The sequence below is a fragment of the Mirounga angustirostris genome, unplaced genomic scaffold, assembly GCF_029215605.1.
Source record: "Mirounga angustirostris isolate CCGP_5_RB_7025 unplaced genomic scaffold, mMirAng1.0.hap1 SCAF_1, whole genome shotgun sequence".
NCBI classification, from domain to species: domain Eukaryota; kingdom Metazoa; phylum Chordata; class Mammalia; order Carnivora; family Phocidae; genus Mirounga; species Mirounga angustirostris.
In genome coordinates, this window is record NW_026991709.1 from 58,007,825 (window position 1) to 58,075,252 (window position 67,428).

General features: G+C 37.0%; 1 protein-coding gene across 1 annotated transcript; it reads right to left on the reverse strand.

Annotated features, from left to right (window-relative positions):
* Nucleotides 1–24,506: 24,506 nt before the first annotated feature.
* Nucleotides 24,507–55,374, reverse strand: LOC123862834 (cell surface glycoprotein CD200 receptor 1). Its single transcript, XM_064590063.1, is given in 9 exon segments — nt 24,507–25,818; nt 25,821–25,884; nt 26,561–26,606; nt 27,146–27,257; nt 30,654–30,899; nt 31,017–31,334; nt 34,093–34,152; nt 38,451–38,513; nt 55,023–55,374. Coding segments are annotated over 9 exon segments (1,035 nt in total). The 5' UTR covers nt 55,090–55,374; the 3' UTR covers nt 24,507–25,759.
* Nucleotides 55,375–67,428: the final 12,054 nt, after the last annotated feature.

The following is a 67,428-nucleotide window of genomic DNA, read 5'->3' on the forward strand; positions in this document are numbered from 1 at the left end:
CTTCTTCTTTTTTTTCTTAACATATATTGCATTATTTGTTTCAGAGGTACAGATCTGAGATTCAACAGTCTTGCACAATTCACAGCACTTACCAGAGCACATACCCTCCCCAGTGTCTATCACCCAGTCATCCCATCCCTCCCACCCCACCCCCCATTCCAGCAACCCTCAGTTTGTTTCCTGCAATTAAGAATTCCTCATATCAGTGAGATCATATGATACATGTCTTTCTGTTTGACTTATTTCACTCAACATAATACCCTCCAGTTCCATCCACGTCGTTGCAAATGGCAAGATCTCATTCCTTTTGATGGCTGCATAATATTCCATTGTATATATATATACCACATCTTCTTTAGCCATTCATCTGTCGATGGACATCTTGGCTCTTTCCACAGTTTGGCTATTGTGGACATTGCTGCTATAAACATCGGGGTGCACGAACCCCTTCGGATCCCTACTTTTGTATCTTTGGGGTAAATACCCAGTAGTGCAATTGCTGGATCATATGGTAGCTCTATTTTCAACTTTTTGAGGAACCTCCATACAGTTTTCCAGAGTGGCTGCACCAGCTTGCATTCCCACCAACAGTGTAGGAGGGTTCCCCTTTCTCCGCATCCCCGCCAATATCTGTCGTTTCCTGACTTGTTAATTTTAGCCATTCTGACTGGTGTGAGGTGGTATCTCATTGAGGTTTTGATTTGGATTTCCCTGATGCCGAGCGATATTGAGCACTTTTTCATGTGTCTGTTGGCCATTTGGATGTCTTCTTTGGAAAAATGTCTGTTCATGTCTTCTGCCCATTTCTTGATTGGATTCTTTGTTCTTTGGGTGTTGAGTTTGATGAGTTCTTTATAGATTTTGGATACTAGCCCTTTATCTGATATGTCATCTGCAAATATCTTCTCTCATTCTGTCGGTTGTCTTTTGGTTTTGTTGACTACTGTTTCCTTTGCTTTGCAAAAGCTTTTTATCTTGATGAAGTCCCAATAGTTCATTTTTGCCCTTGATTTCCTTGCCTTTGGTGATGTTTCTAGGAAGAAGTTGCTTCGGCTGAGGTCAAAGAGGTTGCTGCCAGTGTTCTCCTTTAGGATTTTGATGGACTCCTGTCTCACATTGAGGTCTTTCAGCCATTTGGAGTCTATTTTTGTGTGTGCTGTAAGGAAATGGTGTAAGGAAATTCTTCTGCATGTGGCTATCCAATTTTCCCAACACCATTTGTTGAAGAGACTGTCTTTGTTCAATTGGACATTCTTTCCTGCTTTGTCAAAGATTAGTTGACCATAGAGTTGAGGGTCCATTTCTGGGCTCTCTATTCTGTTCCTTTGATCTATGTGTCTGTTTTTGTGCCAGTACCATGCCGTCTTGATGATGACAGCTTTGTAATAGAGCTGGAAGTCCGGAATTGTGATGTTGCCAGTTTTGCTTTTCTTTCTCAACATTTCTCTGGCTATGCGGGGTCTTTTCTGGTTCCATACAAATTTTAGGATTATTTGTTCCATTTCTTTGAAAAAAGTGGATGGTATTTTGATAGGGATTGCATTGAATGTGTAGATTGCTCTAGGTAGCATTGACATCTTCACAATATTTGTTCTTCCAATTCATGAGCATGGAATGTTTTTCCATTTCTTTGTGTCTTCCTCAATTTCTTTCATGAGTATTTTGTAGTTTTCTGAGTACAGATTCTTTGCCTCTTTGGTTAGATTTATTCTTAGGTATCGTATGGTTTGGGGTGCAATTGTAAATGGGATCGACTCCTTAATTTCTCTTTCTTCTGTCTTGTTGTTGGTGTATAGGAATGCCACTGACTTCTGTGCATTGATTTTATATCCTGCCACTTTACTGAATTCCTGTATGAGTTCTAGCAGTTTTGGGGTGGAGTCTTTTGGGTTTTCCACATAAAGTATCATATCATCTGCAAAGAGTGAGAGTTTGACTTCTTCTTTGCCAATTTGGATGCCTTTGGTTTCCTTTTGTTGTCTGATTGCTGTGGCTAGGACTTCCAATACTATGTTGAATAGCAGTGGTGAGAGTGGACATCCCTGCCGCGTTCTTGACCTTAGGGGGAAAGCTCTCAGTTTTTCCCCATTGAGAATGATATTCGCTGTAGGCTTTTCATAGATGGCTTTTATGATATTGAGGTATGTACCCTCTATGCCTATACTCTGAAGAGTTTTGATCAAGAAAGGATGCTGTACTTTGTCAAATGCTTTTTCTGCATCTATTGAGAGGATCATATTGTTCTTGTTCTTTCTTTTATTAATGTATTGTATCACATTGATTGATTTGCGGATGTTGAACCAACCTTGCAGCCCAGGGATAAATCCCATTTGGTCGTGGTGAATAATCCTTTTAATGTACTGTTGGATCCTATTGGCTAGTATTTTGGTGAGAATTTTTGCATCCATGTTCATCAGGGATATTGGTCTGTAATTCTCCTTTTTGATGGGGTCTTTGTCTGGTTTTGGGATCAAGGTAATGCTAGCCTCATAAAATGAGTTTGGAAGTTTTCCTTCCATTTCTATTTTTTGGAACAGTTTTAGAAGAACAGGTATTAATTCTTCTTGAAATGTTTGGTAGAATTCCCCTGGGAAGCCATCTGGCCCTGGGCTTTTGTTTTTTGGGAGATTTTTGATGACTGCTTCAATTTCCTTAGTGGTTATAGGTCTGTTCAGGTTTTCTATTTCATCCTGGTTCAGTTTTGGTAGTTGATACATCTCTAGGAATGCATGCATTTCTTCCAGGTTATCTAATTTGCTGGCATAGAGTTGCTCATAATATGTTCTTATAATTGTTTGTATTTCTTTGGTGTTGGTTGTGATCTCCTCTTTCATTCATGATTTTGTTGATTTGGGTCATTTCTCTTCTCTTTTTGATAAGTCTGGCCAGGGGCTTATCAATCTTGTTAATTCTTTCAAAGAACCAGCTCCTAGTTTCGTTGATCTGTTCTACTGTTCTTTTAGTTTCTATTTCACTGATTTCTGCTCTGATCTTTATTATTTCTCTTCTCCTGCTGGGTTTAGGCTTTATTTGCTGTTCTTTCTCCAGCTCCTTTAGGTGTAGGGTTAGGTTGTGTACTTGAGACCTTTCTTGTTTCTTGAGAAAGGCTTGTATTGCTATATACTTTCCTCTTAGGACTGCCTTTGCTGCATCCCAAAGATTTTGAATAGTTGTGTTTTCATTTTCATTGGTTTCCATGTATTTTTTTAATTCTTCTTTAATTTCCTCGTTGACCCATTCATTCTTCAGTAGGATGCTCTTTAGCCTCCATGTATTTGAGTTCTTTCCGACTTTCCTCTTGTGATTGAGTTCTAGTTTCAAAGCATTGTGGTCTGAAAATAGGCAGGGAATGATCCCAATCTTTTGGTACCAGTTGAGACCTGATTTATGACCTAGGATGTGATCTATTCTGGAGAATGTTCCATGGGCACTAGAGAAGAATGTGTATTCCATTGCTTTGGGGTGGAATGTTCTGAATATGTCTGTGAAGTCCATTTGGTCCAGTGTGTCATTTAAAGTCTTTATTTCCTTGTTGATCTTTTGCTTAGACGATCTGTCCATTTCAGTGAGGGGGGTGTTAAAGTCTCCCACTATTATTGTATTGTTGTCGATGTGTTTCTTTGCTTTTGTTATTAATTGCCTTATATAATTGGCTGCTCCCATGTTAGGGGCATAGATAGTTACAATTGTTAGATCTTCTTGTTGGGTAGATCCTTTAAGTAGGATATAATGTCCTTCCTCATCTCTTATTACAGTCTTTGGTTTAAAATCTAATTTGTCTGATATAAGGATTGCCACCCCAGCTTTTTTTTTTTTTTAAAGATTTATTTATTTGAGAGAGCGAGAATGAGAGAGAGAGAGAGAGTACATGACAGGGGGAGGGTTAGAGGGAGAAGCAGGCTCCTTGCTGAGCAGGGAGCCCAATGCAGGACTCGATCCAGGGACTCCAGGATCATGACCTGAGCCGAAGGCAGTTGCTTAACCAACTGAGCCACCCAGGCGCCCCATCCCAGCTTTCTTTTGGTATCCATTAGCATGGTAAATGGTTTTCCACCCCCTCACTTTCAATCTGGGGGTGTCGTTGGCTCTAAAATGAGTCTCTTGCAGACAGCATATCGATGGGTCTTGTTTTTTAATCCAATCTGATAGCCTGTGTCTTTTGATTGGGGCATTTAGCCCATTTACATTCAGGGTAACTATTGAAAGATAGGAATTTAGTGCCATTGTATTGCCTGTAAGGTGACTGTTACCATATATTGTCTGTGTTCCTTTCTGGTCTATGTTGCTTTTAGGCTCTCTCTTTGCTTAGAGGACCCCTTTCAAGATTTCCTGTAGAGCTGGTTTTGTGTTTGCAAATTCCTTTAGTTTTTGTTTGTCTTGGAAGCTTTTTATCTCTCCTTCAATTTTCAATGACAGCCTAGCTGGATATAGTATTCTTGGCTGCATATTTTTCTCATTTAGTGCTCTGAATATATCCTGCCTGTCCTTTCTGGCCTGCCAGGTCTCTGTGGATAGGTCTGTTGCCAATCTAATGTTTCTACCCTTGTAGGTTACATATCTCTTCTCCCGGGCTGCTTTCAGGATTTTCTCTTTGTCTATGAGACTCATAAGTTTTACCATTAGATGTCGGGGTGTTGACCTATTTTTATTGATTTTGAGAGGGGTTCTCTGTGCTTCCTGGATTTTCATGCCTGTTTCCTTCCCCAAATTAGGGAAGTTCTCTGCTATAATTTGCTCCAATATACCTTCTGCCCCTCTCTCTCTTTTTTCTTCTTCTAGGATCCCAATTATTCTAATGTTGTTTCGTCTTATGGCATCGCTTATCTCTCGAATTCTCCCCTCGTGATCCAGTAGTTGTTTATCTCTCTTTTTCTCAGCTTCTTTATTTTCCATCATTTCATCTTCTATATTAGTGATTCTCTCTTCTGCCTCATTTATTCTAGTAGTTAGCACCCCCATTTTTGATTGCACCTCATTAATAGTCGTTTTGATTTCTACTTGGTTGGATTTTAGTTCTTTTACTTCTCCAGAAAGGGTTTCTCTAATAACTTCCATATTTTTTTCAAGCCCAGCTAGTATCTTTAAAGTGATGATTCTGAACTCTAGATCTGACATCGTACTAATGTCCGTATTGAGTAGGTCCCTGGAAGTCGGTACTACCTCTTGTTCTTTTTATTGAGGTGATTTTTTCCGTCTTGTCATTTTGTGCAGAGGAGAATAGATTAATGAGAGAACAAAATGCTAGCAGAGTAACAACGTCCCCAGAAAATATACTCTAAACAAATCAGAAAAGACCTGAAGCAGGGGGGAAAGAAACGGAAAGAGAGAAAAAAGAAAAAGAAAAAAAAGAAAAAGAAAAAGATAAAGATAAAAATAAAAACAAACAAAACAAAACAACAACAACAACAAAAAAAACAGAATGTGATCAAATATGATCAGGCTGGTATATAGATCGGTGCCACACACTAGATTTGGGGTGTATTTTGGTCTTTTAGAAGAAAGTGCCTCCCAAAATTTTAAAGAAAGAAAAACTTATATATGTACAAAAATAAGGGTTGATATGATGAAGGGATAGAATATGACTGTAAAGACGGAAATTATAAAAAATTTTATAAAATGAATTGATAAGAAGTTGTTTGAAAAAAGAAAGAAGAGGATTTAAAAAAAGAAAAAAAAAGGGAGAGAATGTGATCAGGCAGGGGAATAGAAAACACCATATACTAGAGATTTAGGGTATATTTTAATCTGTTAGAAGAAACTATTTCAAAATTTTAAAGAGAGAACAACTTATATATATAAGCCAAAAATATGGGTAACTACTATGAAGGGATAGAATATGACTCTAAAAATGAAAAATAAAAATTTTTTTTTTTTAAAAAAAAGGGATTGATAAGATGTTGGTTGAAAAAGGGAAAAAGAAAAATTCAAAAAAAAAAGTTAAAAAAATTAACTTTGAAAGACTAAAGAATCATGGTAAAAAAGCCACGGATTCTATGTGCATTATTCCCCTAGCGCTGGAGCTCTGCCGTTCTCATTGATCGGTAAACTTGGTCTTGGCTGGCTGTTCTTGCTGATCTTCTGGGGAGGGGCCTGTTGCCGTGGTTTCCAAATGTCTCTGCCGGAGGCGGAATTGCCCCGCCCTTGCCCCCTCCCGGCTAAGTAATCTGCTCGGGTTTGCTCTCCGGAGCTTTTGTTCCCTGCAAGCTTTCCGTACAGCTTTGGACGCGGAGAGTGAAAATGGCGGCCTCCCAATCTGCGCTCCGGAGGAGCCGAAAACTTGGGCCCCGCTCCTCAGTGAGCCCCCAGAGAAAAGCCGTCAGTCACTCCTGTCTCCCCGGTCTCCGGCCGCACTCCGTGCTCACCCGGCCTGTGACCGCGTGTTTCTATCTCTGGCACCCGACCCCGTGTGGAGTCTCCAAACCCAGCAGATCCCTGCGGTGCACTCCCGCGCGGCTCCTCCCGGGAGAGGAAGGTGAGTCTCCCTGGATCTGCCGCTTGTTGGGTCCCTGCTGGAGGAGCAGGGACCCGACTGTGCCGTGGATCACGGTTTATGGCCACCCCGAGCTGAGAGCCCGCGCCTGGGCTCCGCCTCTGCAGCCGGCTTCCCTGCTCCATTACCTGGGAGCTCTGCCACACTCAGGCACGCCCCGTCTTTCTGTGACCCCGAGGGTCCTGAGACCACACTGTCCCGGAGGGTTCCACCCCCCGCTTAGACACCAGAGTGACGTCCCTCAGCGGAGCAGACTTTTAAAAGTTCCTATTTTGTGCTCCGCGGCTCTATCACTTGCCAGAAGCAGCCAACGGAGGCCCCTCCCCCGCCGTCTATCCTCCCGAATATCGCCTGGGATTCACTTCTCCGCACGTCCTACCTTCCAGAAAGTGGTCACTTTTCTGTTCAGAGAGTTGTTGCTATTCCTTTCTTCGATCTCCTGTTGAGTTTGTAGGTGTTCAGAATGGTTTGATCCCTATCCAGCTGAATTCCTGAGAGGAGACGAAATCCAGGTCTCCTACTCCTCCGCCATCTTGCCGATAAGTTCTTTATAGACCTTGGATACTAGCCCTTTATCTCATAAGACATTTGCAAATATCTTCTCCCATTCTGTAGGTTGTCTTTTGGCTTTGTTGACTGTTTCCTTTAGTGTGCAAAAGATTTTTATCTTGACGAACTGGCTAATTTGAATAATTTCACGGGCTCCAGGACACAAGGGCTGTCCCTAGTTATCTGGTGTTGGTCCTTTGGCAATTAGGGCAGGTGCATGGTGGCCCAAAGTGGGAATCCTAACAAGGAAGTGGTTGAGAGATAGACTTAATCAAGTGCTTAAGAGGGGGAACTAACTGGCTTCTAGCCAGGGACTTAAAACTAAATAAAAACAGCATTTAAAAAAAAAAAAACTGTCAAATAGATCTCAGAAAGAACCAACCCTGCTGATGCCATGATCTTAGACTTCTAGCCTTCAGAACTGTGACAGTAATTTCTGTTGATTCAGCTACTTAGTTGTGGTACTTTGTTAAGGGAGCCTTAGAAAACTAATATGCTTCCAAGCTAATAGTGCTATTTTTCATTCCTACCATTGCAGAGAGCCAGTTACACACATCCTCACCATATCTGCCAAGACAATTTGCCACATCTTACATCTCAACTGAGATTAGCCACAATTCAAGTGGTCAACAGCCCTTGTGTCTGCCAACTAACACATTGTACACCATAATTCTAGAGTATTATTTGTTGTTATGGTCATTAGGATGCTCTAAATTTTTTTGACAAAGGAACAAATATACTTAATCCTTTCTCAGAACTTGAGAATATTGCAAAAAAACTTATTCTGAATTATTCTTCAACATACACTTTTAAGTGGTAGAGATGCAGTTTATAATACAGCCATCAAAATATACATAAATTTTGAATTCTTCTGGAATTATTTACTCAAAATCTGCAGTAGAACTTAAATGAGTTTATGCATGACTTTGATAACAACAGAGCATAGAAGAAGAAGGAGGAGGAGGAGGAGAGAGAAAGAAAATTCCATTCTCTTTAAGTTTCCTTAAAGTTTCTCTTTTTAATTTTTTCTCTTCCAGCTACGGGTAACTAAAGTGCATCTATCAATCACTTTTACAATCAATTGTCTTAGTCCACCAGGGCTACTATAGGAAAATATCACAAACTTAGTACCAGCAGTGTTCTGGTGAGGCTTTTCTTTCTGGCTAAAAGACAGCTGCTTTCTTTTCATGTTTTCAGATGGCTTTCTTCTGTGTATGTGCTTGAGTGAGATATGCTTCTGTCTCTTCCTCCTTTAAGAATAATAGTTAAATTAGATTAAGACCTCATCCTTATGACCACATTAAAGACCTACTTCTTAACACATTGGGGATAGAGCTTCAACATATCTATTGCCATAACACAAACTTGTGATAAAAACTCTCAGAAAAAATAGCAGTAAAGGAAACTTCCCCATTTTGATAAAAGGCATCTATAAAAACTTACAGCTCACCTTATAATTAAATGTGGAAGAATGAATGTTTTCCATCTTAAGTAGTGAACAAGGTAAGGATGCCTATTCTCAAAACTTTTATTCACATAGTGTTGAAAGTTCTAGCCAGTGCAATAAGGCAAGAAAACTAAATGAAGAGCATACAGATGAGAAAGAAAAGGAATCTGTTCCTATTTGAAGATAACATGAGAGAACTGCTTTATATCTTGATCAATGTCAATATAATAGTTGTTATTATAGTACAGTTTTACAAAATGTTACTATTGGAGAAAACAGGGTTAAGTCACATAGATTCTCTAGATTATTTCTTCTTTTTTTAAGTAGGCTCCATGTCCAGGATGGAGACCAAGGAAGGGCTTGAACTCACAACACTGAGATCAACACCTGAGCTGAGATCAAGAGTCAGACCACTAACCAACTGAGCCACCTAAGCACCCTATCTCTAGCTTATTTTTTACAACTGCTTGTGAATCTGCAATCATCTCAAAATAAAAAAATAAAATTTAATTTAAAGTGAAAATATTTAAAAAATTCCTTTCTCTTATTTGTAAGATTGCCTAAAATATTTCTCCTGAAGTGTTATAAGTAACTAAAGTGTACCTTTTTTTTTTTATTGTGGCAAATACACATAACTTAAATTTTACCAGTTTATCCTATTTAAAGTATACAATTCAGTAGCATTTGGTACATTCACAATGTAAAGAAACCATCACCACTACCAAGTTCCAGGGGATTTTCAGCGTCCTAAAAGGAAACTCCGTACTCATAAGTACTCAGCCCACAGCCACTGGCAATCACTAATCTGCTTTCTGTCTCTATGTATATGCCTATTCTAGATATTTCAGATAAAAGGAATCATACAATATGTGGCATTTTGTGTCTGGATTTGTTCATGTCCCATAGTGGTTTAAAGGTTTATCCATGTTGTGGCATCTATCAGTACTTCTTTTCTTTTCATGGCTCAATAATATTCCATTGTATAGATCTACCACTTTTGTTTATACATCCAACAACTGATGAGCTTTTGCATTGTTTCCTATTTTGGTTATTGTGAATAGTTCTGCTATGAACATTAGTATACAAGTTTTTGTTTGAACACCTGTTTTCAATTCTCTTGGCTATGTACCTATAAGTGAAATTGCTGACCAATGTGTAATTCTATATTTAACTTACTATGCACTTGCCAAATTGTTGTTCATCATGACTACACCATTGTGCATTTCTACTAACAATACATGAGAGGTCCAATTCCTCCACATCCTTACCCACACTTGTTATTTTCATTATTATTTGCCTCCCTAGTTGATGTGAAGTGGTATCTCATTGTAGTTTTGATTTGCATTTTCCTAATAACAAATAACATTGACCATCTCATCATGTGTTTATTGGGTATTTGTAAATCTTCCTTGCAAAAATGCCTATTCAAGTCTTTCATCCATTTTTTAAATTGGGTTGTTGAATTTTGAGTAGTAAATTTTTTTTTTATATATTTCAATACTTGAATCTTACCAGATATATCATTTGCAATTACTTTTTTCACATTCTATGGGTTGTTTTCCACTCTTGATAGTGTACTCTGATACACAAAATTTTGTACACAAAATTTGTTAATTTTGATGAACTCTAATTTCTCTGGGTTTTCTTTGGAGCTTGTGTTCTTGATGCCATATCTAAAAATCATTGCCAAATCTAAAGGTAGTGGAAACATTTCTAAGAGTTTAAACATTTTACCAATCATACTTAGGACTTTGATCTATTTGGGGTTAGTTTTTTAATATGGTGTCAGATAGGGCGCCTGGGTGGCTCAGTTGTTAAGCATCTGCCTTCGGCTCAGGTCATGATCCTGGGGTCCTGGGATCGAGTCCCACATCGGGCTCCCTGCTCGGCAGGAAGCCTGCCTCTCTCTCCCACTCCCCCTGCTTGTGTTCCTGCTCTAGCTATCTCTCTCTCTGTCAAATAAATAAATAAAATCTTTAAAAAAAAATATGGTGTCAGATAAAGACCCACCTTCATTCTTTTGCAGGTGATGATCCAATTTGTTCACTTGTTGGAGAGACTATTCTTACCCCCCAGTGAATGGTCTTGACACTTTTGTTGAAAATTAATGAGCCATAAAAGTGTGGTTTTATTTGTGGACTCTAAATTCTTTTCCATTAGTCTGCATACCTATGCTTTGGCCAGTATCAATATGTTTGGTTGTTATAGCTTTGTAAGAAGTTTTAAAATTGGGAATGTTAGTTCTCCAACTTTATACTTATTTTTCAATATTGTTTTGATTATTTGGAGTTCTTAAAATTCCACATGAATTTGAGTATTTTCCATTTCAACCCCCCCAAAAAACTATGGGATTTTGATAGGGATTGCATTGAATACATAGATCTCTTTGAGTAATATTGCCATTTTATCAATACTCTCTTTAATCCAAGAATATAGGACATCTTTCCATTTATTTATATATTTTTATATTCTTTTAGCAATGTTTTACAATTTTCAGTGCATGGTTTTCAACTCTTTGGTTAAATTTATTCCTCAGTATCTTATTACTTTTGTTGCTATTATAAATGGAATAGTTTTCTTAATTTCCTTTTCAGGTTGTTCATTGCTAATTTCTGCATGTTGGTTTTGATTTTGAATCCTGGAACTTTGTTGAATTTGTTTATTAACCCTAATTGTATTGGGGATGGGGATTGGTAAAATGCTTAGGATTTTCTATATATAAGATCATGTCATATGTGAAGAGATAGTACTAGGTCTTCCTTGGCAATTTGGATACCTTTCATTTCTTTTCCTTGTGTAATTGCTCTGGCTAGAACTTCTGGTATGAGGTTGAACAGAAGTAGCAAAAGTGGACATTCTTGTCTTGTTCATGATCTTAGGGGGGAAGCTTGCAGATTTGCACCAGTGAATACAATGGTTATTGATTTTTTTTTTCTCCTCTCTTGGAACTTATTTTGCTGCACCTTGTGAGTTTTGGTATATTGTATTTCCATTTTCACTTGCTTCCAGATATTTTTTTATTTCCCTTTTGATTTCTTCTTTTACCCATTAGTGGTTTTGGAGTGTGCTGTTTAATTTCCAGATATTTGTGAGTTTTCCAGTTTTCCTCTTGTTATCAATTTCTAGTTTCATATCACTGTGTTTGGAAAAGATAGTTGGTATAAACCAAACTCTTAAATTTGATAAGACTTGTTTTTAACTTGTGATCTATCCTGGATAATACTCTGTGTACAATTGAAAAAAATGTGTATTCTGCTGTTGCTAAATGAAGTGTTCTGTATATTCTGTAAGGTCCATTCAGTCTAAAGTACAATTCAGTTTCAGTGTTTCCTTTTAATATCTGAGGTGGGGTTTAAAGTCCCTTACAATGATTGTATTGCTGTATTTCAGATCTGTTACTATTGGCTTAATATATTTAGATATTCCAATACTGGGGGCATATATTTTTACAAATGTTATATCCTCTTGAGGAACTGACCCCTTTATCATGATATAATGACCATCTTCGCCTCTTGTCAAGGATTGACTTAAAATCTATTTTGTATGATATAAGCATAGTTACCCCTATCCTCCTTTGGTTTCCATTTGCGTAGAATATCTTTTCCCATCTCATCACATCTGTGTATCCTGAAAATTGAAGTGAGTCTCATAGTCAGGATAGAGTTGGATTTTTTTTTTTAATCCATTCAACCACTCTCTGTCTTTAGTTTGGAGAACTTGACCCATTTATATTTAAAGTAATTATTGAAAAGTTAGGACTTAATACTGTACTTTTATTGTTTTCTAGCTGTTTTGTAGCTCCTTCATACCTTTCTTCTTCTCTTGCAGTTTTGCTTCCTGATTTGATGACTTTCTATAATGGTATTCTTTGTTAACTTTCTCTTTATATTTCATGTATCTACTAGAGGTTTTTCCTTTGTGGTTACCATTAGGTTTGTATAACACATAGTTATAGCAGTCTCCTTTTTTTAGATTTTTTATTTAAATTCAATTTAGTTAACACATAGTGCATTATTAGTTTCAGGGGTAGAATTTAATGATTCATCAGTTGCATGTAACTCCCAGTGCTCATTACATCAAGTGTCCTCCTTAATACCCATCACCCAATTATCCCCTCCCCTCCACATCACTCCCCTCCAGCAACCCTGTTTGTTTCCCATAGTTAAGGGTCTCTTATGGTTTGCCTCACTCTCTGTTTTCATCTCATTTAATTTTCCTTCCCACCCCCTATGTTCATCTGTTTTGATTCTTAAATTCCACATATGAGTGAAATCATATGGTATTTGTCTTTGACTGACTTATTTCACTAAGTATAATACCCTCTAGTTCTATCCATGTCATTACAAATGGCACCTCACACCAGTCAGAATGGCTAAAATTAACAAGTTAGGAAGCAACAGAGGGTGAGGATGCAGAGAAAGGGGAACCTTCTTATACTGTTGGTGGGAATGCAAACTGGTGCAGCCACTCTGGAAAACAGTGTGGAGGTTCCTCAAAAAGTTAAAAAATAGAACAACCCAGCAATTGCACTATGAGGTATTTATCCAAAAGAGGCACATGCACTCCAGTGTTTATAGCAACAATGTGCACAATAGCCAATATATGGAAAGAGCCCAGATATCTATTGGCAAATGAATGGATAAAGATGTGGTATATATAGCAATCTATTTTAAGCTGATGACAACTTAACCTCATTTACATAAAAATTCTACACTTTTACTGCTCCCTATTTTATGTTTTTGATGTCACAATTTACATCTTTTTATATTGTGTATCCATTAACATATTGTCAAAGCTATAGTTATTTTTAATGCTTTCTTCTGTTCATCTTTATACTACAATTAAGTGATTTACACACCAGTGTTAGAGTAGTCTGAATTTGACTATATACTTATCATTGCCGATGTGTTTTATACTTTTACATATCTTCATATTACTAATAACTGCTGAAAAATTAGATCTAATATAGAAAATGGATCTAATGTAGGATCTCATCTTACTTCTATTTAGAACTTCTATTTCTGGAAATATTGTTCATTGTGTACTCTGAAAAAAACCATAGTTCAAAACACCATAAATTAGGGCTGAAACATGAATAAATTTTTAATGCTTAACTGAGCTCACAAGAATCAAGGTGAACTGCTGGAATCAAAAGTGAAAGGCTGCAATTATGGAATGGAAAGATTGGGATAACCCAAAAACTATTAGGAATGGTGTTAGGAACCTAGACTCTGAGGTTTTAAGAGCCATTTAGGGAACAAAAGAACATTGAACACTGGCAGAGCAAGAAGAAGAAACTGAGATTCCCCTCCCCTGAATAAAGGCAGGATAAAATTTAAATAAGTTATTATTTGAAAACAAAGAAGAGGAAATTACTTGTCATACCCTTATTTCTTATTTTTATAGGAACAATGGAAAGTTTTCCACCATGAATGTGTTACCACACTGCCCTCACATGGGTCTTGGGGTTGAATTCATATTGCTTGTGTTATCTAAGAAACTCTAATTTCAGAAATTAAAATATAGTGTCCCCATCTTAGTAGCAATCTTAGAAAAAGCAAATCTTCTTTGGAAGAAACCCTTCCCTCAAGAATCCAGATTCCACATGATACCCATAGACACAGATTACTTAAATATGAGTTCACAATACAAAATTACAACAAAAAGAACACCAAGGCAAATATCCACAGTGAGAAATGACATAAAAAAGAAAGTAAAGAGATCTACAAAAAATATGTGTTATAACAATCAAATAAATCTATAGAATATACAGTGACATATTTACAGAATAATTATTTTAAAATATTTATAGAATGATTATTTTTTACATGTTTATAAAAATTCAAATTGATATTCAAACCAAAAAAGTGATTTAGAGGAACTGAATATAACTTACAGAATGAAATTTAATATTGTTAAAAGTTAAAATGCCATGAACAGACCAAACAGATTAGACACAAGTGAGGAAAAATTTGTAGTCTCTAAGTGAAATCTGAAAAAAAAAAAAAAAAAAATCACGGAAAATACCACACAGAGAGACAAAGATATAGAAGCACTGAAAAATATGTTGAGTCATGGAAGATAGAGAAGTCTTTATTATAGTTCCACAAGAAGAGAATAGATAAAATGATGAAAACTACTGTTAAAAGAAATAATAACTAAAAGGTTTCCAGGGTTAAATTAAAAGAGAATCCTCAAATTTGGGACACACAGCAAATCCTAAGCCATGAAATACTACATAAAATGGAATCCATATTTAGATGCACAGTAGTGAAACTAAAAAACACTAATGACAAAGAGATGATCTTAAAAGCAATCAGGAAGAAAAGATAGATTACTTACCAGGGAACAACACTTGAACTGACAGAATTCTTAACAACAATGAACAAGGCCAAAATACATGGAATATCTTCAAAGTGCTGAAGGAAAATAACTGTTTAGATTTACTTATCCAGAAAAAGATATTTTTTACAAATGAGGAGAAAATAAAGACCTCTTCCCTAGACAAACAGGAACTGAGAGCTTATTACCAACAAATACAGACCGTCACTACATAGACTCTGGAAAATACTTTAAATTAAGGAAGGGAAGAAGGAAAGCGATATCAAAAGGAAGGTCTAAATTTTAGGAAGATAGGCTGAACAAACAAAATTGTTAAATAAATGAATAAACTTTTATAAACCATTATAGTAGTATCTAGTTTGGAGAATATTTTTTTAAAAAATGTAAAATTTCAGGGCGCCTGGGTGCCTCAGTTGGTTAAGCAACTGCCTTCAGCTCAGGTCATGATCCTGGAGTTCTGGGATCGAGTCCCACATCAGGCTCCCTGCTCAGCGAGAAGCCTGCTTCTCCCTCTGACCCTCCCCCCTCTCATGTACTCTCTCTCATTCTCTCTCTCTCAAATAAATAAATAAATCTTTAAAAAAAAATGTAAAATTTCAAAATTAGATAATTTAACTCCTAGATGGAAGATTAAGTAATTGGAGTAAAAATGTCCTAAGGTATTTTAATTCTTTAGGTAAGATAATATTGATTAACTCTAGATTTTAAGCATATATATTGAAGGGGAATCACAGAAGAATAGAAATGGAGTATGTAATTTCCAGTACAATAAAAATAGAACTTTTAATGCTGTGTAAAGTCTAAAAAGAAGGCGGAAAAAAGGATAAGCACAGAAAAATCAGGAAAAAATAAAATATAATATATTAATATTTAAATATTATATCAAATATATAAACATAACAATAAATATTAAAATTTTCATAAGTTTTGAACCCAGATAATATGTTATATAATAAAAGACCTACCTAAAATACACACAACAGTGAGAATGTACTTAATACCACCAAACTGTAGTTAAAATGGTCATTTTATGTTATGTATATTTACAAAAATTTTTTTAATTACAAGGCACTCAAAGAAACAGGAAAATGCAATCCACAATGAGGAAAAAAAACATTCAATTAAAACCAACTCAAAACTGACACAGATGAAAGTTATAGTGGACAAGGACACTAAAAGTCAGTACAATATTACTGTTGTCCATATGTTCCAAAGGTTAATTCAACATATGGAAGGCATTAACTAAGACACAAATCAGATTTCTAAAGATGAATGCTACAATATGTGAAGTGAAAAATACACTGAATAGAATTACAGCAGATTACTCATTGCAAAAGAAACAAATTATTGACCCTGAAAATAGAAATCATGTTAAAGAGAGACAGAGAAAAAAGAATGGAATATCAGTGAACCATAGGCCAATTTCAAGAGGCCTGATTACATATATAAATTTGGAATCACCAAAGGACAGAAGAGAGAAAAGGGACAGAAAAAAAACTTTTGAGGAAATAATAACAAAACAACTTTTCCTAGTTTGATAACTAGTACAAACCTACAGATCCAGGAAGCTTAAAGAATCCCAGGCACAAAAAATATGAAGAAAACTACACCAAAGCACACAGTACTCAAATTGCTCAAAATCAGTGGTAAAGAAAAAAATCTCAAAAGCAGCCAGAGAAAAAAGACACACAGGAAGAATATTAAGAATGATCATAAATTTTTCACAGGAAGCAATGCAAGTGAGGAGAAAATGGAGCAACATTTTAGAGTATTAAAAGCAAAAATCCTGTCATCTAGAATGCTATATGCAGCAAATATAACTTTTAAAAAAGGAGGCAAAATAGACTTTGGGGAACAGAGAAAAGCTGAAATAATTTATTACCTGATGACCTACACTGCAAGAAATTTTCAAGAGAATCTTTCAGGCAGAAGGAAAATGATACCAGATAGAAATATGGATCTACACAAAGGAATGAAGACATAGGATGTTGTAACTAGATGGCAAATATGTAAGATTTTCTTCAGTATTTAAACATCTTTAAAAGATAACTGACTGATAAAATATTTATATCTTTTCAATATTTAATATTTAAAAATAAAATACAAAATTAAAATAAAGAAATATTCTAAAACTGTTTTAATCACAAAATTAGATTAGTTAAATTCAGTTAGGTATGTTTACTATGTAATAACATTAATACAATAGGTAAAATTATAGCATCACACAATAACACAAATGCTGGGAGGAAGAAATGGAAGTTTACTATTGCAAGACATTTATACTATATGTGAAGCGCCATAATATCACTTGAAGGTAGAATGTAATCAGTTAAAGGCATATGCTATAGCTCCTATAACAACCACAAAAACAACAACAGAAAGAGTTGTAGCTAATAAGGATGTAACATGGTATCATAAAAATTAGTAATTTCTCCAAGTGGTAAAAGGGGAGAAAGGGAAGGAATACAAGAAATAAAATATGAAGAAAAGTAGAAAACAAATAGCAAATTGATAGATTTCAACCTAAGCATGTCAATAATCAAATGTAAATGGTCTCAATCTGACAATTAAAAATAAAGATGGTCAAACTGGAGAAAAAAAGCAACATAAATACATGCTGCCTATAAGAAACATACTTTAAATATAAAGATGAATCATTTAACAGGAACATAATGGGAAAAGATACATGGTACTAATACTAATTGAAAGAAATCTGGAGAGACTGTATGAATAGCCGACATGGTAAATCTGAGAGAAAAATTATTACCAGAAGTAAAGAACTTTATTTCATAATGATAAAGGAGTGAATTCATAAAGAGGATGTAATATTCCTACAGGTTTGTGCCCTTTATACCTGAGCTTCAAAATATGTGAAGCAAAAACTGATAGAACTACAAGGAAAAAGAAACAAATTTACAATCATAGTCAGAGATTTTACTACACCTCGTCAACAGTAGAAGTACACAGACAATCAACAAGTACATAGAAGATCTGAACAACACTATCAACCAACTCAACCTAGTTGACATTTGTTGAACACTCCAAAGAACAGAAGAATACACACTATTTTTAAGTACACATGGAATATTTTCCAAGTTAGTCCTCTATCAGAATAACATATCATGTCTCAATAAATTTGAAAGATCTTAACCCATACAAAATATGTTCTCTGACCACAAAAGAGTGAAATTAAAATTCAATTAAAGAAAGATATCTGGAAAATCCTCAAATATTTGGAAATTGATTAGCACATTTCTAAATAACCCACAGGTCAAGAAGCAATCTAAAAAAATTTATGATGTATTTTGAACTAAATGGAAATTAAAACCTCACAAAAGAAGATAATAAGCACATATGACTCCCATAAGCTAAGCATTTTAAAAGATACTCCCGGTTATACACAAATTCTTCTAAAGTAATTAAAAGGAGGGATTACTTCCTATCTCAGCACAGGCTACTATAACAAAATACCATAGACTGGATGGCTTAAGCAAAAGACATTTATTTCTCACAGTTGGAGAGGCTCAGCAGTCCAAGATCAAGGCCAAATTGGTTCCTGATAAGATCTCCCTTCCTGGCATTCAGAGAGCTATCTTTCCATTGTGTCCTTAGTGGTAGAGAGAGAGCTCTTGTCTCTCACCCTCTTTTAATAAGGACACTAGCCCCATTACGGATCCCTCAAAATCTCATCTAAACTGAATTAACTGCCCAAAACTGTGGCCTCCTGCTGCATCACATTGGGGATTGAATTGAATTTCAAAGGGACACGAACATAGTCCATAACTCTGTGCCAACTCTTTCTATAACAACAGCGATACCCTGATACCAGATAAAACAAGGGAAAATATTACTGGAAAACAACAGGTAAGTGTGACCATAGATGCAAAAATTCAAAGGAAAATTTTAGTAAATGGAATCTATCAATATTTAAATTAAGGATGATACATATGTCCAAGTGGGGTTTAACCCAAGAATGACAGCTGATTTTATATTTCACAAAAATCAATATTACCATATTAAATACTGAAAAAGAAAAAAATTTCATCATCTCAGGCACAAAAAAACCTTTTTGCATCATCAAACATCTGTTCCTGTTTAAATCTCTGAGAAAGGAGGAATAGAAGAAACACTCGTCTATCCAATAAATGTTTGTTTTGTTTGTAGCATCTACAAACAAAACAAGAAAAAACAAACAGAATCCAGCAGCTAACATTGTATTTAATGGTGAAAATCTGCATGCTCTCCTCCAAGACCAGGAATAAGACAAGAATGTCCACTTTAACTACTTCTAATCAACCTTTCCCTAAAGGGTTTGGCCAGTATAATAGGTGAGCATGATCTTGGGTTATAGTAAGAAATACATATTTGGTTTCTCATACAGAGTTCCTAAAACCTTTGTAATTTCCTGAGTGATTGAGGTGAGAGGAGTGTACTTTATTATGCATAACAAGCCCCTTTCAAACATACCAGAGTTTATGCTAATAAGGTGACTTTGATCAGCCTCTAAATAGCTTCAGGATGGGGGCTGCTTGCCAGGGGAATCAAACATATGATTACAGGGTTGGAAACTTCAAGCCTTCCCCCATGACCCAGGGCCAATGATCTAATCATCATGCCTATATAATGCAGACTGTATAAAAGTGCTAAAAAGGAGGTTCAGAAGGCTTCTGCTTTGATGAATGCATCCATGTGCCAGGAGGGTGGCACACCCCACACTCCATGGACACAGAGCTCCTGTGCTTGGGAACTTTTCAGACCTGGCCTATATACCTCTTCATCTGGCTGTTCATTGGTATCCTTTATAATATTCAGTATAATAAACCAGAAATAATAATAAAGTGTTTCCCTGGGTACTGTGAGACATTATAGCAAATTATCAAACCTGGGGAAAGGGGTCTCATGGGAACCCTCAATTTGTAGCCAACTTGAAGGGAAGTGTGAGTAACTTAGAGACCAACCACTTGTAATTGGCATCTGAAGTACGGGCTGTCTTTTGATACTCAACCCTTAATCTGTGGGGTCTGAGCTAATTCTGGATAATTAGTGTCAAATTTGAATTAAATTGTAGTTCATCCAGTTGGTGTCTACAGAGAATTGGAGAATTGCTTGGTGTGGAAAAGCCACACATTCAGTGTCAGAAATGTTGTGAGTTGCGTGCCTGGGTGGCTCAAACGGCTGCACGTCTGCCTTCGGTTCAGGTCATGATCCCAGGATCTTGGGATTGAGTCTTGCATCCGGCTCCCAGCTCCACAGGGAGTCTGCTTCTCCCTCTGCCCCTCCCCCCACTCGTCCTCTCAATCTCTCTCTCTCTCTCTCATTCTCTCTCTCAGATGAATGAATGAAATCTTTAAAAAAAATGTTATGAGTAGAAAAAAAAAATGTTATGAGTAGAGAATCAGATATCATTTAGCAAGTAATACAAATAAAAATATTCCAGCTTGGAAAGGAAGAAATGAAACTGTCTTCATTCACATATGTCATGATCATCTATGTAGTAAATCTGACAGAATCTTCAAAAAACTATTAGAACCACTAACTACATTTATCTAGTTTGCCAAATATATAAGTTCAACATATAAGACCAAATTGAATTTTTATATAATACCAAGGAACAATTAGAAATTGAAATTTAAAAAGTAATACCATTTGCAGTAGCATCAAAGAGTATGAAATATAGTATTTAAGGATAAGCCTGACCAAGATGTGTAAAAGCTATACACAAAAAAGTACAAAACATTGCAGAGAGAAATGGAAAAAGGCCTGAATAAATAGGAGATCTACTATGTTCATGGACTAGAGAAATCGTTATTGCTAAGATATCAGTTCTCCTCAAACTGATATATACTTCAACATAATCTAGTCACAATCCAAAAAGGCTTTTTTGCAGAAATTGATAAACTAAGTGTAAAATTCATATGGAAATGAAAAGTACCTAGTATAACCAAAACAACTTTGAAAAAGAACAAAGTCAGAGAGCTAAAACTACCTGATTTCAAGACTTAGAAAGCCACAAGACAGTGTGATACTGGCATAACAATAGACAAATAGCTCAATAGAACAGTACAGAGAGTTCATAAATAGGCCCATACAAAATGATATTCCAGAAAGACAAAAGGAAATTTAGTGGTGCTGGAATAAGAACATGAATATCTGTATGCAAAAAACAGAAAAGAACTTCAGTCTATATCTCACACCATATACAAAAATTCCATCAAAATGTATTATAGACCTAAATGTGCAACCTAAACTATAAAACTTCTAGAATAAAACACTATAAGCCTTTGGGATATAAAAAAAAAATGTCTTAGATGCAACACCAAAACTATAGTCCATAAAAGAAAAATGTCAATAAATTATTCATCAAAATAAAAAAAAATGTCCTCCCTTTAAAACAGAACAACCAAAAACAAAAACATCTCTTCAAAAGACAGCAAGCACTGTAAAGAGAATGAAAGAACTTGTATTCAGAATATACAAAGAATTCTCAATAAAGAAACAAACTACCCAGTTTTTCTAAATGATAAAAACATTTTAGCACTTACCAAAGAAAATATATGAGTGATAAGTAAGTATATGATAAGGCAGTCATCATTAGTCATTAGGGAGATATACATTAAAACCACAATGAGAAATAATTAACACATAACACTGTATGTCAACTATACTTCACTGTGAATTGTGAAAGACTGTTGAATCACAGACCTATGCCTCTGAAACAAATAATACATTATATGTTAAAAAAAAGAAGAAGAAGAAGAAGAAGATAGCAGGACGGGAAGAATGAAGGGGAGGAGATCGAAGGGGGAGACGAACCATGAGAGACTATGGACTCTGAGAAACAAACTGAGGGTTCTAGAGGGTAGGGGGGTGGGGGGATGGGTTAGCCTGGTGATGGGTATTAAAGAGGGCACATTATGCATGGAGCACTGGGTGTTATACGCAAACAATGAATCATGGAACAATACATCAAAAACTAATGATGTAATGTATGATGATTAACATAATGTAATAATAAAAAATAAATAAAAATAAAATTGTGGATTCTGCCAAAAAATAATAATTATAATAAATTTTTTAAAAACCATAAGAGAAAATACACAGATACTATAATGTCTAAAATTAAAAAGACTGACCATACTATGTACTGATAAAAATGCAGAAGAACAGGAAATCTCAAACATTGGTGGGGGGAATGTAAAATAGAATGACCACTTAGAAAAAACACTTTAGCAATTTCTTTAAAAGTTAAACAACTACATACCATATGATACAGATACAGCCTTCACAGGTTTCTACCCAGAAAAATAGAAGCACATGTCCACAAAAATACTTGCACAAGAATGTTTGCAACTTTATCTGTAATGGCGTAAAACTGGAAACAACCCAAATGTCTATCAACAGGTAAATGGATAAACAAACTGTGGTATATTATACAATGAAATACTATTTAGCAATAAAAATAATGAACTATTAATGTGTGAACTTATCTCAAGTAATTATACCCAGTGAAAGAAACCAGGACTCCCCACCACCAAAAAAAGGGATAATTGTATAATCACACTTATATAAAAATCTAGAAAAATGTGAACTGAGGTATAGTTACAGAAAGCAGATCAGTGGTTGCCTGGGGGTGGAGGAAGAGCAAGAGTTTTAGGCTAGGATTATAAAGAAGAATAAGAAAATGTAGGGGTGATGGATAAGCTCATTATCTTGATTGTGCTCATGGTTCACAAATATAAAACTATGTCAAAATTTAGCAAATTATTCCCTTGAAATATGTGCAAAATTTAACAAATTGTTATATCAATTATACTACAATAAAGCCCTTTTTAGGTGTTCTGAAATAAAGCATAAATAAACACTAATACACATATATTACAAGGGATATCTTTTAAACTACTACTAAGAAAAAGAAAGAAAAAAGTAAAAATATTAGCCAATCTAGCAAAGTAGAGTAAAGAAAAAAGTGAAACAGGGCATGGAGAGTAAACACAGTAAACAAGACATAAAAATTAAGATTATAAAAATATGACTGGGGCGCCTGGGTGGCTCAGTCGTTAAGCGTCTGCCTTCAGCTCAGGTCATGATCCCAGGGTCCTGGGATCGAGCCCCGCATCGGGCTCCCTGCTTGGCGGGAAGCCTGCTTCTCCCTCTCCCACTCCCCCTGCTTGTGTTCCCTCTCTCGCTGTGTCTCTCTCTGTCAAATAAATAAAATCTTTAAAAAAAAAAAATATGACCAAATATGTAAGTAACCATAACAAATGTGGATGGTTTAAATTCTCCTATTAAAAGTTAAAATTCTCAAAGAGTTAATAAAAATCAGCTATATCTTGTCTATTAAAAAGCTATAGCTTCTCTGTAAAAGGTATACCTAAAATAAAATGTCACAGAGAATTGAAGACAAATGATGACATATCAGGCAAATACTAACCAGTGGAAGGATGGACTGGGCAGCCAAGGAGGTAAAGGGTTCAGATTTCCCATCAATAAAGAACTTACCATTTACATGCAAGGAATGCAATTGGCTGATGGCCTCCAGTTGTTAAGGCCTTCAGGATCCATCTCAGCTTTTGAGCTGAGGTCCTACACTTCCTAGCCAATAACTAAACAGTTTATTTTGCCACTTGTGCTCATGAAAGATTCTTCTTAGAAACAATCTTTGCTCCAGGGTTTATCACTGGTTTGGCCAAGACTTTGACAGTTCTATAACTGGATCTGAGGCTCTTGTATCCTGCTTCCTCCCCTTTCCTTTCACAGGTTTCATTCAGATCAGTGTCATGGTCTGAAGGCTTTCCCTCCCCTACCCTACTTCCTGCCCCTTTAATCTTTCACAAATATAACCCCTCTCTCCCAAATAACCTTTACTGCTCCTAACTCCATCTCAACCTCTGCTTCCTGGAGGACCTAACTGACACACCTGGTTCAGTTTCTAGATTTTTCTGATTCAACAGATCTAAAGTGGATTTGAGTAATCTATATAATTTTTTATTTCCCAACATGATTCTCATGTTTGACCACATTTAGCACCCCTGTAGGGGAAGATTTTAATGCATTTGTTTCCTGTGCAACATAATTTAACATTTAAAAACTATTTTGAAGTCTTTAAAGTGTCATTTATATGGCTGTTTGAGATATATTATCAAGTTAAGATGTAAACACAATTTTGCTTTTTTTTGTTTTTTAGTAATAGTTAAACAGATATTTTTGAACCCAGTTAACTATGAGCCTCATCCCACCCAGGGATGGATGAAGAATTAAGAAAAGGTAAAGGACAGGGTTTGATGTCTATTGTTGTGCACTGCTTGGTAATATTTATATGGGGAAGTTTAATGTTTTGGGGGCTTAGCCAAGTGGTGTCAAATTGGTTTGGTCAAAATCATGTGCTAAATGTGTTTACCTCCAAAAGAAACTAAGAATCTTTTTAATGATAAAGCCTAGTGTAGCCAAAAATGTCTGGAGAGGGGAAAACATTGACAAAAGAGCTGTCTTAATTGTTTCACATGGCAAAATGGACGAATGAATGGATTTTGTTTTAATTTCTACCATGATGAAAATTTTTAATATTTTTCCTGCTATGGAAAAGCAGACTTATTTTTTCATAAATTTTTATAAATAAAATATATTTTTCATAAGATTAAAAACAATTAATATACACATTCTTAATACTATATTCCACAGAAAAATTGAGGGCAAGGGTCATGTCATCGCTCGGCCATTCTCTTAGCACAGAGACCATATTTTATGGATACCCAAGTTCTTCCCCATAATGCATATTTAGCTGCTTATATACTCAACATCTGTTATTTGCTAAATACCTCACAATAAAATGTACATCATAAAAATATACAATTTCAGTTTATCATATATGAAAAACTATTAGGCATTAGCTATCAATCTCTATTGAGATATGAGTTCAGAAAGTAATTCCTCACATGTGTTCCCTCTCTCTTATTCCTGCTTTCTCATCAACATGACAGGAAAACATAAATCCAGTTTTGTCAAATAGTGTAATTTTTATTATAATCTTACATCACATTAGTTAACTGGTTGATTAAAAACAAGAGGTGGGAATCTTGCAGATATTAAAATAACAGTATATGGAAAGGCACATTCAAACATGGTTGAAGGGAACGTCAATTGATACAATTGGACATATCAATCAATAAAAAATGCACAAACCCTTTTGACCTGAAATTCCACTCAGGGAAATTATTCTATAAATATACTTAAACAAATATAAAGAGATCTATCCACAAGAAACATTCTATGTGGTATTGTTTATAATACCAAAACAAACAAATAAAACTTAAAACAATCTAAATGTCTACCACTAGGACTGTAGTTAATTAAATTATGACATAACCATACAATGGAATTTTATAACCATTAAAAAGAATGAGGTAGCTCTGCTTGTATTGATATAAAAGATCTTCAAGACTTATCATATTATTAGCTTTCTATAAGTGCAGAAGAGCATCATGATATGTTCCCATTTGTGTCTTCACAAGGATATGTGTTTATATATGTAAATAGACTTATGAATGCACACCCATACCTTGGTGTACAGATATATATACATAAAATTTTCTGGAAGAATACATAAAATATCTTGATTCTTCCTTCTGCGGAGTTCTTTCTTGAAGAAATTCAGTTTTCATTATCTACTATACTAAACAATTTGAATATTTTATCATAGCATTTGCTTTCTTTGTAATAATATCAGTTCTTCAGAGAACTACCTAATAGCAGCTAACATTCTAAAATTTTAATATATAAGGATATGTATGAAAACCTTTTAAAAATCTCTATCTTCTCAGAATCCTTGAAAAGCTAATTCCAAAATAGGTTTTCCATGCTAGAACTCTAAGAAAATCAAAATAGTAGTCCTGCTGTATCTTTATTCATTTGTTCTGTTGCTAGATTCCAATAACTTATGAAGTATGGAGACACAGCCCATCAACTTCACTTTGTAAAACCTGAAACCTCTTCACTTGCTCACAGTATCATAGAGTGGATTGTTCTTCTCTGTGTAGCTGGCATAAGGCTGCATTTCCTCCTAAGAAAGAACTCAAAGTTAAAATCAATTCAAAAAGCTGGAAGTCACCAACCACTTATGTTCTTCTCACAGGTGCCCCCAGATTTAGTATCTACAAGAGTGCTTATATTTGTGTCTCTGGGCTTACATGGCCGTAAGAGAAAGACTGTTTTCTATTATTTTGTCAAAAAATTTATTGATTATTTAAGTTTCAGTGTGAGATGATAATGTTGCGTGACAGTAGTAATGGAGAAGAATGAAGTAACATGAGAGGTATTTCAAAGGACAGGGTCAAAGACTTGGTAAGGTACTGGCTATGAGATTATGGAGCAGAAGAGGATTTAAAAGCAAGTAAGAGGGAAATGATGATGATATGGAGAAAGGGAAGTCAAGAACTGGAGATGGTTTCATGGGGGAGGAAAGACCAATTCAGTTTCTCCAAACATTATAGTCCAAATTTGGCAAACATGTGTTTTGTAAGATACAGTTCTTGAAATGAAAATATTGCTTGGAATGTGTATAAATAGTATAAGGTAGATAATTAACAAAACACGTACACCTGAGTACTAGCATTATGAAATTAGAATTTTTGCTTTTTAATTAAAATACTAATATTGAGGCAAATTACAAATTGCATGGCTATATTTTCACTTTGAGGCTTGAAAGTTTGCAAATATTCTTTTTAATGTTATCTTACCTCCTCAACAACTGAAGTAGCTTCCATTTTTTTTAATTTGCATTTTCTGCAAAAATAAAAATAAGCTGGAGTGAATGTAGAAAACATCATTATTTAATGAAAAATGGGAAAACAAAACAGTATATTATTGACAAGGGTGGTTCATTTTTGATAGAAGCCATAATAAAGCAGAAAAGAATTACCAGAAATAAGAATGTTACTTGTAGTTAATACACCTAAATGACATAATTCTGGATATGGGGAGAGGAGTGAAATTATGCAACAGAAGCATGATATATGGAATAAATGTGACACATCCTTATTGGTACATAATATGAATTATTGTAATTCTTTTCTCAAATACAAATCAGCATACAATGTCTCTACCAGGATCTTGCCCTAAATGGCCTATTTCACTATGCTTGCATGGCTAAGTAACCAAGCAAAAATCCCTCTTGTCATTTAAAGTAGTCCAAATCTAACACCTTTAGGACACACTTCTTGATTATGGGAGAGTTGATGTTAACATATTAATTTTAGCCCATCAATTCCATATATCTGACCCCTTCTAGCCCAATTAAACTAAGAAAAAACATCACTCAATACCTGCAGCAATCGATTTTCAAAATGGATCCCACAATGAATCCCACAATGATCAAGGTAATCAAAATAGAGGAGGTGATAGATAAAATAGTTAATTTCAGTGGTGATTGGTCACCTGTAAATATAGACACAAAAATATATGGTTTAACTCTGGTGCATCCAGATAATGGAATATTATTTAGCACAAAAAAGAAATGAGCTTCATGAAAAGACATGGAGGAAATTTAAATGCATATTACTCAGTGAAAGCAGCCAATCTGACACTGCTACATTCTGTATGATTCCAATTATATAGACATTCTGGAAAAAGCAAAACTATGGAGACAGTGTGAAGATCAGGGGTTGCTAGAGGTTAGGGTAGAGGGAAGAATGAGTAACTGGAGCATAGAGGACCTTTAGATAGTGAAACTACTCCATGGGAAGCTACAATGGTGGATATATGCTACTTCTACATTTGCTAAAATTCATAGAATATACACCTAGAGTGAACCATAATGTAAATTACAAACTTCGGGTGATAATGTTGTGATAATATAGGTTCATCAGTTCTCACAAATATACCAGTATGGCATGGGTGATGTAGAGAGAGGGGGAGACTGTGCATGTGTTGGGGCAGGGGTAATATGGGAACTCTCTGCACTTTCCACTCAATTTTGCTGTGAACCTAAAACTGCTCTAAAAACTAAAGTCTATTAAATATATATACACATATATATATGTAACTAAATAAATGTTCAAGGATGTCTCAGAGTTCATGAAGTTCACTTCTGTGATTTTATTTTAAACAGTTTTGACTCATTAATAGTTCAAATCATTGTTATAATAAAATTGCTTTATTAATTCTGATTCTAGGGTGTTTAGCAAGACATCATCATCCTAAGTCAAGGTTTTGGGGCTTTAAGGATTCATGAATGATGAATTCCTACAGGAGAGATGTGCAGACTAAATTTCTCAGTTACAGTAATAGCAGGGTGTTTCTCATCTCCAATATTCAGAAGTAAATGGGGAATTGTAAAAAAGGTAATTGGAAAAACAACCTAATCCTGAAGTCACCTTTCTTCCAGGTCCTTGAAACTGACATGAATGCATGGCAGCAACTTTCAATTATTTATTAACTCTGGCAGCAATATAAAGCTCAGTCTGACAAGAGAAGTCAACAAAGGAATTGCCAGCTCTGGGAATCAGTGGTTCTAAGACCTTGTTCCTGCTGTACCCTGAATTGGGCTGAGGGCAACAGATGGAGGTAAGTGGAAGCTAAGCAGGCTGGCGTCCTCTCCCTCCACATTCCTTCAACAGTTTGTTTTTAAACATTGCATTTCTGTGTCTTTTATTTGAAAAAGAAAAAATTGTTTTACAGTTAAAATCAACAACATTGTCTTGAAATCCCCTCTTTCAAACTAATGCACTTTCTTTCATTGGAAGTATAGCCACAGAGGCTGAGGATCTGCCCTGCAAAGAGACAGGAAGGAGACCCCAGCACTGGCTGAGAGTGAATGAGACAGTCCCTTAAGTCTGAGCATCCATAAACATGACATCATATTGTAATGCCAGGTGGTCAGATTGCATACATAAGCAGAGCACAATTAGTCTCCTCAGTATATAATGCTAAAATCTTTTTTTAAAATCAGCTTAACAGTGGATATTGGAAAATGGTGGTTTAAAGACATGGATTTTTCTCCTCTCTCTTCTTAAACTTTACTAAATTATCAGTAGGAAAATTTTCTAAGTATAGACTTTCTAAATATAGACAACGAACATGGATGAAGATAAGCAGATGAAAAATTTCAACTTGTTCTTAGGTGAAAAATGTACAGAAGAAGGCAAATAATTTACAGTAGAATAAGTAAGAATCTTACTGTCCATAGCACACCAAGAAGACTCTAGAATAGGAAAGGTCAAATATATAAAAAGGGGCAAATGGGGGGTGAAGTGTAAGTTAAAAGTTGGAAGCCTTTTTGAAGGTCTGTATTAAGAAGAGGTAGGCTGCCAAGTCCACTCCCTCCCTGTGCAGCCAGGTCACTTCACCTTCCTCAAACAGCAGGAAACAGGAAGTTTGCCCAGAAAAGGTGAACGGGAAAGATTCCAGAGTCAAGGATCCAGACATAATGGAGGGTGGAGAGGAAGTACCAGATTGAAGAGAGGTATTAAAGAAAAGTCTGAGTTCTGAACAGTCTCTCTCTCTCTCTCTCTCTCTCTCTCTCTCTCTCTCTCTCTCACACACACACACACACACACACACACACACACACCTCTTCTTCTCTGCTCCCATAACACTAATAGTCAAGGTTATCCCTCTTAGACAATAGACTGGAGAGTTATTTTCTGCAGAACCTGAAAAGCCTCAGAGAAAAGAATTTCAGATAACTAAAGAATCCGTATCTAAAAATTGTTTTTTCATTTACCTCCTTTCAGACTATTGAAGCTAACTAGTTGACAGGACCACCCACAGATAACATAGCTTCCAATCAGTTCATTTTTGAAAGTTCACTTTGAAATGAATGGATAACCAAGGATTACCAGAGAGTAAAGGAAAGCTTCATGCATAAAACAAAGAGATTAAAACTAGTAAATGTCTGGAAGGCAGAAGGAACTCAGATTAAACAGACATGGAATCAAGCAGAGCACTGTGGGAAAGAATGCCCAGGACAATCGCTGTGCAGCAGGTCTAGTGACTGCCCAGGCCAGATTAGAACAGAGTATGTAAAACTCAAGAAGGGATGTCTTCAAGAAAAAAAAAAAAAACAGAACTGATGGATTACCCAATAAATTTGACCATGTGGAAAGTAGGATTAATAGGGGTTTTCTAATTTTGTCACTGAGCTTAATGATAATTAATAATAAGTACATATTTTTTTTAAGATTTTATTTATTTATTTATTTGAGAGAGAGAGTGAGAGAGAGCACGAGAGGGGAGAGGGTCAGAGGGAGAAGCAGACTCCCCGCTGAGCAGGGAGGCCGATGAGGGACTCGATCCCGGGACTCTGGGATCATGACCTGATCCGAAGGCAGTCGCTTAACCAACTAAGCCACCAAGACACCCCATAAGTACATATATTTTTAAGGAAACTAAAGAGTAAAGTTTAAAGCAATCATAGAGACTACTATAATATATCTAAGAAATTATAGGAAAAACCTGGAGAAGAAAATCCCGCCAAACTAAAAATCTGTGAAGAAAATGTATGAGTGACTTGAGCCTTCTTCTAAATGCACAAAGATTTCTTTAAAAATACAATTTAGTCTTCTCCTAAAACCAGAAGTATTAATTTAAAAGTACACTGCTCAAGCCAACTTACTACTTGTATAGAGTGGACATTAAATTATTAAATTATTTTTCATTTTACTTTATTAAATAATAAACTTCGCTCTGAAATATGGCTTTAAGGAGGAGAAGGACATAAAAAAGAGGGTGGGGAGATTATGCTTGAGAGAAATTCTCTGCACACTCCTGTTTCATTCGCCTGTAACTTCTCTGAAAGAATGAACATATCAAGCAAAAACTGGAATTACTAACCTCGATTCAGCTCTAAGGACAGAGTCTTGTTGCCGGTCACGTGGGAGACAGAGCAGGACACATTAGACACCTGGCGGTCCTCCCAGTGGCATGTACTCAGGACGGTCACCGTGCCATTGCCCAACTGTTGTTCCACAGTGTGACAGTCTCCCCCTGGGGTCCAGGAGATCTGTGCAGCTGGCTTCCCTGCAGCCCTGCACACCAGGGTTCCATTGCTGCCTCGAAACAGGGTCACCTCGGGGGGCACTGCAGAGATGCAGGGGAAATGCTTCAGGCTTAACACATGGGGTATGGAATAGAGAGAGATTTGGTTCAGTCCCAGATCTGCTTCTCTGACGTGCCACAATATGTCATGCTCCTTACCTAATACTTGGAGGTGATATCCAAAACCAAAATTCCCATCAGGTGCGGCCACTTCACACCTGTAATATCCATCATGAGTGATGGCCACGGGATCAATCTGAAGGGCAGGATTCTGATCGGGTCTGGACTCCCAGGATATTCTCTCGTCGGTACAGTTTCTTTCACTGGTCTCATTGTTATCTCTCCTGTAGGCTCTAATGCAGGAAGGCTTGTCTCTGAGGTTTATTTCCCACCTTATTATCAGCACATTGGTTAAGCCGACAGGAGGGCAAGTGAGCACAGCCTTTGTAGCCACAGGTACAGACTGAGAAGTGTTAGCTGGACACACACACAAGGAGAAAGAAAAGAAAAGCTTGATAAAAAACTTCAGGTGTTAAATTTTCCACAACATATTACATAAAGTAGTACTAGAACACGACTTTGCTGGTGATCCTATCCCAAAATATTAGGCTTACATAAAAAATTAAACATGAACCAAATGGTATATAACACATTAAACCTAATCCAAAGATGAAACCATTTGTCTCCTATATTCTGTGTTATTAGATAAACTATATTTATCATATGTATGAGAAATATTTTAAGGGTCTAAAATCGCTTCATAAGTTCTGTATAAAACAAATAAGAAAACACAATTTAAATTAAAGGACAAAGTCATCTAAATCTAATCTTTTGGTAGTAGAAATTATTAGATTTATCTTATAACTGATTCTCCTCAGGACAGAAAGTGGAAAAATTGATGATGTGGTTTTCTCCTCCTAAGTTTTGATCAGAGAGACTAAATCAGTAATATCAGAATGAAATGCCTATCCCGAAGGGTGCCACTTCGGACAAACATAAATAAAAAGCATAAGATGGCATTCAGGTTGAACAAACTGGACTTTTTAAAGCTACTTTTTATTTGGAGAATCACAAAGTCAGTAAAACCAACAGATCTTCCTTCCTTCCTACTGAGTCACACATATACTGCCCAACAGTCCCACTATGAACTTTGCTCACAGATGTTGTTTCTATACATTCTACCTAATTATGAGGATTAAATGAAGAAGTTCACTGCTTTTGCCCATCATTAATGTAAAAATTAAGCCCTGCAACCTATGATTTTTCTCCAAGATAGAAGCCTCAGCTCTCCCATAAACACACATAATGCATGCATGACTGGGGGGGCTTTGCTGAGAGAGGATTAGGGGCATCAGGTACCACATACTGTAACCCAGGTGAGTGGCAGGAAGCTCATCACTTTAACGTGAGCCGAACAAGCTGTGGGGGGCTAAGTTGTTATGTGGGTGAACCTCGTTGTGCTAAACTCTGTATGTGAGGTCTCTCCTCTCCTCTTCTGGTATCACTTGCCTCTTCTGTGATGGACTCAAGACCTTGCATGTCACAGCCAAATCAAGATCCCACAACTGCAGGAAGCAAGTGGGGGTGGATTTTAGAGCAGATCTGAGAGGCAGTTAAATCCATGCTCCTTCCACCACTGCAGGTGGCTTCCCACCCTAGGCAACCTGGCCAAGGCTCAGAGGCCAGCAGCAACATAGCTGCTTGGAGAACAGCTAGGGCTGGGTGTGGGTGAGCACACATGTGCCCAAGGGCAGGATGCTGAAGATGAACGCAGAAAGACAAGAGGCTGCTGAGGAGCATGTTGTGAGTGTTCTCTGTTTGCACTTCAGCTTGTGAACAGTCTAAGGCTTTAATATTTTGCCTGATACTTATTCTCAAGATCTGACTCTATTATTTTAAAGGAACCTACGAGCTGATCAATTAAACATATGCATTTTAACAAGGGCACAGTCTCCAGTGAAGTAGCTCCATCGGTGAGGATCCCAAGCACCATGGGTAGTCTCTGTTCTTTCACCTTGCTCTGCTCTGTGACCCTCCACCAATCCCCCTTCACCTACAATGAGACTTCTTATGGGATTGCTGTTATTCGCCCTTTCCAATCCTCTTCTTTCTCTTTTCATACCTGTTGTGATAATTTGCCAATGGCCAGTCACTCCCCCACACTCAGTGGGTTGGCACCTGTCCAACAAATATAATCTCCACACACCCTGTGATCAGCTATGGTGATTTCACCTCCAGCTTCACAGAGGGACAGTGGGTAGATTCTCATATTTGCTCCAGAACGAGCAGTTGATGTCCCAGCGTTGCTGCATCCTGTGTCTATGACTACCCCCCCAGTCTCCTGCAGCCTTCTGCACACAAATCCTTTTTCCTTTCTGTTCTCACTGCCTTACCCTAGTTTAAGACCCCATCACCAAACAACTGGATCACTACAGAAGCCTACCACCATCTGTCTCTCTCTCAAAACTCTCCTCTCCTCAGTCCATACCTTACCTTGCAGCCAGGTACATGATTCTGTAACCCAGGGGTGACCCTCTCCACTCTGACACCCTTCAGCGATCTCTCACTGCCTGAAGACAACACTTACATGTCTTTGTACTGGCTTTGAAAGCCCTCTTTTCACATTGACTCACCTTGGCAACCTTATCATCCCTGTGTCGCCCCAACACTTCAAAAAGGAAACAGCAAGCACAAGTGCATATCTAGGTCTTCCCTCAATGGTTCTTGGAGTCTGGGATGCCTACACAGCACCCTCTGTCTATGAAAACACTCCTCTTCCTTCAAGAGCCAATTCACATGCTGCATCCTCCTGAAGCCTTCTCAGAGCCTTGGTGCTCTCTCTCCCTCCTCTACATCCCCGGCACACCTGATGTGAGGGCTTATCTCCTCTATTGTACAGGGTATCTGTGCTTATTTCTGGGTTCCCCCACAAAACTGAACCCCTTTAGGGCGCTTTGGCAGTCTAGCTCACATTGCTCACCTCTGTGCTCCCCACAAAGCCTGGCACAGTGCCTGATAGAGAGAGCTCCATAATCTTCCCATGGAATTGAACTGCTTTGGGGGAGGAGGACCAGGGTCATTCAGGGTCCCCCACACCACAGCATTCAGATCACCATACTCTTCAGCTGGGCTCAAGGCTGGCCCCCTGACCAGACCATCAACTACGTTTCTAAGGAAGTTCCTCCCTTCCTCCCTTTAGTTCTGGCTCCTAGAAAAAAATTAAAAAGCATATTACCTTCCACAGGAGGTGTGAGCCTGCTCTGCTTTCCTTCCACAGATGACCTATTTGTTGTAGCTAGAAAATATTCAAAGAAAAGTAAATGAAATCAATTTTAGGTGCCTAAATGGAGTGCAAGCCACTATGTATCCACAAATCGTACAGACACCATGATAGAAAATCAGTTAACTGTAACTAAATTCCACAAAAAGCTTTGCAAAACAGAAATTAGAAGTTATTCCATCAAGTGGAAAAACATGTTAACACTTGAAAATTATGTTAGAAACCCTTAATCAATTATTCCATTTATGGGACACCATACTGTATACTTGACAACAGTTTTGTACAAGGTAGCCTGACTCCATCACTTTCTTAATCATAGTGGATTGGTCCATCATGGGTACCTCACATGAGCTGGGCTGAGTATAGTGCTTTCTAGACATGACACCCCCAGATTAAAGTTGCTTGATCCAGTTGTGAGCACCTCACCCAGATGCCAATCAGATTATTTTCTCAAGAATTTTGGAACCAGTTTGAGAAGAAGGGTTCATCCCTCTTTTTCCCTCATTTTTCCTACTGCGATGGCTAATTTTATGTGTCACCTTGGTTAGGCCATGGCTCCTCACTATTTAGTTAAACAGTATCCTAGATGTGTCTGTGAAAGTATTTTTTAGATGAGATTTACACTTAAATCAGTAGACTTTGAGTAAAACAAAACCCTCCAAAATGTGGGTGGGCCTCATCCAATCAGTTGAAGACCTTAGTAGAAAAAGACTGACCTTCTTGAAAAAGGAATTCTGCCAGCACACTGCCTGCAGATTCAAACTACAACTAACTGTTCCTTGTGTCTTCAGGCTGCTGGCCCACTCTGCAGATTTTGGATTCACCAAGCCTCCACAATCATGTGAGCCAATTCTTTAAAATAAATATTTCTCTAGATACATTGATAGATAGATAGGTAGATAGAGAGATGATAGATGATGATAGATAGATGATTGATGATAGATAGATGATTGATCGATAGATAGATAGATGATAGATAGATTAGATAGATCTCTCATTGTTCTGTTTCTCCTAGGAACCCTGACTAATACATCTACCTTCTGAAGAATGAAGCAGAAACAGAGAGAGAAGTGACATTCTTCACCTAGCTCAAGTTTCTGTGTATAGTTCCTGAGAGCAACATGTATTCCTTTCCTTGCGTTCTGTAGAGTTACTGACAATCAAATAGTTCGAATCTACTTCAGACTTGGTTTCTGAGAATTCCCATTTAAGTATTGTTTTTTTAAAAAAACAACAATGAAATATAATACTTCTATGATTTAAGAGCCTAATAAAGTTCTTCCTCTGGGTTTATAAGACCACCATTTAATAAGCATTTTATGAGTCCTCTGTTTATAAAAATGTACTTCTTGCTTCCCATTCTAATTATGTACCCAATTCTACCACATTAAAAAATAAACAAAGAAATTCACTAAAGGTCTAAGAAGTAAGCATAGTTAGGCCTCTAAAATAATTAGGCTTTTTTAGGCAAGTAAGTTGTACTGGCTTGGTCTGGAAAGAAGGCAAAGAATGAAGTTGTGGGGCACCTGGGGGACTCAGTCGGTTAAGCGTCTGCCTTCAGCTCAGGTCATGATCCTGGAGTTCCGGGATCCAGTCCTGCATTGGGCTCCCTGCTCAGCGGAGAGCCTGCTCCTCCCTCTGCCCCTCACCCTGCTCATGCACTCTCTGTCTCTCAAATAAATGAATAAAATATTTTTTGAAAAATGAAGTTGTAACAATTAAATTTAGCTCGTATTGGGCTCAAGAATCTATTCCAGAAACAGATAAGTCAGAGATGACTTCAGAGGGCTTACTGAAATCGAGCTATAACTTAGATATTCTATATTTTAAAAGCTCTTTTATAACACAGTATAACTTAGCCTTTCCAGACCTCTCCCATCCTATCACACCCGGCTTCTTAGAGGTCTAAGGTCTGACAGTTTCTTCCTTTGTCAAATTCACCAACAACCAAGACTAAGGGTTTATAATGAGAGAAAATTTAGGATGCGGGTAGTTTTGATGATGGTATTGTAGTTTGCATTTGGAAGTGTCAAAAGGAAATCTCTAAGTTGTATTAGGAATAAGGGATAGAAGTAAGGTGGGCTGGGGGTACTGGAAGAGAAAAATAAAAAACTGCAAACTTTTTCCATAAAGGGCCAAAGAGTAAACATTTGAGGTTTTGCAGTCCATATGGTCTCCATTGAAAATATTCAATCCTACAATGGCAGCAAGAAAGCAGCCATATATAATACATAAGTCAATGGGCATGGCTTTTTTCCAATAAAATTTTAATTATAAAAATGAGCTGGCTGGATTTTGCCCATGAGAGAGAGTTTACGGACTCTTGATTTAAAGTATAGTGTTTGAAAACTTCATTCAAATCAGTTATGAAGACATCAGTTAATGCCAGACCAGGTTCTTCTAATAGAATCCTATACTATCCAGACATGACTTTAGCTATATCTGATAAGAACGAAGTTGCAGATATTCCCAGACAAGATATCTGCAACCTCTCATGTCAGAGATAAATCTCACAAGTCGGAATGTACTCTTAAGTGTGCAAAAGGATTGTTTTCAGAAGAGAAGAAAATGCTTATTTTCACAAATGTTCCTCTAATTACTTTTATGATACTGGAAATACTTTTTAAACTTTGTTAATTGTTGATATATGAGTCCTTTCGTTTTATTATCTCCACTGCAGCTAGTTGCCATGGAATGCTGATTTCATATCAAGTATCTTCATTGAAAATAGAAAGCGTTCTTGTCCAGTCTTGCTTGAAGCTTCATGTACACCAAAGTAGTAAAACAAATGTGTCAACCTTCTGACCAATGGTGCTGTGATTTCTTTATTTATCTGAAACCAAATTTTCTTTAAAGTTCAGAAAGATTATACTGTTACATTAACATCAGAGGTCTAATTTAACACTTTCACAATGTACATATATATAGACCGAAACAAACGTGAATTGTGTTTTTTAAAATATATTTATAGTAGAAAAGTAATTTAATGACTCATTAGATTAGTCACCTAGGGCTGCCTTACTATAAGACGACCAACGTGGTCACATAAAACAACAGAAATGTATTCGCTTCTATTTCTGGAAGCCAGGAGTCTGAAACTAAGATGGCAGCAGGGCTGTGTTCCTTCCAGCAGCTCTAGGAAGAATCCTCCGTGCTTCTTCCAGCTTTTGGTGGCAGCTAGCAATCCTTGGTATTCTTTGGCTTGTAGATGTGTCATTTCAGTCTCTGCGTCTATCTTCATATCGCCTCTTCCTGTGTCCTCTCCTTTTCTCTTCACTTCTAAGGACTCTTGTCATTGGATTTAGGGCCCACTCTCTTCCAGGATGATCTCATCTCAAGCGCTTTAACTTAATTACATCTTTAAAGACCCTTTTTCAAATGCAGCCACATTCACAAGTTTCAGCTGCATATTTCTTTGGGGGGGAACACCATTCAACCCACCATTCTTGGGGGGCACCATTGTTGCATTGTTTCCAACCTTTAGATTTATAGTTTATATAATTATTTTACTTATTTTATTCTGTAGTTGACCAGGAATCTAATTTTTCTAGATGGCGAATAATTGAGTGAAATTAGAAAGCATATTTATAAGTCCAGGAATGCATTTTGAAGTCACCGGAATTATTTTTCAATGAAGTGAGGTATATAACAAAAATAAAAATTTAAAATATAAAGAAAAAGTTAACTATAATGGCAACTTTGGGCGACAGTACGGCTGAGTGGGGAACACAGACAATAAATTACTAATATCAGCTAAGACCTACTTTTTTAAACCCATTTCAAATATTGAATGAAAAATGTAACTTACATTTCAAAAATTGTATGAAAAAATGTTTTTGTTTATTTTATTATGTTCTGTTAGTCACCATACAGTACTTCATTAGTGTTTTGTTTTGTTTTGTTTTGTTTTCATTTTAATTTATTATGTTATGTTACCATACATTACATCATTAGTTTTTCTTTTATTGTGTTATGTTAATCACCATATATTACATCATTAGTTTTTGATGTAGTGTTCCATGATTCATTGTTTGCGTATAACACCCAGTGAAAAATTTTTGACATGCCATTGGTTTGCTTAGTGATCACCATTCTTGAAAAAGATACTAAATAAGCACAGAAATAATTTTAGAGTGAAATATTTATGAACTCTTCATAAAACAATATTATATTTAGACACTTTTAAACAAGAGTCTATAACTACATATAAGGCAATTCAAGTTCTTAACATAAAAACTGTACCAGCATCAAGTACGCTTCTAGTAGAATTATCATTAAAAGATGACCATTACCCAAACTGTAATTGGCCTTACCCATTTGCAGCTGCGTTAAGTTTCTTGGTGTCCCAGAACTTCGCACTCCTGCACGCACATACCCTGAAAAGACATATGCGGTGATCAGAAGAATACACATTAGTATTTTTCTGACTCCTGGGTAAAGTCACACTTTTTTCACATTCTTCAGGCCATTTTTGGATTGCGGTTGCCAATAAAAACATAAGTTATGACAGGCAATAAGTCTCAGGACAATTTGCCCCAGGATGAACTTCTGACTTGAACTTCCTACCTGTTTGGCATACCCCTGCTTTAGATCCAGAGTGTCTGTCACCACCCTCCTGTCTTTATATTCTACTCACAGTATTTCTTATTCCTGGCTTATGTGCATTTACTTCACCTCCAATTGTGAAAGAAATGGCTTTACCATCCATTACAGGCTTTTCAGGCACCAGTGAGTAGGTCAAGAAACGCTAAGTGAAATAAGTCAAGCAGAGAAAGTCAATTATCATATGATTTCACTTATTTGTGGAAAATAAGGAATAGCATGGAGGACATTAGGAGAAGGAAGGGAAAAATGAAGGGGGAAAATTGGAGGGGGAGATGAACTATGAGAGACTATGGACTCTGAGAAAAAAACAGGGTTCTAGAGGGGAGGGGATTCGGGGGATGGGTTAGCCCGGTGATGGGTATTAAAGGAGGGCACGTACTGCACGGAGCACTGGGTGTTATATGAAAACAATGAATCATGGAACACTACATCAAAAACTAGTAATGTACTGTATGGGGACTAAGATAACATAAAAAAATTAAATTAAAAGAAAGAAAGTTTAATAGTGGTATGTTCATTGAGTGTTGGTATGGAACAAAAAAGAATTTTCCTAAGCGTTGTTGAAATCATATCATATAGACAATGGTCTATTAAGTTCAAATTTTGTAAGGCAAGCTCTAAGTAGGAATTGCTAATAAACATTTTTTTTTTTTTTTTTTTGAGCAGCAACTCCTGGCAAAGTACTCACCAAGCATAGAAACATCGTAAAAAACAATGCCCTCTTCTCTCCAAGAGCTTAAGGTCCAGGCAAGGAAGCAGCTATTTATACAATTAGAAAGTAAAGTTTTCAGAGTGATGATAGAAACAAGCATAATGTCCAGAAGTTAAAAAGAAAAAATGTTTAATTCTAAGAGAGCAAGGGTAAAAGATTAGGGAAGATTCTCTACAACAGGTGATATTTGGGCTGGATCTCAGTAGATGAGTTCTGCAGGGAGACAGAAGGAAATCTTTTTGCACACAGAAAGAAAGCCATTTAGAAGATAGAAAGCTACTTGGGACTTTCAAAGAATTACGAATAGTTCAGTGTTGCCATTAAGTGCAAAACAACAGATGTGTGATTAGAATTGAGGCTGGATATTGGCAGGTTCTCACTGTGGAGGGCACAAAACTCCTAGAAAGTGTTCACAAGGAAATGATACACTTCTGGTGCATCTAGAGTGGGTGTACCTGACTGGCAAATAGAAACATTTTAGGGTAAGATTTAGTGCACAGTATTTTTCTAGAGAAATTTTGAACCCACTGCTCCTCTGAGCTACCCTTTTCTTTAATAAAACATTGTTTTTAAAATAACAATTTTTGAGCATTTGCACAAGGAACAAATTTTGGGTAACTAGCATATGTTATTTATTTCAGCCTCCCCATAGTGACAAGTATTTTAACGTCATTTTACAGATAAAGAAATGTAGACTCATGGTGATGAAGCAGTTTGTCCAAGGCCACCCTGCTTGTAAGCTGCTCTAATTGCCCAATTATTCTTGTGCAAGTAGGTCCTACTACACTGAATAGAAACCAAGGGTTGGATCCTAAGAAATGCACTAGGATAAATATACTACCCAAATTAATCTAAATTAAGAGAGTCAAAGAAGCAAGTCCAAGCCATGTTTTTGGGGAAACACTGAGAGACAAAGGTCTGAAAGAGTATATCAAATGGCAAGAAAATAGAATCGGGATTATAATGGCGTATGGACACAAGCATTATGAATTCTGGATCTGAATAGGAATAGGAATAGTTAAGCTAAGGAGGAGGGTTGGAGACAATCGCCGAAATTTGTGGGCCAAACTCATCACTCCCTCACTAGATTGTAAGCTCCATGAAGGCAGGGATTTTCATCTATGTTTTCCATTCCACATCCTCAGTGCTTAGAAGAGTGGTTTGCACAGCTCCCTGACATGTAGGTGGCTCAAGCTGGGTTAAAAAGATAAAGGTCAACACAGCCTTACAGCAAACTGTACTAAAGATATGGAGAGTTAGTTTACAGAAGCAGTACAAAGGTCTTATAGGAAGATGCTCATACATCATTCATGGTAAAAGAAATGCAAATCAGAACTATGCAGAAATATCGTTTCTCACCTATTAGACTGCCAAAGGCCAAAAATTTGACAATGTACTTTGGAGCTGTGTAGTGATAGGCATGCCAATATAAAGCTGATGGGAATGTAGAATGTTACAACTTCAACAGAGGGAAATTTGGCAATATATAGCAAAATTACATATGCATTCCTCTTCTGACCCAGCAATACCAATTCTCAGAATCTATCCTAAAGATACACAGGCAACAGTATGAAAAGAATACATGAACAGGACTATTCATCATGGACTATTTTAACAACATTGTAATAGCAAGACTTTTAGAAATAACCCAATGGCCACTCATAGGGGATTAGTTTTCTAAACTATGGTACTTCCACGAAATGAAATATAATGAAACTCTTAAAAAGAATGAGGGATAGTTCTATAAACTATTATGAAGGGATCTCCAAGATATATTGTTAAGTAGAAAAAGTAGGATATACAAAATTGTATATAGTACACTACTGTTCATAAGCTATGATGGGAGGGGTGTGTGTGTGTGTGTGTGTGTGTGTGTGTCTGTTCTTTCTTTCCTTGCTTATAATTTCAAAACTAAATGGATGAAATAGGAACGGGTATAGAAATGATATGTCTCCGATTATATAGATTTGACTTTGGAACTATGTAACCATTTTCCATAATTATAAAGCATAACCAAATTACTTGTAAACACTAAAATCACGAAGCAAAGTGAAACAAATGAACCTAACTGCTCATAGAATAACCACGTATAGAGCAGTTATTCCAACTGACTTTCAAAACACAGCAATTTGACTGTATGTCTCTAGTGGAATATAACTTAACCACAAAAATAATTGCAAAAAAAAATCTTTACCTATTTTCAATAATTATACTGTCAGTGGTAGTGGACACTACACTGGAAAACTTCTGGCAGTTTTTTTTTTAAGTCAAACATGTGCCCACCATACAGCCTGACCATCCCAATCCTTGGTATTTACTCAAGAGAAATGAAAACATATGTCCACACAAAGACTTGTGCATGAATGCTCATAGCAGCTTCATTCACAACAGCCAAAAGCTGGACACAACCTAAATATCAATTAACAGATACATGGATATATCGCCCATATGATGGAATACTACTCAGCATCAAAAGGAACGCACAGCAACCTTGAGGATTCTCAAACTCATTCTGTTGTGTGAAACAAGCAGACACAAAGAGTATACACTATACACTACACAAAAGAATGCTACTAAGATGAAATGTTAGCTCATCTGTCTGTGGTGCCAAACAGCAGATCAGTGGTTGCCTACAGATAGGGACAAAGGCAAGGATGAACTGCAAATATACCTGGAGGAATATTTGGGGAATAATGGGAATGTTCCGTATCTTGTTTGTGATGATTCACAGGAATATGTCAAAACTCATCAAACTGTACCTTTTCAATGGATGCAGTCAATGGTACATAATTGCCCCTCAATTGAATTAAATACAGTATCAGAAACATCAGATTTTAACACACGTAACATTAGAACATGCATCCACACAAATAAACACAAAACAAAACACAAATGGAAAAACCCTTGACACTGAAAATAATGTTTAAAAAAATTTTCCCATCTAAGTCAAAAGCATCAGTAGAAGTAAGATTGCTTTGTGATTTTAGTACAAATGAAACCTCTTACTCACTTTGAGCACCAGAAGTTTCCTTTCCCAAATCGTCATTGTCATAAGCCTGAGCAAGCATACACCACCCACACAACAGACATTATATGGGCATGACCGTGCAAAGCCATGCTCCAAAGGCTTCCTCCAGTGAGGGGGGCGGGGGAAGGCTCTCAGAAAGAGCACATGGTTTTTTTGTGAGGTTAAACAGTTTTTATCTATTCTCATATCCTGTGGTCTGCTGTGCTGTCCCGACTAAAAAAGTGAGAGATAGGCATTGTTGATATTTCATCACTCCCAATAAAAGCCCCGGGTCAAGTAACTGCTAGTAACCTAATTAGAATGTGGATTATGCCATCCTCCAATAGTTACTAGGGTTGCTAAGATTCATGTATTAGTTCCAGTGTGGGGGGATGGGAAACAAAAAAGTCAAGGATTTCTTGCCCTTTCATTCCTTTGCAGGTTCTTTGAGGAGAATGCAAACAAAGCAGAAAGGAGGCTAATACAATGAATTTTAAGCTAAAATAATGCTTAACTGGGGGCAAAACTGGAGCCTAAAGTATTTGCTATGCTCTAATAAGATGCCCATATATCTGCAAAAGAGAATCATGTGGTATAGTTCCATTTTTACATTTCTTTTGACATTTCTTTACAGAACTTGGGGCCTCTAAGCTAATAACTAACTAGAAGTCATTCTTATTGCTTATTATGGTCTTTCCATCTTCACTTGTCATCTTTATTGTTATATAACATTGAATGAATTCACCACTTTGAAAAAAAACAGAATACAGAATACATTGAAATACATTTCAATACATTGAGATCTATGGAAATATCCTAATGTTTTTCATAAGGAAAATCAAGAAATAGAATTATTTCATTCTACATTTGATGTTTCAAGCTTTCAAACTTCAAAACTCTACAAGTTATTATAACAAATATAGTGCTAGACAATTTTGGATTAGCAATGGCTGCAAAATACGAGAGATATGAGTTTTATTTCTCACTCTGCTTCTTTTCTGAATCATTTTAGATAATTAAATGAATCCATACGCTCTAGGTTTCCCCTCTGCAAAACATAGACTCTCATTGTTAAATTAATGAATGAGGAATAACTCATGAAAGGTATTCAAAGCACATTACAGACTGAGGTATTAAACCCAGTTATAAAGAAGCAGTACAGCTCACTTAAAGATTCAAGGTTTCATTTAAAATAAATGCAACTTTGAGGCTGAGATCTTAATCACACAAAGACCTGGAAACTCAAATTACACTGCTAGAACAACCTTTATTTAGCTACACTAAGCACATAACTTTTTCTAATCAACAGTATGGTAAAGTCAATACAATACCTTTACTTCTGCCTCCAGAAAGCTTTAAATACCAAACTTAACATTTTAGTTAGTGAATGTTCGTATTGCATTTTATAAAACCGCATCTTGCAGATGTAGGTTAGACATAAAGTATTATTTCCCAACAGTTACGAATGAATTCAAGCAAGAAGTTGTGGAATTAAATTGTGTCCTTTTTCACAGATTCTGAAAAGAAATTGTCACCCAAATAGGCTATATTTTTTCCTCTAATGCAGCAGTCTTCACATTGGGATCTAAGAATTATGAAAGTCCATGATAGCCAACCAAAAAAAAAAAAAAAATCCATGAACTTTGTAACTTTTGGAGGAGGGAGCCTAAATTATAATTTTATTTCTGATATATAATTTAAAAGCAGTATTACCCTGTAGGAATAATTGAAAGCATCACCAATTCTCTCCAAAATGTTGTTATTTATAAATAGCAAATGGGAATGCTTGAAATAAAAGACTCATGCGAATCTTTTCTCTACTAAAGCTGCCTGAAGCTTAATGCATTAATTTTATGATAAATTTTGGAAATAAAGGAAATGTATTCTGCCTTCTAAGATTATGATCAGATTATGATCACTAGTAGTTTTCATCCAAATGGCACCTGAGTGACCCCCTATCAGGTATATTAGAACTTTTGGACTGGTGGAGGGCAACTAGAAGCTATATTAATAGTCATTTATTCAATTACAGTAGCTAGGCACTTAATAAATGTCTATTTATCATGGAGTTTCAGTCTACTGGGAACAATAAACATTAACCAAATAAACAAATAATTATGTGAAATTGCAATAGCAATAAATGAATAGTGTGAAAAATGTACCCTGAGCAACTTATCCTAGTCTTGAGGTGGTGGACAGCCCCTAAGGTGGTTCCCAATGTTCTCTCTTCCTGATATTCATGTCTGTAAAATTCCCTCCTCTTGACTGTAGGTTGGACTCACTTATTCACTTAATGAATAGAATATAGCAAAAGTGATGGATGTCAGTGTCAAGAGTCGGTTACAAAAAGACTGTGGTTTCTATCCCAGTATGCTTTTGCTCTCTCTCTCTCTCTTTCCCCCAGCTTGGGTCACTGCAAGAAAATAAATATTTGTTTGGGGGTAATTTATTATGTAACAATAGGTAATTAATACAAGATCCAATAGACAAGAAACCAATAATAAAAGAGAGAGAGGGAAGGATATTCTAAATAAAAGTACTATTATGTGCAGACAACACGCGTCTGAAGGGACTATAGAAAACGAGGATCTGGAGACCCAGGGCTGGGCACCTGGGTGATGTAGTTGGTTAAGCACTGGACTCTTGGTTGGTTAAGCACTGGACTCTTGGTTTCAGCCAAGAGTCATGATCTCAGGGTCATGATCTCAGGGATCATCGGGCTCTGCCCTCAGTGAGGAGTCTCCTTAGGTTTCTCTCTCCCTCTCCCTCTGCTCCTCCGACCACCCCTCCATGCTCTCTCTCAAATAAACAAATAAATATTAACAAAAAGAGAAAAGAAAAAAAAAGAAAGAAAGAAAGAAAGAGAGAGAGAGAAAGGAAGAAAGAAAGAAAGAAAGAAAGAAAGAAAGAAAGAAAGAAAGAAAGAAAGAAAGAAAGAAAGAAAGAAAGACAAGACAAGACAAGACCAAGGCCAAAATAAGAGAATCTCATCTTTTGCTATTATGCTAGTCTCATAAAATAATTTCAGAATTTTTTTTCCCTGAGACAAATATATCTTCCTACAGAAGGAGAACAGAAAAGAAAAATAAATATTTGCTATTTTAGCCATATGAAATATAACATGTTTTTAAAATGAAAACTTTCTCCTTCATATATATTATAGCTTAATATTTCCATTATTATGAATCCTTGCTTCCAAAAAAGAAAGAAACTGAAATAAGAAATAGGAGATTTCTTATCTTAAATCATATTGGTTATTTCTGCACCAGAACTTTTTCAAGGAAAAAAAACTATTTTGCAAGCATTTGAAATTTTAGGATAAAAGTTATTTATATTAATATACTATTACTACAAACTTAAATATGAGTAAATCTCACACACTCTTCAGCAAATGAAAGCGGCAATAAAATGATATACACAGTATGTTTCATCTATATGCAATCCAAAAAAAAAAACCAAAAGAGCAAAATAACTGTTATTGTTTGGGGCTGGATACATACATGGTAAAATGTAAAAAAAAAGGCAGGGAATGATTATCCCAAAAGATAACAGTTTACAGCAAAGGTTGGGAGGTAGAACTTACATAAACTTTCATAAACATTCACTGTGTAATTGTTCTTTGAAATGCACATACGTAATACACTCTGCAATATATATGTTAATATAAAAGAAAATTAAAATAATAAGTTCAAAGAAACACAAAAAGTACGATTAGTACTTACATTTTTTAACATAACAATGTGAGCAATTGATCTTTGTATCATAGCATCAATGATGCTGTTATTATGCTTTAATTTATAGAAGTGATTTACATTTTCAAAGGTATTAATTTAGTAGCAGACAACACCTAATTAGTAATAAACTAAATATTGGATGGAAACCCCAAAGTTCTAGCAGAACAAATTCAGAAAAACACCAAAATTAAAGAAAATTGACCAATATTTTGGCTCTTCCATTTATTACCTCTGCAATCTAGCACAGATTACTCTCTGAACCTCAGTTGCTTAATCTATACATAGAGGAATTTAGTATCTAATAACAGTGGTCATTCAAATTCATACGGGGGAGGATAATTATTTATATCATTGATAAATGGTATTAGGAAAACTACTTAATCATTTAGAAAAAAAACCAAAACAGATTCCTACCTCACTTCTCACACAAAATAAAATGAACCAAAGACTGAAATCATAGCTAGATAGATGATAGATAGATAGATAGATAGATAGATAGAAGATAGATATACTAGAAGAAAACATAGGTAATTTTTTTTTTATCTTAAATGGGACATGGAATAACATCTCAGTTTGCCAGGGAATGAGGGGTTTCCTAGGACATAGGATGTTTAGTGCTAAAACCAGGGAAGTCGGGGCGCCTGGGTGGCTCACTCAGTTAAGTGTCTGCCATCAGCTCAGGTCATAATCCCAGGGTCCTGGGATTGAGCACTCCTCCTCCCCCATCTGACTCTGTGCTCAGTGGGGAGCCTGCTTCTCCCTCTCCCTCTGTTGCTTACCCTGCTTGTACTCTCTTTTTCTCTAAAATAAATAAAATCTTTTAAAAAAATAAAAATAAATTTAGAAAAATAAAAATAAATAAAAATAAAACCAGGAAAGTCCAAGGCAAACTGGGACAGTTGTCACTGTGAGTAAAGAAATTTTTCTAACCCTGGTACAAAACAGAAACCACAAAAGAAAACATTGAAAAAGATGACCATAGAATTTTAAATTTCTGTATGGCAAAAAAGAAAAAAAAAATGTGTAAGCTAATGTTGATGAGCAAAAACCTGCGGAATATTTTGAACATTTATGATAAACAAAAGGCTAATTTCCTCCAAAAAATACACAGAAAACACATAAACCAATAAAAAAAAGAGAGAGATGGACAACGCAATGGAAAAAATGGGCAATGATATGAACAGGCCAACAAAAGATAAGGTTAAGTTATTAAAAGAAAATGCTGAAAGGTGACTTAGATGGTAACTATATACTCTTCAGATTCAACACAGAGAGAAAAATAAAACACCCAGATTATTTTTTTTATTTTTTTAAAAGATTTTATTTATTTATTTGAGAGAGAGACAGAGTGAGATAGAGCCCAAGAGGGGGTAGGGTCAGAGGGAGAAGCAGACTCCCTGCTGAGCAGGGAGACCGATGTGGGACTCGATCCCGGCACTCCGGGATCATGACCTGAGCCTAAGGCAGTCGCTTAACCAACTGAGCCACCCAGGCGCCCCACCCAGATTGTTTATAAAAAGGAAGAGTGAGAAAAGTTTAAGTAACAAGGTCCAAAGCATAAGAATCCAATAATGAATTCCATGGATGAATAAAATTTGGAAAGCAAAAAGAATTATGGTAAATAACAAATTTGACCCTAGTTTCCAAAATGATATCATCACAAAGCCTGTATCAGTTGGTCAGGACACAGTGCTAATAAAACCCATATTGTTGGGTTAATTTTTTTTTTCAGGCAGTTACCATCACATCGTCTAAAACTAGTTAATAGGGAGTGATTTGTTCTCTAGCCCAGGACAGATGCTGTACAAATGTGTATCAGTGATCACAAGGGACAATGTGTTGAATGGATAGTGAATATCCATACATATCAATATGCAAAGATATATGTACTAGAATATTAATTTCAGCATAGTTTTTAATTCCAGAAAACTGAACAGCAAGAAAGAATAATAAGAAACTTATTTAATTAGCCCTTGGAGATCAAGGGCTAATTAAATAAGTTTCGAAATAATATCTATGAAAGATACTTGAAAACCACAAAATAATAATTAAGATACCATCTTTTGAATGTAAAACTCAGACACAGTGTTAAGTGCTTTATATACATAATTTAACTTAATCCTCGCAGCAACCCTAGACACTAGGTCAGGGGTTTGGGGTAAAAATCTCCCAATTTTAAGGTATTGGCAACTAAATCAGATTTTTAAAAATATTACATGAGCCAACTAAAAGTGTCTGCAAGCCAGATCTAGTCCACGGGCTGCCAAATTGCCATCTCTGATGTGGAAATTAGAGAAGAGGCCAAAATCAGAGTCGCAAAAACATTTATAATTAGGAATCTGTTGGGAGAAGTGGAGTTAGCAAAAATGATGAAGAAAAGAAGAAAGTAAATGCAATGCCTTAAACCAGGGAGGAGATTTCAAGACAGGAATCATCGAAAACAAATCACGTGGGAAAAGTCTTAAACTAAGGACTAAGAGGCTTTATGATTTACTAACAAGAAGGTGGTCAGAGACCTGTAGTGGCTGTAAGAGAGTAGTGTTAGGACAGAGGGACGAGTACAAGACAGGAAGGAGACAAGCATAAGCAATTGTCAATACATGGAGGCTTATTCTTCCAAGATTTTTGACCCTGAAAGTATGGGAGAATGACAAGGGGCTTTATCCTTTCATGTCAAACCTGAGAGAGAGAGAGATGGGGTGACATTTGGAACTATGAGGAGGGAGAAGGTATCCAGTAGAGGAGAGTACAGCATATTTATAGATAGAAAGAGGGAGAGCTAGAATTTACAACAGTGATAGTAAAGCAGGATCCTCTTAGAGGCACTGGCAGGAAATGAGGCCAAAGCAAAGTGGAGGTTTGCTTTTGAAAAGACTGATACTAGGACGCTTGGGTGGCTCAGTTGGTTAAGTGACCAGCTCTTGATTTCAGCTCAGGTCATGATCTTAGGATCCTGGGATCAAGCCCGTGTCGGGCTCCCTGCTCAGTGCGGAGTCTGCTTGAGGATTCTCTCTCTCCCTCCCTCTTTCCCTCTGCCCTTACCCCAGCTTGTGCTTTCTCTCTCTCTCTAAAGTAAATAAATAAATCTTAAAAAAAAGAAGAAGAAAATACTTAGTCTCTAAGAGAGAAGCAGAAAGGGCAAGGGAGGTTACAAACACAGACATTTTGAGGAAGCTCATGTTGACGAACGTTTTCAGAGTGTACCTACTTAGCATCAGGTAGCTGTGCAGAGCTCTGGGGGTGATAGGATGCATGAGGTAAGGTCTCTACCCTCAGAAAGGTCATCATTTGGGAAAGTTAAAGAAATCCACATTGGATGATAGGTAAATCAATCAACTCAGTTGAGTAAATCAACTGAGTTACTCACTCAACTGAGTAAATCAACTCAGCCATCTGCTGAGTATGAGGGACAAGAGGGATAGTTTGGGTGATAAAGACCTAGGACAGTGTTTAAATCCAAGCTCCCATCAGAACCACCTGCAAAAATTTATGAAAGCCCAGATCTCAGACTCTGTACCCTGATAAGTCTGATTATGTAGGTTTGAGATGGCATCACAGTATCTTTAATTATTTAGGTTCTATAGGTGACTCTCAACTAGCTTATTTACGGGTTTAGAATAACCCTTGAGGAACATCTAGGAGGGAGCCAATGAACAATAAATGGAATGATTTTTTGGAAAACAAAAATAACTTGATTTCATTATTTTGACTTGGACATTTTTTCTGAAAAATCGTCAATAGCACGAAATAAGATCACATAACCAGATATTCTCGTATTATGTAATAGTTCAACCTTTGGGGAAAGGTAGCATTGCATGGCAAACTAAAAAAATGGCAATAAAAAAGAAAATAAATCACTAAACAACTAACAGCTACATATACACACACCCAGTTTGGAAAAGCACCTTTACTGAATCACTGAATGTTCTCAAATGACACCCTTTGAACACACTCAGGTTTCCCCCTATGCTGATTGAAAGAAAAGAAGTTAGATGCTGCTTTCTCCTTCTAGCTCTGATCCTTTCTCCTTTTGTTACTGCCAAACGTTTAGAATGAGTGGTCTGTGACCACAGCCTCCATTTCCTCCACACCCACCCTCTCCTCAACCAGCAATCCTGTGGCTCCTACACCCTTCCATTCAAAACACAGTTCTGAAGGTCACCAGCTCCTTGAAAGTCAAACTTTTGGCCATTCTTCAGGGCTGGTACCCCTAGGTTGTTTGGAAGGTTTTGATGCTATTAACCACTTCCCTTTCCTTGTAAAAACCTTTTCTTAGCCTCTACCACTACCCTTGTGCTCTGTTTGCTCTGTCTCCTTCACTCTCTCCGTCTTTCTCCTTAGCCACATTAATGCAGACATTCCCCCAAGTCTCATCTGCCCATCTTTCTCTCTGCACTTTTTCTCATCATTCTCCCCCACTCCCAGAACTCCAACTGGACCTCTATACAGTTGATTTCTCCTTGTTTTTTTTTTTTTTTTACCACTGCAGTCATAGTTTAGCTCCCTCTGCCCTTCATACAAGCTGTTTGACCTGCCTGGAATGTGAGTCCCTCAACTCTTCCTGGCCTAGCTCTTTTCTGCTCATCTTCATCTCAAACATCACTTCCAAAGTGACCTTCCCTGATCCTCACAGACCAGACTAGACTTGCCAATTACACATTTCTATGTCTCCCTCTATTTCTTCTTACACATTATTTATGTGTAATGATTTATTTAATGCTTACCTCTCTTCTGAGATTCTAAGCTTTGTGAGAGCATGATTTATGTCTGTCTTGTTCAAGTATCCCCAGCAGGAAGCACAGTTTCTGACACATGACAGACACACCCTGACTTATTAACTGACAGAATAACTGACTCACATTTTAGCTTTGACTTGTTTTTCCTAGACAGGAATCTTCTATTTTCCCATACACACTTGCCACATCTCTTTTACCCTCTATGTTTGACACTATGGATGAGTTTCAGGCTCAGTTCTTTTACTAAAAAGTTGGGTGATATCTTTAGTAATTCCTTGAACAACGCTAGGCTTTATTTGCCCACGTATAAAATGAAAGGATTTAATTTGAAGGTTTCTAAAGCCCTTCCTGTCTGAAAACTCTGTATTTCTCAAAAGTGTCATACATCTGCTTCATTTCACAAATGAGGAAATTATCACTTAAAGAGGGTAAACAATTTCTTAAAGATGACACAGCTAGTGGTTAAAAGTACACCTCATGTATTATGCCAAGCGAAATAAGTCAATCAGAGAAAGACATTATCATATGATCTAACTGACACGAGGAATTCTTAATCTCAGGAAACAAACTGAGGGCTGCTGGAGTGGGGGTTGGTGGGAGGGATGGGGTGGCTGGGTGATAGACATTGGGGAGGGCATGTGCTATGGTGAGCGCTGTGAATTGTGCAAGACTGTTGAATCACAGATCTGTACCTCTGAAACAAATAATACATTATATGTTAATTTAAAAAAAGATAGTAGGAAGGGAAAAATGAAGGGAAGGAAATCGGAGGGGGAGACGAACCATGAGAGACTATGGACTCTGAGAAACAGAGGGTTCTAGAGGGGAGGGGGTGGGGGGATGGGTTAGCCTGGTGATGGGTATTAAAGAGGGCACGTTCTGCATAGAGCACTGGGTGTTATACACAAACAATGAATCATGGAACACTACATCAAAAACTAATGATGTAATGTATGATGATTAACATAACGTAATAAAATAAAATTTTAAAAAAGTATACCTCATGACAAACCTTTAAACCTAACACAGAGTTATATAAGAATCTAGAAATTCAGGGAAAGGAGATTGAGATTTTTCTTTAAAGATTTTATTTATTTATTTGAGAGAGAGAGCGAAAGAGCACAAGCAGGGGGAGCAGCAGAGGGAGAGGAAGAAGCAGGCTCCCTGCTGAGCAGGGAGCCCGATGTGGGGTTCAATCCCAGGACCCTGGGATCATGACCTGAGCCAAAGGCAGACGTTTAACCATCTGAGCCACCCAGATGCCCAGAGATTGAGATTTTACCGAGAAAATGAAAAGCACCAAAATATTCAATGCATGGATGAAATTTGGAAGCAAAAGGGCATTTAATAATACAATACATTCAATTTCAATTTGAACATTTGCCTTTCCCCACCTATCCAAACTTATCATTCAAGATCCATTTCCTCCATTAAGACTTCAACAACTCCAACCCCCTGTATCTCCCATCTTTGGATTTTACTAGATTCATAGATAATTTCAAGACTGACCAATTTAAAATGTTCTCCAATTATTTCATCTTACCTTGATCTCCTTAATTTTTATTGCTAATAACTTTTAGGCACTATTCACACACACACACACACCCCATAAATAATTCAGTGTTCTTAATACTTTTTATTGCTTTATTAATTGCTGTAGTGTAGATGTTTAGAGGAAAACGTTATGCGAATTCCTAACTCTCAAACTAGAAAAGGAAGACAGGACTGAAATTAATGAAAACAAACCCCTTCTCTTTTGCAATTGTTTTTCATCTTTTTTTTTTCCATCTTTTGCAAACCTGCTCAAGCTACCAACAGCCCTGTTTTAATTTTTATTTTCTCTTCTTGTTACTGCCTGCCCTCTAGCGGAAGATAATGACAAATGAACAAAATTAGCCAAAGGAGAAAAAAGGGTGGTCCTTTTTAGTAATCAGGATCTTAATATCAGTGACTTTTATAAAAGGTAGAATCAAATCGATTAGGATAGCAAAATATAATTTGAACACAAGAAAAAATCTAGAATACTAAAGGCTAGAGTAAGGAGAATGTGAGGGAAGAGGGCCAGACATAGAGTTGGAGAGCCTTGCTGGACAGTGTACCACTTACATTGTTTTAATTTTTCCCCTCAAGTATTTTTTATAAACCTTGTCTACCAGCTACCACATTGCTTGAATTCATAGGCAAATAAGTCAACAGAAAAGTAAATAGATTTTTTAAATGCTATGTTTTACATTGAAGTCAGTAGTTCTTTTTTTTAAAGATTTTTATTTATTTATTTGAGAGAGAGAGAACACAAGCAGGAGGAGGGGCAGAGGGAGAGGGACAAGCAGACTCCCCATGAGCAGGGAGCCCAACATGGGGCTCCAACCCAGGACCCTGGGATCATGACCTGAGCCGAAGGCAGACGCTTAACCGACTGAGCCACCCAGGTGCCCTGAAGTCATTAGTTCTTAGGCACCTTTGTGAATTTATCTTGTATAATAAAGTGAGTTATTTCTGTTTGGCAGGATTAGTAACAAAGCAGTATTAGTAGTAAAGACAAAAAGTCATGCCCCAAGTAGTTTGTTTCTCATTCTAAATTATTTCATGGTGAATTTATCATGCAAATCTCTGCATGTAATATAATTTGCTTTTTTGTATCTCGATCCTAAACATTTCAATAATTTTATAATTATACAAGCACAGCTTTCAGAGATTTGATTTATGTAGTATCTTCTAGTTTTATTCAGAAATAGTTTTAAAATTCAAACCTTTAAACCATTACAATTGAAGACTATCATTTCCATCTTGATTTTTTTTTTCCTTTACCCAAAAATCATAGTGTTACTTGACATGAATAATAGCCTCTTGCCTGGCTGGCTTCCCTGCCAAGTTGGATCCTTGCTTTCCACAATCAGATCTCAACTACTGAAATATTTAGATCACTTGATTTTTCTTAAGTGAGTAAGTAGTCCACTAAGCTTATAACCAAGCACGGGCATCATTTTTTTCAGTGGTGTTATAAATAGTAGTGCTTTTTAGTAAAGGCATAAGCCTATTCAAATGCCTGGTGATGCTTACAGACCTGACTGGGTGTGACTCCGCCATTGACAAGTGGTGTCGGACAAATCAGTTCACCTCTCTAGGCCTCAGCTTCTACCCTCATAACATGGAAAACTATCTTCCATGCCTACTTCACTGGTTTGGTTTGCAGATCAAAGGACAAAAAGTATGTGAAAATTCTGCATAGAAAGGCACAGGAATACAATCTGGTTATTTTACTTGTGCTCACCAGGAAGACTGTCATGTGGAAAACAGATTTTTGGCTGGAAGGTGGGCAGTATTTTATAAGTCTTTTCTTTTTTCAATGATCAAATTATAAAATGTAATGCCAACTACACTGTTCCCTTGCAGCTGCTCCCATTTACTAAAAGTGAAACCTGAAAACTCCCTCCCACACCAACTCCTACCAACCTCTGTAGTGAAACCAGGACACCCCCCTTGAGCCCCCAGTGCCCTACAACTCCTACGAGAACCTAGATGTTGCAGTGTCCTCTCATCCAGAAAGTGTCTTTTATAGCCTACATGTCTTAAAGATGAATAGACATACCTCACACATGCACCACTAAACTGTGAGTGCATTCTATTTTAAAAAGCACCTGGCTACAGACGGCGATTAAAAGCAATGAAGTTTCCTAATTTATACTGTGAACATTTTGGACCTGAATGCAGTGGGATTATTATTTAATTTTTTTGAAGGGCAAAGAAAACCCAGATGACTTGGATCCCTACTAGAAAATACTTGATTTATTCTGCCTCGGTCAGAAAAGCATGGGGCGGAGTGGGGGGAGGCACGGTGAAATAAGGAAGTGGGCAGTGAGGCGAATTATAGAGATATCTATAGTACCTTAGGATACAAAGTAAAATAAGTAAGACGAAGAGCAAAATGAGGAGAATAAAGTGAAATAAATCTGACAGTAACCCCCTCCCCCCAGCTCTATGATTGCATTATCTTGCTTCACTCCACAAGAAAGGCAAAGAAAACTCAGCAAAAGCTGAGCCACGTTTCTGGCCATTCTCCAGTCGCTCTCTCACAGAGAATTAAGACTTACCGGGCACTAAGAAGACAGTCAAAATCAGTAGAAGCCATAGTTTAGAAGTTCTCCAAGTGCGGGGCATTTCTGATTTCTCGTATTCTGCCCTTTTACTTGGTACTTTGCCTCCCCACAGGTGTGAAAGGAGCTCTGGACATGGTGGGGCTCTCTCTGGTTAGAGGCTCTGGGCTGGATCCTCTTAGCCCATCAGCACCAGGACACTCCCTTTCTACCAGCCTCTTCCTTTCACTCTGTGTTTTAGGCTGATTAGTAAGTTGGAACAGAAGAACCTCTTCTCTGGAACTTGACACAGCAATAGATTTCCTGTATGAAGCACTGAAGCAAAGACGGAGGAAGCAGATTGATTGAGTTCTCTTTCAGCTCATTGGTCCCTCTCTCACTTCTGCTGCACACAGATCAACTTTACAGTAAAGCACTGAATGTGCCCAAGATAAACAGATTTGTCTAAACGTTGGATTACAAAGCAAAATGGGATATTTATCTGTCCTTGGCCCATCCCTTTACATTTCCCAGTCACAGTAATTTTTAGAAGCATCTCCAAGTAGAAGAGGTGCACAGCCTCAGTAATAAAGTTTGGAATAAAATATCCTCCCTTATAAGGTCTACAACTCTAGAAGAATCATCATGGGATTAGTTTACTATAACTGATTACCACAAACCCAGGGGCTTAAAACAACATAAATTTATCTTACAGTTCTAGAGGTCAGAAGTCCAAAATGGACCTGACAGGGCTAAAAGCCAGGTGTCAGAGGGCTGTGTTCTTTCTGGACACATGCAGAGAACCCATTCTTTGCCTTTTCCAGGTTCTAGGGACCACCAGCATTCCTTGGCTTGTGGCTGCATCATTCCCACCTCTGTTACGCTGTCACATCTCTTTGGATTGTAAACCCTCCTAACTCCTTCTTATAAAGACGCTGTGAGGGGCACCTGGGTGGCTCAGTCAGTCAGTTAAGCATCGACTTTTGATCTCAGCTCAAGTCTTGATCTCAGGGTTGTGAGTTCAAGGCCCATGTTGGCATGGAGCCTACTTAAAAAAAAAAAAATTTTTTTTTAAAGACCCTTGTGAGTACATTGGACTGCTCGGATAATCCAGGATCATCTCCACATCTCAAAATCCTTAATCACATCTGCAAAGTCCTTTTTCCCATGTAAGGTTACCTATTTATAAGTTTCAGAAAAAGACACAGACATTATTCTATCATGATTTAGTACTTATTGTCAGTTACTTTCACCTTTAAAGAGCCAGAATGATCATTGGAGCCAAATTACAAAAAAAAACAATATTTTGCTGTCACATATCTGGCATTCAGACTTCCCAAAACAACTCTGCCTTAATGTGGCTAGCTCATATGCATTTAGATTATGTCTGGGAGGAAAGAAATCCTTCATGCGCTACAAATTTTCTACCCCAAGGCAAAACTCTCCAGGAAAGGGAAGAAAACACTGCAAACGGGATAAATATTAAACAACATGCATTTTTTTCTTTTAGGTTAGCAGTTTCATCTTCCCTCTTGCCAAACATTAAACTATATATATATTCCTACCTCCCTTCCCCTTCTCAAGCTTTCCTTCCTGTGAACCAATTTGATTGAGACTGAAATCGGGCACTTGAGGGCATGGAGTACTTGAAGATATATGCTATGTAACAGTAGTGGACTATAGCAAAAACAACTTCCCCATTGCTTAATATTTCACCAGGTGTCAGAAAATCAGTGATGAAATGTCATTTAAAATAAAGCATTCTAGGGGTGCCTGGGTGGCTCAGTTGTTAAGCGTCTGCCTTCGGCTCAGGTCATGATCCCAGGGTCCTGGGATCAAACCCCACATCAGGCTTCCTGCTCAATGAGAAGTCTGCTTCTCTCCCTGCTCATGCTCTCTCTCTCTCTCTCTCACTCATTCTCTCTCTCAAATAAATAAATAAAATCTTTAAAAAAATAAAATAAAATAACATCTACAATTAACGGTTTAAGAGTCAACAGAATGGTGTCGAAACACATAGAATTCTCAAAGTAACTTTGGGAGGATGAGCCTTTCTTCCCCATTCCTTTACCTCCTCCATCCAAAGGTTAGGGGAGTGGACCCCTGACCTCTCAACTCTCACCCTTACCTCTTATGGAAAGCCAGTGCTTGGAAAAACATTAAAGGGACCAAGAGTTTGCAAGCCAACGATATGCCATGAAAGTCAATATAATAAGAGAAGAATGTGCTCCTCTAGTAAATGCACCTCCTTGAAAAATCTAAAGGCCCCAGATTCTCCTGAGCTGTGCCCCTTGGTGCAGGAACCCAAAAGCAGAGCAGAAGAGTAAGACAGGATCAAGAGAAAGGTGTAGCTTAACCAGAAACCCAAACCTTTTACTCCCTCAGTCTTCCAACTCCTCTTCAATACTGCCACTTAAGAATCAGTGCACATGAGGACTATCAAAATAAAAAGCTTCGCATAGTTGAAGAAACAGTCAACAAAGCTAAAAGGCAACCTACCAAATGGGAGAAGATATTTGCAAATTACATATCCAATAAAAGGTTAGTACCCAAAATATATAAAGAATTGATACAACTCAACACCAAAAAAACAAATAGTCCAATTTAAAAATGGGCAGAAGACATGAACAGATACTTCTCCAAAGAAGACACATCGCCGACAGACACATGAAAGATGCTCAACATCACTCATCATCAGGGAAATGCAAATCAAAACTACAATTAAAAAAAAAAAACTACTATGAGACATCACCTCATGCCTGTCAGAATGGCTAAAATCAACAACACAAGAAACAAGCGTTGGTGAGGCTGTGGAGAAATAGGAAGCCTCTCATGCACTGTTGGTGGTAATGCAAACTGGCTAGCCACTGTGGAAAACAGTATGGAGGTTCCTCAAAAAGTTAAAAATAGAACTACCCTACGATCCAGTAATCGCACTACTGGGTGTTTACCCAAAGAATACGAAAACACTAATTCAAAGTGATACATGCACCCCTATGTTTTTTGCAGCATTATTTACAATAGCTAAGACATTGTAAAGCAGCCCAAGTGTCCATATATAAGCAATGGAATATTATTCCACCATAAAAAAGAATGAAATCTTGCCATTTGCAACAACATGGACAGAGCTAGATAGTATAATGCTAAGCAAAATAAGTCAGTTAGAGAAAGACAAATCTCACTCATATGTGAAATTTAAGAAACAAAACAAATGAACAAAAGGGAAAAAAGAGAGAGAGAGAGAGAGAGAGAGAGACAAACCAAGAAAGAGACTCTTAACTATAAAGAACAAACTGATGGCTACCAAAGGGGAGGTGGGTGAGGATGACCAGCAAAATAGGTGACGGGAATTAAAGAGTACACTTATCATGACGAGGACTGAGTAATGTACAGAATTGTTGAGTCACTATACTGTATACCTGAAACTAATATAACACTGTATGTCAAATATATTGGAATCAAAATTTTAAAAAAAGAATCAGTGCACATGAGAGACAAAAAGACCTACCTTATGCTGGTTAATGTTGTGGTAGCCAAAACAAAAGGCTTAGTAAGCTTTAATAAGTTAGAGCTGCTTTAAGATATAATGCCCCCAAATTTGCACTGTTGATTTGCTCAAAAACTGATTTATCTACCTATTAATGCTTTTGAAGTAAACTTTTTCCAGTCAGATGTCCCCAATGTCAGATTCATCCTTAGCCACAATTGAAACCAGGTAAGAAGATGCTGCTCTCTTGTCCATCATGTAGAAGCTTTGCACGGATCTTGAATACTTACTGCACATTAAAGAATGGCCTTTTGCCACTGACTCTTTGTTCTCCATTGCCTATCCTTTCACCTCCTAGATTTGAGTGCTGACAGCCTAGAACACAAGTACCTGCTTGCCTCTCCTTTCTTAGATGAATTTTCCAGATGTGTATTTTTGCAAAAATGAGCCAATATCTACTTGCCTTATCATTTTTACTTTCTGTGAGCTCTCTGGCTTAGACACATGGCTTGATTTACCCTACACACACACTCTCACACACAATCATACTACTAAACACTTAGTCCCAAATCCCTCAATCGACCCTGTCCTCCTGCTATGGAAGTACTCATGTAACAATTTCACAGAGGTGAAAGACCAATGCCTAGCAATGTGAAGAATTTCAAGGACCTCAAACTCCACAACATTCCAGTCTTTATTTTACTTCCGCCCTGCCTTCATGGCACAATGGTGAGAGATTTAAGGCTAATGAATTACCACTATAATTGAAGCATGATAATTCAATGCACGATTGCATAAAATGGCTGCTCTCTTGGCCATACCCTATTACCCCATTCTCTAATTCCCCTCTCTGCAATCTTTACTGATTCAAGCTCTGATGCTTCAAGCTCTTCTGAAATCCCGGATCTTCTTCCATGCATAATCATTAAATGTACTGACAAATAACTTAAAAGAGCCTCACGAATTGTTATTTGTATTTTTTACATTCTACTATTACACTGATATTTACCTTGAAATTTTTCACTTCCAATATACAGTTGATTCTATGTCACTCCTATAATTCTTTTTTTTTTAAAGATTTTATTTATTTATTTGACAGAGAGAGAGCACAAATAGGCAGAGTGGCAGGCAAGGTTAAAGGGAGAAGGAGACTCCCCGCTGAGCAGGGTTCCTGACATGGGGCTCGATCCCAGGACCCCGGGATCATGACCTGAGCTGAAGGCAGCCACTTAACCGACCAAGCCACCCAGATGCCCCCCCTATAATTCTTAAAAAGTTAGACATAACATCTATCACACGAGAATTAATCATTATTTTTTATATAAATTCAGATTATGCAAAAAGAAAAATTTGCTAATGTTTGAAAATAAAATTTATGCAATATCAGCAAGTAAATCCAGAGCAGAGAAATTAGTAACCACATTTTATATTTTTCTAAACATTAATTCTAAGCCTCACTCATCATATCCATGGTAAATAGCATATGTCAAACCCTTAGATTAACATCCAGGCCCTCGTTCTAAGCATTTTATAAATATGGCCTCATTTAATCTTCTTAACAACCCTATGAAATGCATATTATTATCCCCATTTTACAGTTGAGGAAACTGAAGCCAAAGAGATTAAGTAAATTGTCCAGTCACCCAGCTAATGAGTGATGAAAACAGGATTCGACCCCAGAAAATCTCACCCCAATGTCTATCCCTTAGTTATGTGACTAATTAACTTACTACCTATGTTTTAACTCTCTGCCTTATCTCCAATACATCTCCTACACTCCTCACCTCTCCAAAATCTGTTTGTTCAACTATTCACTCACTCTTTTGCACAGTTGGGCACTCCTACAGCTTCGTAGTCGTCTGTTTTGGAGAGAGGGAGGGAGAGAGAGAGAGAAGAGTGAGGAGTGAGGGGAAGAGGGAGGGAGGAAAAGAAGCAAGGAAGGAAGAAAAGAAAGGGAAGAAAAAAACCGCTTTGTCTCCAATAATCTATTTGCAGATTTACTAATTTAATATTACTCTCTGCTGCCCCCTGGAGATAATTTGGTGAAACTAAAGCTAATGTTTTCATAAACTTATTTCATAAATTCAGTAATAGCAGTACTTTGAGATTTTGGTAATGTTTTGATGTGATTTTGATTGCATACCTCACATTGCACATTTATTTACATCTTTTGGAAGCTAGTGAAACATAACAAATGACTACTTGATGGGTAGTATAGATATTATGACCTAAAAAAATATTATTGAAAAGAATAATAATCTTCTGAGAAACAGATGGCTCAATAAAAATAGTAGTGTAAAGAGATGGTTGGATTGGTGAATGAATGGATGGATGGATAGATAGATAGATGTATGGAAAATAGATTCCACGCCTCATTCCAGGGAAATTTGAGATAAAATTTTCATAGGTTGAGTATCCTGGAAAGCACACTCTAAAATGGAGTTTAGTGTGAAAGATGTTTATTAAGGAATAACCTTGAACTCATCATTTGTGAAAATGAAGGAACAGGAACTGAGGTGGGCAGAGCCAGAAATAAAACAATAAGGTAGTCCCACAAGTTCAGCTATCCCCATGGGGACTTCTGGAGCTTAAACACCCTTTAGAGTTGTCCTCTGTTATGCTAAAATGGCAATATTTTATATTCCTGCATCTATCAGTCATTAGATAGAGCTCTAAGAAGGAGCATGTCGTTAGGTGAGGCAATCCATGAAGGGTCTGACTTTAACTGACAATACTATCAACATTGGAGCAAAAAATCCTTCACTGAAGGAATCAGGTGGTACCTCACAATGCCTGCCATGTGGATAAGTGTTGGAAAATAATCTGATCTAATTCTGGTCTCAAGTACAGTGGTATGCCAGTCAACCAATTGTCTTTCATCCCCAAGAAACCAAATTACTGAATAGAAATCTTGTTGAAAATGTAACCGGGACGCCTGCGTGGCTCAGTGTGTTAAGCATGGGACTCTTGATTTTGGCTTGGGTCATGATCTCAGGGTCTTGAGCTCAGGCAATGAGCATAGAGCCTGCTTAAGATTCTCTCTCCTTCTCCCTCTGCTGCTGCTCCCCGCCCCCCACCCTCAAGGCTTTCTCTCTCTCTCTCTCAAAAAGAAAAAGAACCTAGGGGGAGCTCTGCATTAAGGTGCAGGCCTAAAAGGAAAAAGGGATCCCCACCCCGACGCTTTAGAAAAGGGAGGGATAGCTGGAGGTCCCCCCCCAACAATTACCCCTTTCTGTAAATTCCTGATCAGCCCCTCAATCAAGTGTTTGATTTGCTTCATTCCCCTTGTGCACCCCTTGGTGAATCTTCTTAGATGATTTCTGGCCACTTTGGGACTAGAGGGCAATTCTCACAGTGGAGGATGGGGGGTGGACTTTAGAGGCCGTTATGTTATTTTCATCTACGAATGACAACTGGGAAGGGGAAGTCCAGAAAAATACAGAAATGAATTGAAAAGAATGAAAAGCCAAGTCATATACCATGGCTAAAACCTAACATTTAGGAAAGTTATTCTAAAAAGAGAGTCAAGAAGGGACAGGAAATTTTAAAAAGAAATATTCCAAAATGAGCTAAATGCAATCACCTTAAATGTTTCAGACAGTATTAAATTAATAATAAGTTATTTCTGTGTAACTTTCTAGTAAAAGAATATGAAACATTAAAAGCTGGTATCTATCTGCACTTTAATTTACAACGGACCTTTCTCAGGAGAATGACAAATGTCCTTTTGAACTATCATAGTTTTAATATTTAAGTGACTTAAAATTTTTGTTTCCAGATTACATATTTGACCATGCTATCTTTTATAAGATGATGCTACGTTTTCAATGAATAACTAGAAAATAGTCTAAGTTGGTTGAACTTCAAAGAGTTAAATTTGGAAGTTTAAAAATGTTAGAATTTTTTTCCTAATTTTGAAATAGCTGTTAAGACTATGGTCCCTGAAGTTGAACTTCCCCAATTCACACTTCAGTTTTGCTACTTAGTTTTTGGTTACTGAATTGTTTTTTTTCTATTCTAGAATGTTTATTTATTCTTTTTTTGAAACTGGTGTCATTTTTATAATTTCTAGTTCTCTACCAAAACTTTTAATTTTGCTTTTTTTTTTTGTCTCTTTGAACATTAAAAGGGTATTTTAAAGTCTCTGTCTGATAATTCCAATATTTAGAGTGGCTGTGGGTAAAAATCTATTGTTTCTTTTGGTTCTTTCTGTGAAGTTCGCTTCCTCCTGTGCCAGGTATTATGTGTTGCTTTTCAAATCGTAGAAATAATTTGAGGCCCTGTAATGATTTTATCTTTCTCCAGAGACAATGTTCATTGAATCTGTGGATTTAGCTATCTGGGATCATCTTAATCCAATTTTTTTAAAGGTTTTTATTTATTTATTTATTTAACAGAGATAGAGAGAGAGCACAAGTAGGCAGAGCGGCAGACAGAGGGAGAAGGAGAAGCAGGCTCTCCGCCGAGCAGGGAACCCGATGCGGGGCTCCATCCCAGGACCCTGGGATCATGACCCGAGCTGAAGGCAGCCGCTTAACCGACTGAGCCACTCAGGCGCCCCGATCTTAATCCAATTTTAAGGACAGATTTTGTAAACCACCAGATGCCTCAAAGCTAGATTGCAGTCTATGTAAGGAATGGTTTTATTTTCTCCCCCTTCTTCCCTCCTCTCCCTGCCCCCAAGAGACTGTCTAAACACCCCTTAATCTTTCAGTCCCCTCCTCTAGATTAATGAATATCCTGAAGTAAAAGTAGTTCCAAATACCAGCTTCACCAATCCATATATTTTTTTCTCAATCTTGGTCAGGTAATTCTTTGTTACCTTGCAAGTTCCCTGGTAAATTCCAACAGAATTATTCTAATAATTATTATTATTTCTAACTTTTCTACTTTCCTTCATTGGGAAGGTTGGTGTAAATTTCTGTCTGCCATTACTGGATATAGAAGTCTCATCCTTTGATTCTTTACTATCACTCATCCATCTCTCACAATCCCTCAGCAAAACTTTCTGATTCCTCCTTTAAATATTTCCTGAACTTGACCATTTTCCCCGTCTCCACTGTACTGGATTAGAAAAAAAAAAAAAAGAGGATAAAATTATGAATTCAAAAGCATGGTTTTTAAAAATAAATCACTGTGTCACTTAACTTTTGGATAGCAGCAAAAACATAGACAACAGAGGCTGAAGAACTCTTGTGTTGATAGCTGCTCCACTTCATGCCACTTCCTTCAGTCTGTTCTATTCAAATCTTTCTTTATTTTAGTCACCTGTCGCATTGATTATGTTAATGAAATGTAAAAGCTCAGATATTCCATATAACAAATCAAAAAAATTTTTAAGTCAGAAGTCCTACATTAAGATATTTTTCCTTGAGTACTTTATGCTGCATTAACATCTATCTAAATTATTTTTCCATTGACTGCTTTCTTACTAGTGACCTTTCTTTCTTATACCCCATTTCTTCTTGTTAAATTCTTGTTTTTTAATATGCTACCAATAGTTTTGGAGTGGTTTAATATGATTTGAAAGTGTGTCTAGGGGAATTTTCTAAAGAATACTGTTAAGATTATCTCACCTTTTGGGGGGAAAAAAAAGGTTACGAGACTTGAAAATGTTTAGATGTTAAATGCTCTGTGCTGAGAAAAGGTAGATAAGATCTTTCTTTTTTTGATTTAGTGTTTCTATATTTTACTTGGCTGAGCATGATAAAGCAATCAGACCTATGAGAAGCTTCTAACCAATTTGTCCTAAGAGTGAGTAAACCAATTAGGACTGAGCCCCTACTGGTTATAAGAAGCCTGGAGAGAATGAACCAGGGATGAGCTTGCACCACAAGTTGATCTATAAACCCTAATTCTTCAAAACGAAAACCCTAGAAACAACAGCCGTGGAAACACCAGCAGTCATCCTTCCATCTTCAAAAGTCAATCGATATCACAATATCTATCTTGAGACACCTCCATCCAGAGGGACAGCACCCTGACTTTTGGGAGATACTTTGGGGGAAAAGGATGTAGGCAGTGATGTGAAGAGTAGGCTGCTTTTATCTTTGTCCATTGTACATGTATTAAATAATTTCTGTTTTAAGATCATGTCTTTTATGACCACTTAAATCTGGTTTGGCGATGTGAAATGATCAGGAAAGAGGGAGATAAATAATTATGACTGCAGAAAAGTTATGTTTTCCCGGTGTTCCATGATAGGGAGGTGTATGCAAAATGGCCTCCAAAGGCCAAAGGAGTCACACAGCCACACGTCTAAAGAAAAAGGCTGACAAGTCCAGCCCTGACAAGAAGTGTTTTATTAAGGGGACTTACAGACGTGCATCTCCAGTGCCACAGGACAAGTACAGCTCAGCAACCCCACCTCCCTAGAGACCTGGTTTGATAGTCCTACAGGCTGGGCACCTGTTAGGGGACCACCCAGGAGAAGGTTTAAGAATTGGTGTGAGTCATGGTCATATCTCCACAGCAGATCAAAGACATTATGCCTAGAGGGTGTACTTAAGGGTGTGGCTGAACAAGGAAAGAATGTAGGGGGAGACCTGTACCCAAGAAGGCTTCAGGTCCTAGAGCAGTGCTCAGGGCAGAATTGTCCAAGATGGCATTAGAAATATGTCACTGAGGGGCACCTGGGTGGCTCAGTCATTAAGCGTCTGCCTTCCGCTCAGGCCATGATCCCAGGGTGCTGGGATTGAGCCCCGCATCAGGCTCCCTGCTCCGCGGGAAGCCTGCTTCTCCCTCTCCCACTCCTCCTGCTTGTGTTGCCTCTCTCGCTGTGTCTCTCTCTGTCAAATAAATAAATAAAATCTTAAAAAAAAAAAGAAAGAAATAGGTCACTGAGTATTTAACTTAATATTTGTCTTAGGCCCATTTGGAAGCAAATAACTCCTTGTCCCCTGGGGCATCAGTATTGATGAATAAGACTCAACACACAGATTGGAACTAGTTTGGGGGAAGTGACATGCTGAAATATTTCCTAAACATCTTTTTTTTTTTAATGCCTTACTTACAGTCTTTTATTCCACTGTTTTTCTTCTTCCAAAAGCTATTCCCTTAAAGTACAACTATCAGGTAATCCAATTATGCTCTATATACACCAATTTGGATCTCTGTTAAATAGGATTATTTCCCTCAGGCTCTGTGCTGAAGCTCAGAGTCTGCTTCGGATTCTCTCCTCCTCACCCTCCCCCTCTGCTCCACCCCGCTTGTGTGCATAAGCTCTCTCTCTCTCTCAAATAAATAAATAAATAAATTTTTAAATGGGATTATTTCAACCTAATGACTTTAAGAGACCATAGAAATAATGTTTCTACAAGGCAAAGAGATGCATGATATAAAATTTACCTTCTATAAAAAAACAACAACAAAAATGACTGAGGGATCAAAATATTTTTAATAGTTATTATTACTAAAGTAGTATCTTTTGGCAAAAACAATTTAAACAGTAGTACAAAATGATATAAGGTAAAAAGTAAAAGTATTCCTCCAAGATCTCCAATTTCCACCTGCCTTCCAATTCCGTGCTCCAACTGTGGTAAAGAAAGGAATGTCTTCACAAAAGACATCCATCTCCTATGCCTTAGAATATGTGAACATGGTACCCTACATAGCAAAAGGGATTTTGCAAATGTGATTAAATTAAGGAGCTTGAAATGGGGAGATTATTTTGTCTTATTTGGGTGAGTCCAATATAAGCATAAAGGTCCTCATAAGGGAAGGAGGGAGGGAAGAGAGTCAGAGTGAGAGAGAGATAGAAGATGCTATCTGCCTGGCTTTGAAGATGGAGGATGGAGTCTCAAGGCAAGGATATTATTATAAAATATTAAAATATTATTGAAAAGAATAATAATCTTCTGAGAAACAGATGGCTCAATAAAAATAGTAGTGTAAAGAGATGGTTGGATTGGTGAATGAATGGATGGCAAAGGCAAGGAAGCAGATTCTCCTCTAGAGCTTCCTGAAGGATCACAGCCTTTGCCGACACCCTGATTTTTAGCCCAGTTAAAGCCATTTCAGACGTCTGAACTCTAGAACTGTAAGACAAGAAATTTGTGTTAAGTCACTAAGTTCCTTTGGTACAGCAGCAATAGGAAATTACTACATCATTTAGCCACTGTAGCACTTGTATAAGCTTCCACAGTACGTATAAAGGCCTGCTATGATGCTTTTTTGTAATTCTGCTTCCTTTATCAGGCCCGCCCCTGATATTTGCAGAGCCAGGTGAGAGTGTAGGTAGAGGCCCACTTCTGGTATATCCAAATATTTTTAAAGTTATAAATCAAGGTAACAAATTGTTAAATAAAATATGTTCTATCCTCCTACCTTAACAAATGTACGTTTGGAACAAAAATTTTTTAACATAAACCTGTTGTTTGTATAAGAACAAATGCTGGCAAGATATCAAAGATGGCCAAATTTAATTACTATTATTAAGCCTGGGTGTTCTTTTAATGGTCCCTCTATGTTTGGAAGAGTCATAAGCCATTATGTAATTGTGTCATAAATCTTTTTCTTGTTTCTGCACAATTTAGTTTCCCTCTTAGTGAATTGACCACTCATATGCTTTGCCTAGCTTTTCTCTATTTGGGTTAATTATATATATATATTTTGTAATATATTAAAGTTCCTTTTATTCTAGATATTAATCCCCTCAGCTGCCTCTCACTTCCATTAAGTAGTTCAGAAGAAGATGAAAGGCTACATATTTTTATTTTAAACTTTGACTCAAAGACAACATATAGAATTATCTGATAGATTTGAAACTTGTATTTTGTTGTCTTATTTGTTTTTTTTACCAATACAAGAATCTTATCATTTTATTGGTTTAGACTATTTATATTTATTATGTTGCTGTGATATTAGGTCTTATAGTCTTATTTCAGCCATCTTATTTCTAATTATCTATTTACCATTCTCTTTAAGGTTATTTACTTA